The sequence below is a fragment of the Erpetoichthys calabaricus genome, chromosome 4, assembly GCF_900747795.2.
Source record: "Erpetoichthys calabaricus chromosome 4, fErpCal1.3, whole genome shotgun sequence".
In the NCBI taxonomy this organism is placed as follows: Eukaryota; Metazoa; Chordata; class Cladistia; order Polypteriformes; family Polypteridae; genus Erpetoichthys; species Erpetoichthys calabaricus.
In genome coordinates, this window is record NC_041397.2 from 44,161,261 (window position 1) to 44,232,899 (window position 71,639).

At 36.6% G+C, this 71,639-nt stretch overlaps 3 protein-coding genes across 3 annotated transcripts; all 3 read right to left on the bottom strand.

Moving 5' to 3' along the window:
• Positions 1–7,082: 7,082 nt before the first annotated feature.
• LOC127527513 (olfactory receptor 2D2-like) lies at positions 7,083–8,088 on the bottom strand. The gene has a single exon (XM_051926559.1). It carries the CDS (start codon positions 8,072–8,074, stop codon positions 7,109–7,111), a length of 966 nt encoding a protein of 321 aa, XP_051782519.1. The 5' UTR covers positions 8,075–8,088; the 3' UTR covers positions 7,083–7,108.
• A 7,949-nt stretch (positions 8,089–16,037) lies between these two features.
• On the bottom strand, positions 16,038–17,711 carry LOC127527506 (olfactory receptor 10C1-like). Its single transcript, XM_051926548.1, has 2 exons — positions 17,621–17,711; positions 16,038–17,233 (listed from the first exon to the last, which is right to left on the bottom strand). Exon 2 carries the CDS (start codon positions 17,220–17,222, stop codon positions 16,188–16,190), a length of 1,035 nt encoding a protein of 344 aa, XP_051782508.1. The 5' UTR covers positions 17,223–17,233; positions 17,621–17,711; the 3' UTR covers positions 16,038–16,187.
• A 13,802-nt stretch (positions 17,712–31,513) lies between these two features.
• LOC114651069 (olfactory receptor 6N1-like) lies at positions 31,514–32,659 on the bottom strand. Its single transcript, XM_051926553.1, has one exon. It carries the CDS (start codon positions 32,652–32,654, stop codon positions 31,656–31,658), a length of 999 nt encoding a protein of 332 aa, XP_051782513.1. The 5' UTR covers positions 32,655–32,659; the 3' UTR covers positions 31,514–31,655.
• Between the last annotated feature and the right edge of the window lie 38,980 nt (positions 32,660–71,639).

The following is a 71,639-nucleotide window of genomic DNA, read 5'->3' on the forward strand; positions in this document are numbered from 1 at the left end:
AGCTTCTGGATTGGTATACAGTAGTTTGATCCATGCACAAATATTCGGGCCAAACCCAAATTTCTCTAATGTAGTGAAAAGGTAGTTTCATTCAATCATATCAAATGCTTTTTCTGCATCCAACGATAATAATAATTCTGGAGTGTTTGACTTTGCAGGTGAGTATATTACATTAAACAGGCGTCAGAGATTGGAAGCTAAGTGTCGGCCTTTAATAAATCCAGTTTGATCTTGTGATATTACCGAAGGCAGCACTTTCTCCATCCTTCTAGCTAGGACTTTGGAGAGTATCTTAACATCATTATTCAGAAGTGAAATTGGTCTGTATGATGCACATTGTAATAAGTCCTTGTTTTGTTTAGGAAAGATGGTGATTAATGCTTGGCGAAGAGTTTGAGGTAGAATTTGATTGTCTCTAGCTTCTGTAAATGTTTCTAATAACAGGGGAGCTAGCTGAGTGGAGAATTTCTTATAAAATTCGGCAGGGTAGCCATCAGGGCCTGCTGGTTTCCTGCTCTGAAGTGACTTTATAGCATCTGATGGCACCAGAGGTTTATCCGATTCCTCTGCAATAAAAGTATCTATTTGTGGTATCTGCAATGTATCCAGAAATGCATTAGATTGTGTTTTGTCTTCTTTGAACTCAGTAGAATATAAGGATTTATAGTAGTCTCTAAATTTGTGCATTATATTTTTATGGTCAATTATTTTATCTCTGTTCGTGTTGGTGATTGCTGGGATTGTATTGCGAACTTCTTGCTTGTGGATTTGTTGAGCTAAGAGCTTGTAATGAATTATTATTATTTTTATTATTATTAGCTTTCTCTCTTTGTTCATAGTAATGATGTCTTGATTTAAAAATGAGTTGTTCAGTTTCTTTGGTTGTTAAGAGGTTGAGTTCTGAATGCAGAGCCTGTCTTTTCCTATGAAGAGCTTCACTTGGACACCTGGCATGTTCTTGATCTATTCTAGTAATTTCACTGGTTAGCTCTGATACCTTCTTGGTTTCTAATTTATTTCTGTGGGAAAGATATGAAATAATCTGTCCTCTTAAGAAGGCCTTTAGGGTTTCCCAGAATATTCCTGCAGAGACCTCTGAGGTGTATTTGTCTCTAGGAAGAAACTGATTTGTTTTGATATAAATTCTGTACAGTTCTCATCTGCTAATAGAAGTGGGTTAAGACGCCATCTGCAAGATGAGTATGTGGGGCATAATGATTTCAGCTCCAAGATCAGAGGGGCATGGTCAGATTTTGATCAAACTGCATTTGGAGTGAAGTAGTATAAATTTAATATGTTTAGTTTACTCTTTATTTTCATGAAAAATATACAATTTATCTTTAATTGCTTTTTTACAGACCAAGTAAGAAATCAAGACTGACCTTGCATTTTTTTCTCCAGAAAGCAGAAAAGTTAAACATCATAATTAGGAGCTCTGAATACTCTAATAGCATGTGAACACAGCAAAAGTATGCATTTTTTACTGCATTAACAAGCAAAAGCATTCAGAGAAAAGTGCAAATCATTATAACTTTATAAAAAGTATAAAACTTAATATCGTCAGAATGAACATGTCAAGACTATTCTGAAATAACCAATGCAAGTAAATGTCTAATTGTAAAATGTTACTGTATATAAATGCACACAGAAATGGAATAAAATGAAGCAAACTTATCACTAATAACTGATGGATCGTGGTTATTCAAGCATCTAATGCAGTGTCTCACATATGAAATATTGTTGTACTGTACAATGATTTAATGTGCATTTTGTGTTGCAGGATCTGTAAACTTAAATAAATATATATCTGCATGTGTGCAATACAACATACAGTAATATCTTAACAGGTATATCAATTGAATATAATATTATGAAACCCAGTTACTCTAATTCATTATCATGGGAGACCATAGCCTATTCAGGTAGCATCATGTGTAACGCCGGAGTCAGCCTTTTAGTGGACCACACCATTGCAGAGATGACTGATGAATGATTTTGAGGGGAAAACCAGAGTGCTTGAAGAAAAGCCCACACAAACATGCAGGGAACTGTGTACTGCCTACAGGGAGCGAGTTTTCCTTGAATTCAGAACCAGAATGCTGGATCATAAAACAGCAGAGGTAACTTTAGCATCACCCTGTTACTCTGAGTATGAAATGATTTGTATAATTAAAAATCAAAACATATCATGAAAGATGTGTTTTAATGTGCCAAAATGTTTAAAATTTTGAATAAAATTATTACTTATATTTTTTTTATAAAATACTGACAAGAGAACATTGTTACTTTCCAAAAATAGGAAAAACTAACATTTAACCATTTTTCAATTTAAAAATGAAGAATTAGCCACTGTGACATCACATGCTGACTTGCATAGCAATGGTCAGCATGTCACATGAACACCCACTGTGACATCATGATAATGAGGTACAATGAAATGATTCATCCTCTTCACAACAGAAGAACAAGTCACAGACAAAGTGGCCTTCCTGCTGAGACATGTTCTGATTGAACTGTGTCTTCTGCTATGAAAAAAAGAAATGTGCATTTTAGAAAATGTCATACAAATTTTTACACATACTGTATATTTTCCACTAGTAAGCCACAAAAGTATTTTGCTTTTACTTTAAAAGGCAGGACAGTGAAATGTAATGCCTTGTTCCTTTAAAAAAAAGCTGGAGAGTAGATACACTTGGAGGGGTTCAGTAAGAATTTACCTAAAAAATGTCAAAGCAAGGATTTTCTTTATTGTCAGACACACAGGCCCTAGCTGCAAAGTTTGTGTGTGTGTGTTGCTCATTTCCAGACATGCCTTTTTATATTAATTGTGTGACCTTTAATTACTGGAATAAACATCCTGCCATGGAGAAAATCTCAAGTTCATTTCGGGCTGTACCTGTCAAACCCGAGCGGCATGGTGGCGCAGTGATAGCGCTGGTGCCTCGCAGTAAGGAGACCTGGGTTTGCTTCCCGGGTCCTCCCTGCCTGGAGTGCATGTTCTCCCCGTATCTGCGTGGGTTTCCTCCCACAGTCCAAAGACATGCAGGTTAGGTGCATTGGCGATCCTAAATTGTCCCTAGTGTGTGCTTGGTGTGTGCCCTGCGGTGGCCTGGCATCCTGCCCGGGATTTGTTCCCGCCCTGTGTTGGCTGGATTGGCTCCAGCAGACCCCGTGACACTGTAGTTAGGATATCATAGGTTGCATAATGACTGACTGACCGACTGACTGACTGTCTAATCCAAAGAAGCTGACATAGGCTGAAGTCTTTTTCAGTTCCTTCTATTTAAACACAAATTACTTACTTAAGTATAAAGATTGCATTTAAAACACATAAAGTAAATTTTTCCATTAGCTTGAGTCTCTCATCTATCTATTAATTATTACTATGCTGAGCATTGCCAACTTAACAATTATGTGGAATGTGCCAGGTGTGTTTTTCCCAAAAGATGATTAAATGAACAAACATATTTCAATGAGTGACTATGTGACCACAAATACCATGGCAAATTAACCTTTTCCAAACAGCTCCAGAGTTTCCCAAACAGACCCCGCATTCCCGTATTTTTTAGCCTTGAGCCAAAACCTACAGTGAAAGAGATTTGATTCTAGGATGATAATATAGTATGTTAACTCCCGGGAGTAAGGTAACATATTCATTGTGTCAGAGTCAATAACAGAGGGAGGGGAAATGGTAACTCATCAAAATAGGAAAGGAGAGGTACCTCTGTATGTTGGGGAGGTGATAAGGGAAGACCAGGGGTCATCTGCAACGTAGTATTCACTGTAGTTGTTTTCTTAACTACCTGCATGCACAAACCCTTATTATAGCAAATCATTAATGACAAAAGACACAGTCCTGCAAGAGAAATACTGTAAAAGTAAAATAAGAAATATCTTATTCATCCAAGTAGGAAGCCACAAAATCCGGTTCATAAATTCAGAGTTAGGAAAGAGTTGAAACACAGGTGAATTTTCATTAGCTGCAAACTTGTGGATTTGATGAGACAATGAAGAATGAAAATATAACAAGAATGTAAGTGCAACATGAAGTTCCAACCAGCAAGCAGGTGCCCCTTTTTGTTTCCAACATCATGTTCGATTTTTAAGTGCGACAGTTATTATAGCCAACATTTCAGCAGACATCTGGGTTAGCAGAAGATGTGGCATTTGCGACTTGCTGAAGGATTGCACCAAATTTGTTTATGGCCACCCCATAAGGGTGACCAAGGAAATACAGTCCTCAGTCCAGGAAACCATTTAGAAATGGGTGCATCCTTCTAATCAATGGGAATAATGTCTCTGTGTTCCCTTTACTTCTGTAATGGGGTGGCAGTGGCTGTGGAAAGTAAGAATGAACAGTCACATGTGAAGTTGATATGCCACATAACAAGAACCACACCATTCTTTTGGCAACCATGGATATTCATACTGTATTTGCCACATATAAAATATGTCTCATTTAGAGCCACCTAAGCTGGAGTCCAGGAAAACAACAGGTCATTAATGTACATAGCAAGTTCCTCAGGGGTTTGGTAATTTGTGTGCATTAGTGACCTTATAGATTTGAAGTGTCATCCCAAACTGGAAAATAATTCCAAAAGGATAAAAAAAGGATATTGACTAAATTGAAAATAACCATTGTCTGCCAGAGCCTATATATTATATATTTTAATTATAAAGATGACAAAAGCACTTTAATATGGAGGAAAAATTTGCATACTATAGACATAAAAGTTTAGGAAATATAAACTACATAAGAAAAGGGTAGTAAGGAGATGGAGAAAGAATGCTAGTATCACTGTCATATTTCCATGTACTAGACTGGTAGGTGATCCTTGTGCTGTGTGTCCTTACTACCCTGTTATGCTTCCTTATTGTGTTTTTTTATCCCTATAATTGATTTTATGATTGATTTTTTGGGTTTCAAGACCCAACTTATACGCAAGTATATACGGTGTGTATGTATATATATATATATATATATATATATATATATATATATATATATATATATATATATATATATATTGTGAGGGATGGCCAAGAGCCTTGCCCGGCCAAGATGCCCTAAGTAAGGAAGGACAGGGGGAAAAAAGGGGGTGATAGCATGCACATGGTATTGTCTCCTCTGGAACACTAGATGGCAGCTACCCTGGGCTACAGCAGTGCTCCGGATTCCCACAGGGCATCACGGAAGTTATAGTTCTTTGCCTCAGCCCTGTTGGATTTTCAAGGGATCTGCCCCTTTTCAAGGGGGTGTTGCGGGTCTAACGAGCCTTACTACGTGAGGCTCTCACCTTACCTGGAAGTGCTCCTGGGTCAGGCCTTTGGGACACCGAAAGTACTTCTGGGGATTACTTAAAAGGAGCTGCCTGACTGCTCAAGGAGCCAGAGTAGGGAGGAAGGTGACGAAGCTTGCTGGAGGAGGTGTAGTGGAGGTGGATAGAGGCAGAGACAGAGAGAGAGACAGCAGGGGAAGAAGAGACAAGACAAGTGCTGTGTGATGTTTGGTGCTTTATACTGTGTAATAGTTTCCCACAAATAAAAGCCTTTGAGGCGTGCTAGACTTGTGCTTGTGTCTGTCCGTGTCAGGTTTGGAAAGCTGGAGTGCCCCCTTCAGGCCACAATATATATATGCTCCCTTTTTATTTTTTTCCGGTAATTCACATGTTGCAGTGATTTTTGTCTCACACTTTAATAACAGCAGACCACTTATTTGTAAAATATACTTGTGCCCATCTTTTGTAAACCTTTAAGAATGTGTGCCTGAAACACTATGTCTTAAGATTTTCTGTTTTTTGTAATCTGAAATCTAAAAGGAATTGCAGTGACATACATGAATAGGTAGAATTTCCATGTTTCCCATCTCTCAATACAATGTTAAGTAAGTGTACAGTTTTCAAAAGACAGAAAAATTTGTTTCTAAATTACATACATCAAAAGTAATTCAATACTCTTGTTTGAGAAGTCTGTATGTCATATATTTAAAGGTTTGTGTGAGTCTTTTCTGCCTCCCTTTTGCCAATAAACTAAATAAATAAATCAAATAAATAGTGTCAACTGAAAATATGAAGGACACCTACAGTTTAACTTTTAACAAATGTGGCCTTTAGGCTCTATAATACACTTTTGGTAACAATTTCAAGACTTTATATTAAATATATAAAAAAAGACATTATTTAACTTATATTCAAGTGCAAATATAATACAGATTGGGACATAAACCATTTCTCTGTTAATTTATAGTTTAACACAGGGTAATTTAAAAATAACATTATTTGGAATCATTCCTCTTTTTCTGTTGTATTATCTTCTTGTTTAAATTAGGATTGGAAAGTTTAACCACTGCTTCCATTGCATTTGCATGTAGTTAGTGAGGACATCATTACTGCTTTTAGTGAAACCAATTGATGTAAATGTACAACTGTCATTTAAGGTCTTCAAAGTGCCTTAAAGTGCCTGTTGCTCCAATATCATATTTACTATTGTTATATCATTTCAAAAGAAATTAAAAAAAGAACATCTAAATAATGCAGTACATAGATGGGATTGTATTCAGTAAAACATTATATGTCTACAATGACCATTATGCCAGTATATGACAAATAAAAGCAGGTTCTTTCCTCCTGTTTTTCTCTAAATAGTTTTGTTTAGCTTTATGCTTAATTCTGCTAACCTTCATACCTTATGATGCTGAAATAGATTAAGGAGGGTCAATCATTAATGCATAATTCATGAATGGACCACCAAATCCATTATTACTCTTGTTTTGTACTAGGAACAAGACAAAAATCTATAGTACAATTCTAATATAGCATGTCACATCATTTTAACGATATAACTATATAGCACTTTCATTTTTTCTTTCATTTACATACTGTATATACTCCACAACTCCTAATTTTTAGTTAATTTACTGTTTATTATATAGCATTCTCATCTTATACCTGTGTCAAATGTTTATGTCAATGTTGTTCTTAATTTTTTCATCTGTCAGATCATGAGTAGTGAGTCATCTGTTTTTCTATGACATATTTTTAAATATCATAAATGTACGTGGCTCTTTTTCTTTATGCTGCAAATATTCACATCTTATCATGTTTAGGATCTATTTTCTTAATATAATTTTCTTCCAAACAAATTGCCTTATCTCATGTGTTCTGAAACTGTATATAACTGGGTTTACTAATGGAGGGAAAAGACAATAAACAATACCAAGTGCCGTATTTAAATCAGTTGGTATATAAAGATGGAATAGTGTAGCTAGATATACAAATATTCTAGGAACATAAAATATTGTAACTACAATTAACTGTGTGCTACATGTATAGAATGCCTTTGTTTTTCCTTCTTTTGTTTTAATTTTAAGTACAGCTATAATTATTTTCAGATATGATAAAAATATTATGAAAAAACTACCCAAAAGCAGAGTGCAACCCAATACTAGTGCTCTAGCACTGATGAAGGATGTATCCATACAAGCAAGCCGAGCTACTTGACTGTGCTGGCAGTATAAGTGCATAACTTTATTGGGACCACAGTAGGGAAGAGAAAAAGAATAGAGGACTGAAACAAATGGAACTAAAAGTCCAAATATCCAAGCTATAACACACATTATGTAAGCAATGCTGTTTGTAATTATGGAAGGATACCGTAAAGGAAAACAAATAGAGACAAAGCGATCAATTGACATTGCAGCCATAAGAAAAGAATCCACGCAGGCTGCATAATGTAAAAAGAACATCTGAACAAAACACATATTAAAGGCAATCTCTCTAATACCGAGAAAATAGAAATGCATAAGCTGAGGAGATATGGTTGTGCTATACATTATGTCTGAAACTGCAAGGTTTACTATCATAATGTACATGGGTGTATGTAATTTCTGTAGTTTTGTAACTATGTAAAAAATAAACAGATTTCCCATAAGAGTCATGATATATGAAATAAGGAAAACTAATCCAATTAATGGAGATGTATGGCCTTTGTCAGTAAAACCTTCAAATGTAAACTGGGTAATTGAAGTATAGTTCAGGTTTTCCTGGAGTCTAAATGATTTCTGTCCTGGTTCCATATTCTTTTGATCTAAAACTGAAAAAGAAATGAGCAATATTGTTACAATCGCCATTATCAGCATTATCACTAAGCATGAAACCAAATCAGGAAGACATTTATTTCAAAAAAGGAAATCAAAAAAATAATGTCAGTTACTACATAGCTTTCAGAAGCTTTTATTTGTTTCAGTTGCTGCAGGTTTGTATAAAAATCGTACTTTGTTTTTATTTTACAGTGAGTTAGTGGTATATTATGCATTTTAATCACTGAAAGTACTTTGGATAGAAACAGAAAAAAACTAGCCTAAGATACTGTATAGTAATCATTAGATATATTATAAATAATTAAAAATACACAATAATCAATGTATCAATTTCTATTCCAGAATATATTTAGGAAGTGTTATTGAAAACAAACTTTTGAAGAAATATAAATAATTATTTTTTAGTTATACAGATAAATTATTTGTAAAAGTATTTTCAATAAATATAGAAAATTTTGGTATTACTGTCAGGGTTTGCAATATCCAATTTTCTATTCCAGTGTTTTCAGAAAGACATTAAAATAGCTGAATATTATATTTTTGGATTTAATTGAGATAAAAAAAATTCTAGCAATTTTCTTTGATATAAAAGCAATACTGCAGAAACAGCCACATCCGAATACAGTACAGTAAACATTTTCCAACTATACCACAAAATAATCTGGAACAAAAGAACAAAATATAGTAGTAGCACACTTAGGCACCATAACTTTAGTTCATTAAATAAAAGTTTAGGTTATTAATACTATAAATGTTTAAAACAAGCATAGAAAATACACAACCATATAAACATATAATATTTGTGATGGTATATTTCATGATATTAATATGAAGAATACAACTGACTTCTGTAAAATATTATAAGATACAGTACACATCATATTTTTGCAAAACTTACCTTCACAGAAGATAATTACAGGTAAAATTACAATGCCACATACATTATCTTTCTGTTATTTACCAGTTTATCTTAATGTGAAAAGAATAATTTATGTCTGTCACATTACAACACAAGTCAATTTATTACTTCTTTTCTACTCCCATATGATTATGTACAGTTTATTTTAAGCATTGTAAAGAATACTGGTTGCTTAACTTGCTGAAAGACAAATGGGAATTCACGGAAAAATAACAGGTGTTTACCTTTTTTACCTTTTTGAGTTTATGTATATGCAGGGTAGAAATTAGCTGAAGCACAACATGAACATGGAGTTGTGTAGTAGTACTCAGTTAAATTCAATTGTTTATTTTTCTGTAGCGCTCTTCAATGAGTGCAAGTGTATAATGATGTGACAGGTTCTCAGATAATATGCAAGTATAAATCTTACAAATTATGAAATACAGAATTAATATACATAAAGACACAGAGCTGTTTAAACACAGAGGACAAGAAAGTAGTTTGAAACTGGTTAACATAAATGGAGCCCGGCACTATTTGTCCATTAATTAATTGTTGAATGATAGATTGAACACACAGTTTGTTCTGAACACACAAGAATGGCTATAAAGCAAGAAAATTCAAATGAAAGAAAAGTGCTAACTTGGCTGTCACAATCACAGTGAGGCATTATGCAGACATATTGCTGCTGGTTTGGTATAAAGGAGCCCCAGTAGCATTTCTTGACACATTTCTGCTGAATAACTTGTTGGCTGAAAGTAATCAGCGTTAGGGTGTCAGATAGAGGATGTGCAGCATTGTTCATAATAGCTCTCAGTTTTGTTTTAACTCTCTCCTTCGCTACGACTGCCAGGGGGTCCAGAGTGTGTAATATGATTTTTTTTTTAATTTGGTTTTTATTCAGTTGCATTCTTGAATAAAGGCATGCATTTCATGGATTTGTTAGAGGCACAAATCAAAGGTATGTTTTTATTATATAATAGTAACAATAATAGCAGCCCATCACTCAAACTGCTAAATGCAGGAAGGACCCGGGATCAAATCAGCAACATCTGAAGTACAAGGTAGCAGTTCTTACCAGCGAAACAAATATCTGTGAGATCACTGTGATTCCACTGTGAAAGACACAAACACACACATGCATGCAAATGTCTTTACACTAAATTGATTGATATTTGGGTTTCAGTTTTCAGACATTAACAGCAACATGTAAATTAATTTCTTTTTCTTCGGTTTTATTCTTGAATAAAAGCAGACTTGTTTTGTTATACCATTTCTGAAAATGTTTATTTGACTGTTGGACTGCAGTCTTCACTCATTACACACTTCATGTCAACATTTTGTCATTATTACTATAACATATGAAAACATTTTCTGTTTTAGTTATGTGTTTAACCTTTCTTGCCTCCCTACATTTACACAGATCGTTGTAGACATGGATACATTTCAAATAACAATAAATTATTTTCCTATACAATACCAGACACCTCACTCCCAGATAGACAGACTTCAACTGTGAGAATTTTATGCTGACTCAGTGGAGATGGGATAGCAGACTGCCTGCCTGTGGCCAACAGACACATTTGCAAAACAAAGGCACTATCAGTGCGCAATTAACACAGTGATAATGAGGTGCAAGTAAAATTAAGATGGCCAGCATTGCGAATATTTTCACAGGCTTCAGGGAATCTAGTGTTAACCAGTTTCTTGGTTTTGCAGATATTGTGATGAAGACAATTCTCTATGCACCAAAAAACAAACTTTTCCACCTAATTCCTACACTCTGTCCAAGATGTACAGAGTGAAGAGAAAAGGAGACAGGACTGTTCCTTGGGGTGCTCCAGTGTTGCTCACATGCACATCAGAGACACAGTCCTTGAATCTCACAAACTGCAGTCTGCCCGACAGATAGTCCATTATCTGGGACACTGAAGGCTGATCCACCTGCATACCTCTGAGTTTAGTCCTTAACAGGCATTGCTGGATGGTACTGAAGGCCCTGGAGAAATCAAAAAACGTAGTCCTTATAGTGCTGCCATAATCACATCCTCCACTCCAATCTTGGTCTGACAGGCAAACTGCAGTGGGTCCAGGTGGTCTACCTTAAGAGGACTCATATAGTCCAGGACTTGTCTTCATGATGTGAGATGCAAGTGCCAGGCATAATGCAGAATGTTTTCCACAGCAGTGGCACTTTTTGAAGCCTTAGTGACAAAGCTGAACAGGTGACAGAGGGTACCACAAAGTTGGTCAGCATAGGCTTTAAGAACTCAAGGACTGACTCAATCTGGTCCCACAGCTTTTCCTGTGTGTAGCTTCCTCAGTTGTCTCCTTACTTGGACTTCAGTTATGGACAGTCCACACTGATGGTCACAGGTGGACTTATCAATGGCCATTGCAGTTGATGTGGTATGAGTTATTGATATAGTATGGATGGTGTGGGGAGACTGATCACTAGAAGAAGGGGTAAGTGAGAGGGGGAATTTATTAAAAAATTGAGTTAGGGCATTAGCTTTGTCCACATCCCCTTCTAGCACTTGAGCCCTGGATTGTAATTATGCCCACTCCATTCTATTATTTTTATGTGGTTGTGGCAGCTAAATGTTTTTGTCCCAGACTTGCAGGTGAATTGCTTACCCTTTTGCCCCCCAAAACCAAAAATATTAATTACAAGGACCTAACAAGTTCTTCTCATACCAACCCCTAAACCCCCCACCACATGCTACTGTATACCATATCCCATTTATTTGAAACTTTGCCTGAACTTGCTTCCAAACACCAGGCAGAGTGGAATTTTACAAAGGAGTTTCTTCTAAGATAATGACAAGCGTGTCCAATTGCTGAATGTGGAGATGGTTAAGCATTCCAAGTATATGAGGACTACTAATGGCAGCATATTGAATTTTGACCTAAACATATAGTAGTTTAAAGCAGTAGTAGTTGCATAAACTAGGTGTCTTCCTATAGAAAATAAATTCTTTTAAAGTAGACAAAACTATACAGTAATCCCTCGCTATATCGCGCTTCGCCTTTCGCGGCTTCACTCCATCGCGGATTTTATATGTAAGCATATTTCAATATATATCGCGGATTTTTCGCTGCTTCGCGGGTTTCTGCGGACAATGGGTCTTTTAATTTCTGGTACAAAGGACGCTATTGGCAGATGGCTGAGAAGCTACCCAGCTTACTTTTCTCTTTCTTTTGCGCTGACTTTCTCTGATCCTGACGTAGGGGGATTGAGCAGGGGGGCTGTTCGCACACCTAGACGATACGGACGCTCGTCTAAAAATGCTGAAAGATTATCTCCACGTTGTGATCTTTTGTGCAGCTGCTTCCTGAAACGACATGCTGCACGGAGCTTAAAAACTTAAAAGCTCGAAGGGCACGTATTGATTTTTGATTGAAAAACAAACTCTGTCTCTCTTTGTCTGCTCCTGACGGAGGGGGTGTGAGCTGCCGCCTTCAACAGCTTTGTGCCGCGGTGCTTCACATACTTAAAAGAAAAACAGCCCTATTGATCTGTTTGCTTTTCTCTCTATCTCTGTGACAGTCACTGCTCCTGACAAGCACTCCTTTGAAGAGGAAGATATGTTTGCATTCTTTTAATTGTGAGACGGAACTGTCATCTCTGTCTTGTCATGGAGCACAGTTTAAACTTTTGAAAAAGAGACAAATGTTTGTTTGCAGTGTTTGAATAAAGTTCATATCTCTCTACAACCTCCTGTGTTTCTGCGCAAATCTGTGACCCAAGCATGACAATATAAAAATAACCATATAAACATACGGTTTCTACTTCGCGGGTGGCTCTGGAACGCAACCCCCGCGATGGAGGAGGGATTACTGTAATGGCATTTTTATACGAGTTTGTCATTTAAAATAGTGCTGCATCTGTTTTTTGTGTACAATGAGGTTTAGTTAGTGCATTCCCAAAAGTGTGTTACAGTTAAGGTCAACCCTTTCTTTCTTTTAACCAAAGGACAGATTTCCTTTTTTAGGACTGCTATTAAAGCTATTAAGTTATTACATTTATTACTATGCTATTGCATTTCTATTGTAAAGTGATAATCATATTATTTTAAGGAAGCAATTTCTTTTAATGTTAATGCCAAGCTCAAGGAGGCTTGTTTAGCAAACAAAATGCAATTGAACAGTTTCTCCATTTTGATTTAGTCCTTATTAGATACTAATTAGGTGTCAGGGAGTCAAGGAAAGTATTGGCAAAATCAATGTGAAGTGGGAGATGAGGATGGTTAGAAGCAGGAGAAGGGGATCCTGAGCACTACCTAACCATCTGCTTCAAGATTTCTTTTTGATACAATGTAAGCATCATTTTAATCTGAAAAAATTTGTCTAAATAATTTAAGTCCTAAAAAGAACTCATGTTTGTGATGGGATATAAAGTGTAAAGAGATTAGAAAGTTGACCTATACAGTTTTTTCATTTTATTCAAATAAATATAGGTGACAAAAATCACATTTCACTATTGAAATGAAAAATGAAGGAAAACTAAGAATTTTTCTTAATTATAGGGATATTTTGGAAGATTATTGCAATTTATTGTCCTAGATTCCAAATTTTAATGAAGAGCTTGTAGGTTCCTATGACACATTTCATTATACTTACAGAAAGGGTGATTTTATTATAGTAAACAGTTATGAAAAAGCATGTTTAAAAGATAAGCAAATATAATAAAAAGAAAACAGCTAACTCAATCTCATTTTGTATTATTGTTTAAACCTAGTAAAAATAAATGTATTCATGATGTTGTTATTGTCCCTGGCTTGCAGGTGGAGTGCTTACTCATTGACCCACCACCTAAATCATCAAGCACAAAGACCAAACAAGTCTTCACATACCAATCATCTATCTGTCTCTCTCTCTGTCTCTCTCTCTCATGCTATACTGTACGCCATCCCATTCATTTGAGAAATTGCCTTCCAACACCAGGTGGAGTGGACCTCTAACAGTTTGTATACCTTCATGTCAACACAGGAAGTTCTTCTGAGATAATGCCAGGGATGTCCAATTGAAGAATGTGGAGATAGTTGAGTGTTCCAAGCAAATGAAGGCTACTTAGAGCAATAGATTGATATCTAACCTAAATATATAGTAGATTTAAAGCAGTAAGAAGTTCCAGAAACAGGTGTCTTCTTAAAGAAAATGTATTGTTTTAAAGTAGACAAAACTATAATGACATCTTTATACAACTTTCAGCATATTACTACATTTGTTTAATGTTATCATTTGGTATTCTTTTCATTAAGAGCAAAAAAAGTCTTAATAACATTGTTAATAATTATTATAAAATGATCAGCACCAGTTCTCTGTCAATGAGCTTTTTAACAAGAAGGCTAGCTCAATTACCCTGTTATACAACATCTATCCTTTCAATTCTTATTTCCAAGTGTTTACAAACAATTTTCAAGGTTTAAATTCAGTAAACAAAAATTCAATTTTTACACTTATTTTACTTTTAATAGCAATTTGCCTGTTTTTTTTTGTAACATCATTACAACCCTAAAATGTTTGGACAGGACAGAACAAAATGCCATTATCATCAAATAATCCCTGCTCCATCCCAAAAGATGCATAGAACAGGACAGTAGAGGCCATTCTAAATATTCTTTCTGTTAAATGTAATCATTAATTTACTAACCCAAGCCCACTTAACTGTCACATAATCACGGGTAGCCTGTACATATAAACTGTTTACATACTGTACAGTACAACCAACAAAGTGCAACATTGTATTGGAACAAATGCTGCAGAAAGACAGCATTCAGTGATGATTATCAAATGATTTGGGGTCTGGAAATGGTGCTTTGTCAAATTATATAGGTAGGGTGATCAGATTCTCAACACTCCCAAGACAGAACATTTGTAATTATCTGCTATATCTTTTATGATGTCTATATTAGAACACACAATTATACTTTCCATCCTTGCTAATAAGTTCATAAGTTTTTTTTTTTCCATCTCTTGACTTTTTCAGTTTTATTTTTCATGCTATAAACTAATTGTTTTTTTTTGTTAAATGAGATTTGATATACTAGTCTTTCTATCAGCCTTAAATTAGTATAGCGCCTTCATCAAACACTTGTCACTTAAAAGGAACAAAAAACTGTTCAGTTAATAGAAAATCAGAAATTGTCCTTGATTTGAGTCATATATATATATATCCAGCCAGAATCTTATAGATAGGCTATTATTATTATTATTATTATTATTATGAAGGGAGAAGCACTAGATGTGATTTTATTTTGCTGTAAGCTAAAAACCTTACACTCCAGGAAAACAATCACAGTGAAAGGCACTCCAGAGTGAATTGAAAATATGCTCTGTTATCTTATTAGAGTTGGTGAAGTTAGCCCAGTCTTACTATTTTTGGTCTCTGTTCTTCAAAATATTTTGTCATAAGATTACTATGTCAGATTTCTTAAGACCGACTTACAAAAGTTTCACCTCCTATGTAGTGCTTGGAAAATTTGTACTATGAAAAGGAACACCAAAATCAAGTAGAAAGGCAACCAAAGATAAGTCAGATTTTACCAGTAAATTATTATTTCTTTTAAGGTCATAAGGAACTCCCAGATCAGCAAGTAACTGAAAAATACTATGTTTTACTAAATAATCTTAGAAACAGTAAATGTGAATCATTGTCTAAAATTGAAGAGGTATAGATGTTTGCAAATCTTTAGGCATTTCACTAGACTAAATAGGCCCATGACTACAAAACAACTCGTTGGAGCAAGTGCAGGAGTGGGGAAGTGTTTAATGTGTTTAGTAGTCTAAACAACAATTCTGGTACAGTAAACATAATCAATATCAAACTTTTTAAAGATCTAGTTTTAATATATTGCTGTTATTAAAAAAACAAAATAAAACAAGCATTTATTCAAATTATGTGAAATTAAAAGATTACCAATTTACATTTGAGTAAAAAGTTGCAATAATTTTATTAAATAATTGATTCAAAAATGCTGAATACAGTGTAGATATTAAATTACAATAAATAATTACAAATTATTTATTCATGTGTTTGTTTAACTTTTATAAATCAAAGTTTCTCTAAGTGTTTGTGTGTGAAACTGACAAGAAAGATCTTTCATTTACAAACGTATGATAAAACAAAATCTCAATAGTTCAGCTAAAACAATTAACTGGTATAGCATATAATAAACTTAAGAAACTCTATTTTACACGTGTGGAATTCCTTTTGCCTTCTTTTAAGCCATGCTCATTTTTTTCATTTTTAGGAATAATTTTTGCTGAAGAATTTTTCTTAAAAAATACATTTCTAATTTCTTGTGTTCTGTAACTATAAATGATGGGATTTACTAATGGAGGCAAAACACAATAAGAAACCCCTAAAGCAGTAATGAGATCAGTTGGGATATTAAAGCTTACTGATAAGGAAGCATATGAAAATAATCTAGGAATATAATAAATCATAACAACAATTAACTGTGTGCTGCATGTGTAAAATGCCTTTTCCTTGCTATCTTTTGTAACAATTTTGATGACTGCAATTATTATTTTTAAATATGAAAGCAATATAATAAAAAAACTACCCAGAAGGACAATGAATCCTAATATCAGAGCTCTTGTTAAGGTTAAGGAGGTATCTGTACAAGCAAGGCGAGCTACTTGACCATGCTGACAGTAAAAATGTACAATTTTATTAGGACCGCAGTAAGGTAGAGGGAAAGAGTAAAGAACAAGTAATAATGGAACAACGATTCCAGCTATCCAAGCTACAGCACACATTTTATAAGCAACACTGTTAGAAAGTATAGTGGGATATCGTAAAGGATAACATATTGAGACAAATCGATCAATGGCCATTGCTGCCATTAGATAGGAGTCTACACAACCTGCAAAATGCAAGAAAAACATCTGAACAAAGCACATATGAAACTGTATTTCTTTAAAACCAGTTAAATAAAAATATATCATTTGTGGTGATACAGTTGTACTGTATATGATGTCTGAAGCTGCTAAGTTCATAATCATGATAAACATGGGTGTGTGTAATTTCTTGACTTTCCTGACTGTGTGCAAAATAAAAAGATTTCCAACAAGTGTTAAAATATAAATAAATAAAAAGAAAGTTCCAATTAACTGGGGCATTTGCTGTTGCCCAGTAAAACCTACAAATAAAAATTGTGAGACAGGTGTGTAGTTTGAGTTCATTTGGAATCGGAGTGATTTCCATTCTTGCTCCATACTGCAATGAACTAGAAAAGAAAAAAGAGCCATCAGACCATGAACGCATAAAAAAAGTACAAAAATCCAAAAAATAAAAAAAAATCTTCCTAACACAAACACCATTATATCTATCTTTAAATAAACAAGTGAAATTACTGTACGAGTGCTTTTTCATGTAACTTAGCTAAATTTAAAGTTAATATAGTAAAGTGTTAAAAATACATGCATCTTTGTGTCTATAACAAAGGAATGGCTATAATAGAAAAGCTTACTTTGATACTCAATTTCAATAAATGCAAAAATGTATACTTTTAATACTTAAATCTAATAATGTAAACTGCATACAAGGTTTAAAGTGTCTATGACATGTGAGTTTTAATATTGAAAAATATGTCTGTGAAGGTTGGTTTTCTTACCTGGAATATTAATTACTTAGGCTATGTTCATCTTTTCTTCTTTTATAAATCAATATTTCTTTTTACAAGAACAGCTTTTCTGAAGCATGGGTGCACGTCTGCTGGCATTATGTGAGACAATGGTATTTATAACTTTTTAATATTCCCACAAGGATGAATAAATGGTCTATTTTAATTTCATCTTTACATGTGCTGAGTTAATCCACAGTTGATCTGTGTTACTAATTACTCAAAGGAATAGAAACTGAAATGCACTGCATATACTGTTTAGCGTTTTTGTATCTTTAATGTCCTCATATATTGATATTATTACACCGAGTACCAACTGATTTGAATAATTTGAAGCATCAATTGATTTTGCATGGAATGGGAATAAAACTGAAATACTTTAACAAGACTGCAGTGGACTGGCACCATGCCTGGGTTTGCTCCTGCCTTGTGCTCTGTGTTGGCTGGGATTGGCTCCAGCAGACCCCTGTGACCCTGTGTTAGGATATAGTGGGTTGGATAATGGATGGACGGATACTTTAACAAGAGGTAGGAGCTTCAGTTGGTCACTGTTTATGAATTTATGTATTTAATTCAAGTAGGTTTACAGACAACAAAACTGAAACAATAAAACAATGATTATTATACATTAAAAAGAAATGGTGCATGGAAACATCAAGTCATTTTCTGAGCTTAGTTTTAGGGGTCTAGAAAGCAGTACCATATTTTAAGAAATAGTACACTTGTGTACGGCAAGTATTTCATGTATAACATCAGCCTCACATTGGGCTGCTGGGGCACTGTGAAGGTCAGGAGTTTGTTCCATGCAGACTTTAGATATGGATATGTATGAGTATGTCATGAACATGTCCTGTGTCTGGAGTTCAAGCACCACAACCATGACTATTACAACAGACAGTTACATCAGCAGCCATCTTTGTTAATGTTTATTATATCCTGATAGAATTTTAGCTGCTGGATAAGCACATCACTCATCCACACAGGTAACATAACCAGGACATTTAAAAAGAAGTTTAATAGGAAGTAAAATTTATGGTGATTTACTTGAAGAATTTTGCTTGGGTATAGTATGAGCATACTGGGCTGCAAGGGACTGTAGGCACCTGTACAGTCAAGAAAGAACAGGCAAGCTGTGAAAGATTAGAGTTATAGGGCAGTACTTTATTTGGATCAGCAATCAGCCTGATGTTGCCACCATCCCATTTGGTTCAGATGGCAATCTCAGTTACGGTATTTGCTGCCACCTATAGTAAGGCAGATTGAAGCCATTGAAACCAGCCTAAATAGCTGGAGTCAGGGAATGCTATCCAGCCCACTGAAGAATAAAAGCATTGCTCTTAACAAAGCTGAAACCAAACACTCTGTCACATCACACTAGAGTGATGCAATGCAATATCTGCATCAACTATGTCTTATTATGGACAAAGTTCAAGATAACCTGTTTTATCACAACAGCTTTATGATGCTGAGTGGGAAGTTGTTGACAGGTGGTCACAGTCAGGGATCATACTAGCCACACCGAATCACCTGATGTAAAACTCCACTGTAGGGATCATGCAGCAAATATCCACACACTAGTTTATCCTAGTTGAATGAATTAATGAATAGCATTCATTTTTATCGTTAATAATGAAGTTTAACAGTAAAAAGGCTGAGACTTTTTTATTTAGCTTCTTGAACTGCTGGCATTCACTTCTGGTTGGAGTAGTTCTGATATATGGACAAGGTAATGAGTGCCTGATGTGGTCTGTTACTTTCAGATAAGTCTGTTCATTACCAGAACATATTGGAAACTGTTAAAATTTACTTAAAAAATACCTGACTTTTCATTTTGCACAAAAAGAATCCCCAATAACAGCTTGCAGGAACCTTGATATTTTTATCAGTATAAGGAAAAAACAGCAAAGTTTGAAGAAGAAGTAAGCTAACTCTTTGAACTTGTGTGCTCACTCATTAAATGGCAATTGATGCAACTGATACAACTTGCAATTGATGCAATCCACAATGGTCTTCATAATCAGAACACAGAGAACATGGCCAATGAAGATATAAATCAATATCCAACTTTTTTCAATGAAACTAAAAGATAATTGACTCTTATGAACACAATTTTAGGGCAACACTGAGCCATAAGTCTGATGATAGATGGAGGATCCAATGGATCTCTTCGGCTGAGCAGGACTCTGATGTACTGTAGGGGATAACAACTTGAATTTTGTTCCTTAAAGGGTGTCCAGGTACTACATAGTATTCAGAAACTTGCCTTTGTTTAAACTGCTGGATGTTTGTACAAAAATCTTATTATGGTATTATTTTACAGTGAGCTAATAGAATATTATGCATATTAAACATTGAATGTACCTGTAATAGAAACAGGTTATCTCTGTCTAAAATATTGTATAGTGATCTCTCTATATATTTTAGATAGTTAAAAATACACAGTATTGTAACCAATTTATCTAGATCTATTCCAAAATGTGGGCAGCATGTTGACGCAGTGGTAGTGCTGCTGCCTCGCAGTTAGGAGACCTGGGTTCACTTCCCGGGTCCTCCCTGCGTGGAGTTTGCATGTTCTCCCCATGTCTGTATGGGTTTCCTCCCACAGTCCAAAGACATGCAGGTTAGGTGCATTGGCGATTCTAAATTGTGCCTTGTGTGTGTGTGCTCTGCGGTGGGCTGGCACCCTGCCTGGGGTTAGTTTCCTGCCTTGCACCCTGTGTTGGCTGGGATTGGCTCCAGCAGACCCCCGTGACCTTGTAGTTAGGATATAGTGGGTTGGATAATGGATGGATATTCCAAAATGTATTTAGGAAGCATTATTAAAAACAAACTTTTGAACAGATATTATGAACAATTATTTCTGAAATATTTTAAATAAATATACACAATTTTGGTATTAGTGTCAGGATTTACAATGTTCAATTATGCATTCCAATGTTTTTGGAAAAACACTAAAGTAACTGAGTATTTTACTTTTAGATTAGAAAATTCCTAACAATTGTCTTTGATGTTAAAGCAATACTTCAGAAATAGCAACATCAGAATAGAACACAATAAACATTTTTCAACTTTACCACAAAACACTCTGGAACAAAAGAACAAAATGTAGTATAAAAACACTTACGCACCATAAATGTGTAAAACAAGTATAAAATACATAAAATATAAACATATAATGTTTGTGATGGTATATTTCATGTTATTAATATGAAGAATACAACTAACTTCCCTAAAACATTATAAGATACAGTACACAGCATATTTTTGCTGAGTTTACCTACATAGCAGATTATTACAGGTAAAACTACAAAGTCACCTACCTGTACATTCCATTTCTTTTATTTGCCAGTTTGTCTTATTTTGAAAATAAGAATTTCTGTCTGTCACATTACATGACAAATCACTTTATTACTTCTTTTCTGATCCCAAATGATTATGTAGAGTTTATTTTAAGCCTTGTAAAGTGAACTGGCACTAAAACTACAAATGGGAATTCAATGAAAATAAACAGGTGCTTACTTCTTTTTAAAGAAATATGAATTTTGCTAGAGTTTATGTACAGTGTAGGGCCATTAAGCCACGGGCCAATAATCTGCGAATTCGCTTAAGCCGCTCAAAAAGCTTGGATCCCAATTTTTTGACACTATGGATCGTACGGACCTAAACATGGCCTCTCAAACACTCGAGACAGGTGTTGACAGCTGTCATTTTGGCATTTCGAATGTCCGTGATTGACATGCTATGCACTATCGTGGATTAAATATTTAAATGCTGGCTTATAACTTCAAAGAGGTACAGTATTTATAGAAGATTAGTCTTTTATTTATCAATAAACAATAAAATAACTTACAATGAAATTCAAATATTAATCTGTTTGATCCACGCTGAGTGTCAGCGTTATGGAGGCCGCCATTGTAACCGATTCACACCTTACAATGCTACAAAGTTAATCCTTGGTTAATCCGCAAAAAATCGACTCGTATTTAAAGTATTATTTTTAATTCAATAATCTGATAAAGCTTGAAATTGTATAAATATGAGTCACAAACCCAACGTAAATCACTTCAGTTTCTGAATCTATGGCGAGCACATCATATTTGCTTTAAAAATTTTTACGCCATGAGTAATAAACGTAAGCACGCTTCATATGATGTTTATGCATTATCAAAAAATATTTAAGCCGTGGACCACCTAAGCTGTGGTTAAGCAGTTTGGACCCCAATCACCGCAGCTTAATGGCCCTACACTGTATATGCAGGACAGAAGTTAGCTAAGGCACAACATGAACATGGAGCTGTGTTGTAGTATTCAAATAAATTCAATTCAGTTTATTTTTTGTATAATGCTTTCAATAAGTGCACATGTGGAGTGCTCTGACAAGTATTCAGATAAAATACAAGTATTAATTTTTCAAATTACTAAGTACAGAATTAATACACATAATGACACAGGATCACAATGTAGTTTGGAACTGATTAACATAAGTGGATCCTAGAACTACTAATTAATTGTTGAATTTTAGCCAATTGACCTTGCATGTAAGGAAAACAAAAACTCCACACAGCAGCATTCCTGGAGAAGATAAACCTCTGGAGGGTCCATGGTCAACTGTAACAGAAATATAAAGACAAAGTCAGGCACAGTTACAGTTCTAGATACCTAAGACAACTAGCCACCCACCCACTCATGGGAATTCTAGTGTAGAGTCTGCCCAATCTGATGACAGAATCTTTTCATCTGATGATTCTAATTCTCCTTTATCTTACATTACTTTTCTATGGGCAGGAGAACAGCTCGGTAGTACAGCATTGGGAACAAGTACCATAATACGATAATGAGAAGAGAAACAGAATAGAGTAGGATAAAGTAATACTCAAATACTTAAAGTAATATTTGAAAAAGTAGTCACCAGTCAGCTTAAGTCACACCTTACGCATCACAATTCATTTGAGAAATTCCAGTTTTCCTTCCACACTGTTCATAGTACATACTATATTGTTAGACTTGAACACAGCATTTGACACCATTGACCATTCTCTTTTACTACACATGCTGAAAAATGACATTGTTCTTACTGGCAGTGTCCTTGCCTGGTTTAGTTCTTATTGATCAAATCGATTCCAATATGTACAGAAATGTGCTGACAGTACTCCATCATTATACACAGAAGTGAGATATGGTGTCCTACAAGGGTCAGTACTGGGACCTTTACTATTTTCACTTTACATACTTCCACTGGAATCTATCATTAGAAAACATAGTGTTAATTTTCACTCGTTCACAGATGACACCCAGTTGTACCTTTCCTTCTCACCAAATGGAGTTTCTCCAATGTTGTCTTTAATTAGTTGTGTTAGTGAATTAAAGGAGTGGATGAATGAGAACTACAGTATTTGTCTTTAAACAAAGATAAAACAGAGCTGTTAATTATTGGAGGGAATGATGCTGATCACAACAATATTTTGTCATTATTTAATTTAGTTGGAATCACCATTCATTTTATTGAATCAGCCCACAATCTTTGACTGTAGTATGTCATTTACAGCACACATTACAAAATTGTCCAAAACATGTTTCTTCCATCTTAAAAATGTTGGGAAAGTAAGGCATTTTCTAAATATGCAGGATACTGAGAAATTAATTCATGCATTTGTTTCTAGTAGGATTGACTACTGCAATGCGGTGTTCACTGGATGTTCAAACTGTTCTTTATACAGCTTCCAGTTAATCCAAAATGAATTACTACAAGAACAAGAAAACATGAATACATAGCACCAATTATCAGTCCTTACACTGGCTCCCAGTTAAGTTTAGGGCTGATTTCAAAATCCTAATTTTAACATATAAAGCCTTAAATAACCAAGGTCCAGCTTACTTCTCTGAACTTATCATAACCTACAAACCAGAACGCACATTAAGATCTCAAGATGCCGGTCTGCTTATGATTCCAAGGATTAATAAAATAACAGTGGGAGGTCAAGGTTTTAGTTTCAGGGCCCCTAACCTGTTGAATGATCTGCCTGCTACTATAGAGATGCCTCTTTAGTCTCAGATTTCTGATCCAGGCTGAAGACTCAGTTTAGCATCCCCTGACTACAGCTGTTGATTAACTGTGCATACTGCATCCTTGTTGTTAGTTATTAGCACTAAAACATAAATAATATGATAGTTAAAATTTGTTACTAACCCTCACCTATTCTGTTTCTCTTCTTGGTACTCAAATGTGGCACTGTGTGTTCAGGGTCCTTTGATCAGACTGGCTGGCCCAGCACTGACTCAGCTGTGGAATGGTCAATAGGGGGAAGGCAGCTTGATGGCCGAGGTCTCCAGAACGCTGAACAAATCTGAATCCTATTATGTGTTACGCATCTATTTTAGCATTTTGCTCTGTACCTGTAATATTATTATTGTACTATTGTATTGTATGGCTGCACGGTGGCGCAGTGGGTAGCGCTGCTGCCTCGCAGTTGGGAGATCTGGGGACCTGGGTTCGATTCCCGGGTCCTGCCTGCGTGGAGTTTGCATGTTCTCCCCGTGTCTGCGTGGGTTTCCTCCGGGCGCTCCGGTTTCCTCCCACAGTCCAAAGACATGCAGGTTAGGTGGATTGGCGATTCTAAATTGGCCCTAGTGTGTGCTTGGTGTGTGGGTGTGTTTGTGTGTGTCCTGCGGTGGGTTGGCACCCTGCCTTGGATTGTTTCCTGCCTTGTGCCCTGTGTTGGCTGGGATTGGCTCCAGCAGACCCCCGTGACCCTGTGTTCGGATTCAGCGGGTTGGAAAATGGATGGATGGATGGATTGTATTGTATTGAGAATTACTGTGTTTTGCACTATGTATTGTATTGTATTTACCCCCTTTTTTGACACCCACTGCATGCCCAACCTACCTGGAAAGGTCTTTCTCTCTGAACTGCCTTTCCCAAGGTTTCTTCCATTTTGTTTCCCTACAAGGTTTTTTTGGGAGTTTTTTCTTGTCTTCCTAGAGAGTCAAGGCTGGGGGGCTGTTAAAAGACAGAGCCTGTTAAAGCTCATTGTGGCGCTCCTTGTGTGATTTTGGACTATACAGATTAAATTGTATTGTACTGTAATGATTTATAATTACAGTATTTCTTATATTTTTTCTACAAATGATTAACAAACAAAGATGCATTATGCACAGCTAATCAGCAGCTGTAGTCAGTTTATACTAGGCTAAAGAAGTGTGTCTTCAACCTTTATTTAAAAAATGAAGGAATCTTTTTTTTTATTATGCAACACGTGTATCTGTGGATCATCCTCAGGGCCCCTCTAAGGTATGTATTACCATCTCTATGCAAGAGACGCATTTTGAATTAACTGCATGGCTGCATAAAGAGCAATTTGAACATCCAATGAATTACACCATGTAATACTCAACTGTATTAGAAATAAATGCATTAATTAATTTCCTAGTATTGTGCATATTTAAAAAACGTCTGAATCTATTTTTAAAATAGAAAAAACATAATTTGTGTTTTAATTAAAAAACATGCTAGTGTCAAACATAACTTCTAAATTGTGTACTGATATAATAAAACTATTGGTGATTCAAACTGAGTTAAAAAGTGACAGAATACTGTTGCGGTCAGCACCATTCCCCCTAAATAAATAGCACTTCTGTGTCTTCTGTATTTAGAGACAAGCTCTCATTCATCTACTCTCTTAATTCACTGACACAATTAATTAGAGAAACATCATTTGGTCTAAAAGAAAGGAATAGAGGGTGTCATTTGTATAGGAGTGATAATTTATAATTTAGTATGATAGTTCCTAATGAAAGCACGTAAAGTAACGGTATCAATGGTCCGAATACTGAGCCCTGCAGAACATCATACTTAACTGTTCAGCCTGAGAGCCCAATTTAATTATATAGCTTATGCAATAAAATAGAATGGTTAATGGTGTCAAATTCTACGGTTAAATCTAACAATGGAATTTTTTCATCAGAGTATGTTAGAATGCCATTTACAACATCAGTTGTGATGTTTCCGTACCTATATGTGTTTGTGTAAATTAAGTTTTACATATACTGTACATATTGTGGACGCTAGGGGTGCTGTTGCCCCGTGAAACCCCACAGACAGACGTCCAAGACACACATATAAAAGCACTAAGAAGAATTTTTAATTATTTTCTTCAATACAGTGCACAAAGAACCACACACTCCACAATTCTCCAATACTATAAATCAATACAATAAATCAATAACAGTACAACAATCCTCCAATCCCAGCAGCTTCGTCACCCAACCTCCCAACTCCAGCTCTCCTTGCTGGGTCTTCAACAGTCCTCTTTATATTCCTTGACCTAGAAGTGCTCCTTCTCTTTTTCTGGGTCAAACGCCACATCATCAGTCCTCAAATATCCCAGAAGTACTGTGGGCTTCCGTCCTCGTGACTCCAAAGTACTTCTGGGTTGTATGAAAAATAAGAGTCCCCAGGTCCTTTAGGAGCTCCCCCTGGCGGCACCCATGGCACCCAACCGGGCTGAGAAAATGGACTCCATGTCCCATGATGTCCTGCGGGAATCCGGGGCACATTTACCATCCAGGGGAGCTGCCACCTAGCGTCCTGGGGGAGGCAGTATCCTGAAAAGGCTGCCCTGCTCCATTCCTCCCTTCCTAGGATGTCCCAACCGTATTGAGCTGTCGGCCGTCTATGGCATTGCTACTCCCCCAGCTGAGCATCATAGGGCGAAGCAGCCTGTCCCGCTAGGGTAGTCCTTTCTCGTCCTGAAAAACAAGAGAAGGAGAACAATGGGGAGACACTGCACTTTTGTTTCCTTTTCTCGGCTTCCCCGGTTCTCCCTGGACATTCTCTCCACAAGTGGCCCGGCTGATGGCATTCATAACATAGCCACCTCCGAGACTGTGATGTCCTGCGGAACTGGATGCAGGCTGGTAACACCTGCGTTGCCCTTTGGCCAGCTGAAGGTGGACTATCTCCCCACCCACGCAGAGAGCATCCCCTCCACACACGCTCTATTTTGTCAGGAGTTCCCTGCTTTTTCTGCAGGTTCTCCTTTTCTCTCTGGGGTTTGCTCACAGTTTGGGTCTCCCTATGAGTAAGAGAGAGACCCTTTACTGTCTGCACCCCTTTGGATTTTTGTGAGACTGGCGCCGATGTCTTAAGGTTTGGGACAACCCGGAAGTCAGCACTATCCCACTGCTTCGACGACCCCACTCCTTCCACCGGACACTCGGTCATCACCCCCATCTCAACTGTGGGACTCGAGATTACTAGGCAGCCAATACTAGCCAATCATGCTGCCTTTGTCATCTGCATCCCGATTTCATGTACGGTACTGGTCGAACCCACCTGTACCGCCGAATCTGTCATCAGGGAAAGCTCCCATCTGAAGCGGCGTAAGTATTCCTCCACCCGCCGTATAGGTGCCTCGGCCGTCACTCCCAACTCATCGATGATCTTCTTCAACGCAGAGATGACCTGAAACAGGCTTTTTACAGGCTGGATTATTTTTTCCAGCTCCCACACATTAAAGTCACTTTCCTTATCGTCTGGAGACAAGTTTGGACTTTCAAAAGTCCCGTCCTCCAGCCGCGAGCCGACAAGCGTCTCCTGCGCTGGCGCAGTTGGGCCTTGCACTGCCTTTTGTGAACTGGAGTTTCAGAGCCTAGCTTCAAGCTGACCGCAATCCACCTGACTAATTTTTTCGGCGGATTGATTGGTCACTCCCTGAACCTCCTTACTTTCTTTTATGGTGTGCGATGCTTCATCTCCTCTCCCCTCCAGCATACGGGCCACTGTTGACCTTCTCTATCCTGTGATGCTTCAGGTCTGGTCACGTGTCCATTGCTGGCAGACCACATGAGGAAGTCTACCGTGTTCAGACGTCCCTTGGAAAGCACACAACTGTCTTCAGGAAGATTCTCCGTCTTTAATACAAACTCCGGGTGAGCTCCTTCTACGAGGTATGAACACGGGACAAAGTGTGTTATTTGGAAGATATTTTTAATCCCTTCCCCCGGCACATACCTCGTCTGGGATGACATCACCCAGAAAATTTTCCTCCCGTAAGTCTTTGATGCAGGGGACGTTGAGCGCCTGACTTCTCTCCACAGTGTCGGTCTGTTTAATCTTCTTTTTTCCCATGTTGGACTGGCAAATGGGCTTGGCGGTTCCCATGTATCGCTGTCTGTGGGTTATGTCCATGTTAATTTTTAAAAGGTTTTCTGACCTAAAGCAACAATTGAATCTACGCCAATTGTGGACGCTAGGGGTGCTGTTGCCCCTTGAAACCCCACAGACAGATGTCCAAGACACACGTATAAAAGCACTAAGAGGAATTTTTAATTATTTTCTTCCATACAGCGCACAAAGCACCACACACTCCAAAATTCTCCAATACTATAAATCAACACAATAAATCAATAACAATACAACAATCCTCTACTCCCAGCAGCTTCGTCACCCAACCTCCCAACTCCGGCTCTCCTTGCTGGGTCTCCAACAGTCCTTTTTATATTCCTTGACCCGGAAGTGCTCCTTCTCTTTTTCCGGGTCAAACGCCACATCAAAGTCCTCAAATATCCTGGAAGTACTGTGGGCTTCCGTCCTCGTGACTACAAAGTACTTCCAGGGCTGAGAAAATGGACTCCATGTCCCATGATGCCCTGTAGGAATCCGGGGTACATTTACCATCCAGGGGAGCTTCCACCTAGCATCCTGGGGGAGGCAGTATCCTGAAAAGGCTGCCCTTCTCCATTCCTCCCTTCCAGGCACGTCCCGACTGGATTGGGCTGTTGGCCGTCTATGACTATATATATATATATATATATATATATATATATATATATATATTTATATTGTGAAGGACAGAATGTGATCATCCAGGCTCGGACTGAACATGGATCCTTACCCAGCCAGGGGGCCATTATAATGGTAGGACATGGGAAGACTGGTCATTCAGGGCAATGTTTTACTCAATACACCAGGTGGCAGCCCCCCTGGGTTAAGGTGCCACTGTAGGTTCCCACAGTGCATCATGGGAACTGTGGTGCTTTGGGTCAGTCCTGTTGGGTTCTGTGGGTGCTGCCAGTGGGCACTGAGGGGATTTGTGCGCCCTACCTTTTCGGTCTCCTGTCATACCTGGAAGCATTCCTGAGCCACAGTATTGGGACACCGGAAGTACTTCCAGGGTTTACATAAAAAGAGCAGCCTCACTTCAGTCAGGGAACCAGAGTCGATAAGAGGAGGTTGATGCTTGTTATGAGTTGTGGAAGTGCTAAAGAAAGGAGAATTTCAAGGCTGCTCACCATGGCTGTGCTTGTGTTGTGTGAAATGCTTCCTTTAACAGTTTCATATAATTTCAACCTTTGATTTTCATTGGACTTGTGGCCAACCTTTTGTGTCGGGTGTTTGGGGAGCTGCAGTGCCCCCAGGTGGTCACTATATATATATATATATATATAGTTAGATTCATAAGTATGTGGAAAGTGGCAAAATTTTCTGAAGTTTTGCTCTATATGCCACCACAATGGATTTCATTGCGTGATAAGTGTAGATTTTCAGTTTTATTTCAAGGGGGTTAACGGAAATATTGTATGAGCCATTTAGGAATAACAGCCATTTTTATGCATAGACCTCCAATTGGACAATTGATTGACAAGCTGTTCCATAGCCAGGTGTGGGCAGGTTCCTCATTATTTCATTAACTATAAGCAGGTAGAAGGTCTGGAGTTGATTCCAGAAAAAAACAAAACAAACCCATCAGAGGGATAGCAGAAACACAAGGAATGGTGAAATCAACCATTTTATACATTCTTAAAGAGAAGGAACACACTGATGAGCTCAGCAACACCAGAAGGTCTGGACAACCTTGGAAGACAACTTTGCTGCATTATCACAGAATTCTTTCCTTGGTGAATAAAAAACAATTCACAACATTTAGCCAAGCCAAGAACTCTCCCCAGGAGGTAGGCCTATCATTGCCAAGACTTCATGAAAGTAAAGACTGAGGGTTTATCTCAAGGTGCAAACCACTGGTAAGCATAAAGCATAGGAAGTACAGGTTATACTTAACCAGAAAATATTTTTATAAAGCCAGTCCAGTTGTGGACAAATGAAACTAAAATCAATATGTACCAGAATGATGAATAAAGAAGAGTATAGGGAAGAGGAGGAATGGCTCATGATCTGTAGCATCCAACATCACCTGTGAAACATGGAAGAGGAAGTGTTAAGGCATAAGCATACATGACTACCAATGAAAGTGGGTCACTGGTGTTATTTGATGATATGACTGCTGACAGAAGTTTCAGGATGAAATCAGAAGTGTACAGGACTATACCAAATTCTGCAGAACCGATAGGACAACGCTTCACAGTACAGATTGGCAACAAGTGCTTTTAAAGGCAAAGAAGTGGAATATCCTTCAATGGCCAAGTCAATCAACTGACTTCATCCCAACTGGAGATGCATTTATCTTGTTGAAGACAAAAGTGAAGACAGAAAATCGAATGATCAAGCAGCACCTGAAGACAGCTGCAGCAAAGGACTGGCAAAGCATCAGTTGAGTGGAAACCCAGCACTTGGAGTTGGCCGTGGGTTCCAGGATTCAGGTAGTCAATGACTCCAAAGGATTTTCAACCAAATACTGAAAATGATCATTATATTCATGACTATGTTAGTTTCTCTACTATATTCATGATTATGTTAGTTTCTCTAAATACTTTTGAGTCCCTCAAAATGGGGGGACCATGCATAAAAATGACTGTCTTTCCTGAACATATAATGTTTTTGTTAAACCCCTTGAATTAAAACTATAAGTCTACACTTCAATCACATCTTGATTGCTTCATTTCAAATCCATTGTGGTGGTGCACAGTGCCAAAATTATGAAAATGGAATCAGTGTTCAAATACTTATGGACCTAACTATATATACAGGTATATCAATATCTATCTATCTATCTATCTATCTATCTATCTATCTATCTATCTATCTATCTATCTATCTATCTATCTATCCATCCACAGTATTGTCCTATGTCAGTATTGCAGCACTAATTCTGAGTTCTCCTGAAAATGTGCTTCTTCTTAAAGCAAATTTACAAATTATAAATTCATCGAGAATCTTGGAGATGAGCTGTTATTTTTTAATTATGAAGGCAGAAATGTGATTTTAATTTGACTGTTCTTGATCTCATCTGTTTAAAAGATGTTATAAGAAGGTTACAATGTCAGTTTTCTTAAGCCTGAAAAAAAGTTGCACTTCCTACCTACTGTAAGGAAAATTTTAAGTTAAAAAGGAGCACTTGAATCAAGTAGAAAGAGAAGCAAAGATAGGTCAGATTTTATCACTCATTAATATTTGTTTTAAGGTCAAAAGAAACTCTCAAATCAGTAAGTCATTTGACAGTAAATGGAAACTGCTATGTCCTATTAAATAATCTTAGAAATAGTAAATGTGAATAATTGTCTGAAACTGAAATTTAATTGTTTGAAAATTTGTGGGCACTTCACTAGATTTAGCACATTATAGACACGTGACTACAAAAAAAACTTTTTTAGAGCAAATACAGGAGTGAAGAAAGTGTTTAATGTGATTTGTAGTCTAAACAGCAATTCTTGTGCAATTACCAGAATCAATGTTAATTTTGGAAACACCTATTTTTAATTTATTATGTTTATTAAAAAACAACAAATTAACAAGCATTTCTTAAAATTCTGTGAAATTAAAGATTTTCCAATTTACATTTGGGTAAAAAGTGGTAATAACTTTATTAAATAATTATTTATGATTTCAAAAATTATGCATACAATATAGATATTAAATTACAATAAATACATGTAAATTATTTATTCATGTGTTTGACTTTTATAAATGTTTATCTAAGTGTTTGTGTGTGAAACTGACCTGCAAGATATTTCATTTAAAAATGTATGATAAAACAAAGTCTTAATATCTCCCCGCTAAAAGAAATAACTGGTATAGCATATAATGAACTTGAGTAATTCTACTTTATATGAATGGAATTCCTTTTGCCTGATCTTAAGCCATCTCAGTTTTTTTATTTTTAGGAACAATTTTTGCTAAAGAAATTTTTTTTAAAAATTCATTTCTAATTTCTTTTGTTCTGTAACTATAAATGATGGGATTTACTAATGGAGGCAATAGACAATAAGAAACCCCCAATGCAGTATTGATATCAGTTGGGATATTAAAGCTTACCGATAAGGAAGTATATGAAAATAATCTAGGAATGTAATAAATCATAACAATGATTAACTGTGTACTGCATGTGTAAAATGCCTTTTCCTTACCATTTTTTGTAACAATTTTGATGACTGCAATGATTATTTTTAAATATGAAAACAAAATAATAAAAAAACTTCCCAGAAGGGCAACAAATGCTAATATCAAAGCTCTTATTAAAGTTAAGGAGGTATCTGTACAAGCAAGGCGAGCTACTAGACCATGCTGACAGTAAAGATGTACAATTTTATTAGGACCGCAGTAAGGTAGAGGGAAAGAGTAAAGAACAGCTACTAACGGAACAACGATTCCAGCTATCCAAGCTACAGCACACATTTTATAAGCAACATTGTTAGAAAGTATAGTGGGATATCGTAAAGGATAACATATTGAGACAAATCGATCAATGGCCATTGCTGCCATTAGATAGGAGTCTACAGAACCTGCATAATGCAAGAAAAACATTTGAACAAAACACATATGAAACTGTATTTCTTTAAAACCAGTTAAATAAAAATATATTATTTGTGGTGATACAGTTGTACTGTATATGATGTCTGAAGCTGCTAGGTTCATAATCATGATAAACATAGGTGTATGTAATTTCTTGACTTTCCTAACTGTGTAGAAAATAAAAACATTTCCCACAAGTGTTAAAATATAAATAAATAAAAAGAAAGTTCCAATTAACTGGGGCATTTGCTTTTGCCCAATAAAACCTACAAATACAAATTGTGAGATAGGTGTGTAGTTTGAGTTCACTTGGAGACGGAGTGATTTCCATTCTTGCTCCATACTGCAATGAATTAGAAAAGAAAAAAGAGCCATCAGACTACGAAAAAACAAAAAAGTACAAAAATACACATAATAAAAATTTTAAAAAATCTTCACATGTAATTTGCAGGAATGTTATTTCATTTTAGTTAATACAAACACAAACACCATTATATTCGTCTTTAAATAAAAAAAGTGAAACAATGTTTTTGCATATAACTGAATTTAAAGTAAATAAAGTATTTGTTCTTTGCATCTTTGTTTCTTTAACAAAGTATTATCTATCATAGAAAGGCTTAGTTTGCTATTTAATTTCAATAATTGCAAAAATGTGTACATTAAAAACTTAAATCTAACAGCATAAACTTCATACAAAGATTAAGTGTGTATAGCATGTGAAAAATATGCTTTTCATATTGAAAAATATGTCTGTGAGGGTTAGCTTGCTTACCTGGCATATTAATTATTTAGGCAACTTTCATTTTTCTTCATTTATGAATCAATTTTTCTTTTTTACCAGCAAAGCATTTCTGAAGCGTGAATGTACTTTTGCTGGCTTTATGTGAGACAATAGTATTTATAACTTCTTTAAATTCCCATAAGAATAAAGAAATGTTCTATTTTAATTTCATCTTTGTATATGGTGAGTCAATCCACAGTTGAACCGTGTTACTAATTACACAAAGCAACAGAAACTGAAATACACTGCAGATACTGTTCAGTGTTTTTGTATCTCAGTATCCTAGTTTATTGATATTATTTATTACTCAGAGTACCAACAGATTGAGGCAGCTTATCAGAAAAATGTGTAGCATCAATTGATATTGCATGAAATGGGAATAAAACATCATACTTTTACAAGAGTTAGGACCTTCAATTGGTCATTGTTTGTGCATTTATGTACTTAATTCAAAGCAGGTTTACAGACAACAATTTTAATCAAAAATAATAAAACAGTGATTATTACATTAAAAAGAAATGGAGCGGTAAATAACCAAAAACATCCTCAAATTAAAAACATACCCTGCAGCACCTAAAAACAAACCATTTCAAGACAATATTCAATATATATTCAAAATGTTATAAAATATTCAAGTCATTTTTGAAGCTTGGTTTTCAGAATTCTAGAAAGCAGTCCCATACTATAATGAACAGCACACTTTTGTATGGCAAGTATTTCATGTATAATATCAGCCTCACATTGGACTGCTGGGACACTATGAATGTCAGCAGTTGGTTCCCTGCAGCCTTTAGATATGGGCATGTATGAATATGTCATGAATATATGTACCCATGCCTAGGGCTCAAGCACCACAGCCATGAATGTTACAACGGACACTTTGTTAACTAACAAACTAACTAACCTCATTGTTAGTCTTTATTATATTCTGGAAAAATTGTAGCTGCTGAATAAACACATCATTCATCCACAACAGTTCTAGATCCAGGAAATTAAAAAAAAAGAAGTTTAATAAAATAAATAAAATTTAAGAAATAAAATATAAGGTGATTTACTTGCAGAATTTTGTTTGTGTATGGTAAGCACATGCTGGGCTACAAAGGACTTCAGGCACCTGCACAGTCAAGAAAGGACAGAGAAGTTGTGAAGGATTACGGTGTTAGTGCAGTAATTTATTTGGATCAAGAATCAACCCCCAATCCATTTGGTTCCAACTGGTAATCCATCACTGTATTCACTGTCACCTATAGTAAACCAGATTGAAACCACTGAAACCAGCCCTAACAGCATGGGTCAGGGACTGCTATCCAGGACATTGAAGAATAAAAGCATTTCTCTTAGCAAAGCTGAATTAAAACACTATCAGACTAGCTGTGTAAGACCATGCTGTAAAAAGCCTGGGGTCCTAGAAACTATTGAAATCGTCAGAAAAAAAATTGAAATGTAGAGATGTCAGGTAATTGAAAGGATCTACTCTGGGCATCTCTCTCCTAGGTTTCATTTTGCCGACGTGCTTGTCTCGCTTGTGTATTAGCGGCGCGGGAAAAAGTAAAAGGGATACCATTTTGCCGATGTGCTCATCTCGCTTGTGTAAGAGTTTCTCTCTTTTCTCTGCGGTTTTACTTTGGCAACAAAGTCGCTTTCTTCTTCCAACTCGTTAACTTGGGGCATCCTTGAATGCTGTAGTAGACTCTCACTTCCGGGCTAGACAGACAGACACACACACACTTCCATGCGTAGACATTTATATATAAGACTACAGTGATGCAATGTAAATACCTTCATCAACTATGTCTTATTATGGACAAAGTTCAAGGTACCTTGTTCTATCAAAACATCTGTTTGATACTGGCAGTTATTGATAGGTGGTCATAATAGCCACAATGAAGCACCTGATCATGCAGCAAATATCCATACACTAGCTTAGCGTACCAATCATAAAAAAAGAATAGCATTAATTGTTATGGCTAATAATGATGCTCAATGGTAAAAAGCTCCATGTGCTAGACTACCAGAGGGACTTAAATCCAAACTAAACATTAATGATGTAAAAAAGGCTGAGATTATTTTGTTATGCTTTTTTAACAGCTGGCATTCATTTTTGGTTGAAGTAGTTTTGACACATAGACAAAGGAAATGAGTGCCTGATGTGGTGTGTCACTATCAGGTAAGTGTGTTCATTGCTAGAACGTATTGAAGAAGTCTAGGCTTTACTTAAAGAAGACCAAACTTTTCATTTTGCCCAAAGAGAAAGCCCAGTAATAACTTGCAAGAATCTGGATATACTGTATTTGTCAGTATAAACAAACAACAGCAAATTTTGAAGAAGAAGTAAGCCAACTCATTGCACTCACTGCACTTAAAGACATTCTTAGTCATTGATAGAATAACTTGCAGCTGATGCCCTCCACAAGTGCTTTTACAATGAGATCATGGAGAACATGGCCTATGAAGTTATACATCAATATCCAGCTTTCTTGGATGAAATTAAAAGACAATTGAGTCTTATGAACACAATTGTAGAGCTACACTGGGCCATATGGAGGATCTAATCAATCTCTTGGGCTGAGCAGGACTCTAATATAACAGAGGACCACATGAATTTTGCTTCTTGAAGTTTGCTGCTCCCTATATACAGTATGTTAATCAACCTCATTTCCAAAATCAAATGGAAAAGGTGAGCATGTTTCAACTGATGATAACATGCCTTTCGTCACCTCTTCTACAGAAATGATAGTGAGTCCTAATAACTACTAAGTCCATGTGCTTTTCCATGTTCTTGATAGCAAGGAAGCATGTGTTGATTGACTTCTGGAATTCAACACAGGGTTCTGTCCCCCGACTCCTTCAAAGCAAGTAAAAGCTGTTATTTCTATTGTACAGAAGAGATTAGATAGATAGATAGATAGATAGATAGATAGATAGATAGATAGATAGATAGATAGATAGATAGATAGATAGATAGATAGATAGATAGATAGATAGATAGATAGATAGATAGATAGATAGATAGATACTTTATTAATCCCAGGGGGAAATTCACAAATTCACTTCCACAGAAAGTGTTCAAGGTTTCCTAGCCCCAGTACAGTTTGTCCGTCAGTGACTCTAGCCTGCTCCCATCAGCTCAATGTCACATATTAAGTTCTACAATGAGTGTAAGAAATATTAAGTCAAAAATGTTCATATAGGGTAAGTCTAAGACCAGAGGACCTAGTCTGTTCATAAAACATGTTATGGAAGGAGCTAAGGTAAAAGTTGTGATTGAAACAGGGGCTGAAGCTACCTGTACATGTTCTGTTTCAAAGGATTAGAGGCAGTAGTTTTACGAGGAAGCACTGGAAGATTAGATGTAAGTCAAAATTTGTGCCAATGGCATTAACAGCAGGTCAAACCAATCATTCAACAAAACCAAAACCTACTGTAAATTTGATAAAAAATCAAAAATAGAGAAACATTGCTCAAGTCTTTTGACAGGAATGCACCAAAACACACTGGCACAGAATTTTTCTTTTTCTCTATAAACTTGGATGATTAGGATGTACCCAACATGACTGTTATACTGTTTGGATGGTGATATCATTAACTGTCCACTTCCAAGTTGATTGCTTAACAACGTGTTAGCAGCCACTCAATAAAATAGTGGCGTATGTGATAAACAAACATGTCATTGAAGCAATGTAAAAATGAATTAACTACAGTAAACATCCATCCATCCATCCATTTTCCAACCCGCTGAATCCAAACACAGGGTCACGGGGGTCTGCTGGAGCCAATCCCAGCCAACACAGGGCACAAGGCAGGAACCAATCCTGGGCAGGGTGCCAACCCACCACAGGACACACACAAACACACCCACACACCAAGCATACACTAGGGCCAATTTAGAATTGCCAATCCACCTAACCTGCATGTCTTTGGACTGTGGAAGGAAACCGGAACGCCCGGAGGAAACCCACGCAGACACGGGGAGAACATGCAACCTCCACGCAGGGAGGACCCGGGAAGCAAACCCGGGTCTCCTAACTGCAAGGCAGCAGCGCTACCACTGCGCCACCGTGCTGCCCCTATAGTAAACATGTCAAGAAATTCAAAATGCTTATATTCCAAAACCTTAATATTGGAAACACAAAAAAATACCCAAAAACATATTGGAAAAACAATAAATTTCATTTGAAACCATATCATAACAATAAGAAGAAACTGATAAACTCCTTTAAGCTAAGAAGCTTTTGCAAAATCAAAAAGGTCTGTCTCAAGAATGCAGACTCTGCATATACTGCCTTGAAGTAATGAGATTCAAAGCCCTAATTCTTATAAATCATAAATTAAGAAAACACTCACCTACACAGAGATCAACAAACCTTGATGACAAGCAAATGTCCAAGATGACCTTTATAAAATCATGATGGTGATGTCATACAGCATACAGTTCCAGTCAATCTCGCTTAGCAGTGCTATAGCAACATAGACAAAATGACAATGACCAATATAAACAAAGATGACATTGAAAAAAAGTGAAATATTTTAATAAAATACAATGTTCAATAACAAAAATTAACTACATATATCAAAGCCGCCAAATAAAACATTGAGAAAGGGTGAAAAATAAGACCAGAAAAAATTAAAAACAGAGCCAGCTAATAACATAGCCCTACCCCTATGGTACAGCCTCTGAATAAGCTTGTTGGGTTTTTCAGGGAAATAACATGAAAATGGGCAACTAACAAGAAGTATGTATATCCTTCGAGACCAGTCCTCAGGACTATAACACTTCCAATGGACTAAATATTCCATACTGGAATGGCATCAAGAATCAAAGACAGATCTCAAATTCCTCAGTTCCAACCATTCTGACAGAAGGAGAAAGAGGAGGAGAAGCCCATTGTTAATAAGGACTGTGGTGTATAGGCTTCAAACTAGAGATAGTAAATATGGAATGAATCTTAAATTAGATGGCAAAGACAGAGACTGTAAGAGATTGGTCCTATTCTACTAGGGACCAATAAAATGTGGTTTATGGAACAGAACCCTCAGATCGATGTCCCGTATAACAAATCACACATTTGTTCCTGATTCAGAACTCTGCAGCTGGTTTCTGCCTATGTTTTTACAGAAAAAAACATGCAATCTCAAAAGAATCTCCAAAATCTGGAAACAAATTAAGCAAGTAACATAAGTAGCATAATTTGGAGCAAGTGTCAGAAATATAAACAATATTAATGAATAATAAATAGTTTTAAATGAAAAATATGAAATAGGAATAAACATACAATATGTGCCTGAAAGAACAAACAAGTAGATCAATAACTTTATAAGCACTGTCAATTTCTTATTTGCATGTGCTAATCAACATGCAACACGTCGCCACTATCAAGTGCTATGATTACTGAGTATAACTACCTTATTTCAAAATTCTGTCGTTCTTACCTTAAATAACTTTTCAAGTAGCAACGACAGATAAATTTAATGAGCTGCAGAATGGTCAGTAATATTCTGTAAATAATTTGTAGGACGTTCAATTGCATAAAGTTGTGCAAGATAAATCACTGAATATGCGCTACCAGGCACTGGGCAAAAAAAAGCCTATGAGTCAGTTGCCCTAAGCTTCACTGCCAGCTTCAAGGATACAATGAAGGGTGTGACAGTGTTGAAGGCCTAGCTAAAGTCAACGTTATTCAAAGTCAAAAGTCAAAGCGAACTTTATTGTGATCTCAACCATATACAAGTATACAGTGTCACAGGAGGCTGGGGGACAGACCAAGCCAGGACACCTGGAAGGACCGGGAGGTGGCTTATACATCCCCCGGGCCACGAGGGGGCAACTGCCCTGGATCTTGAGGAGACCACGGGAAAGGAGTAAGGAGGCTCAAGCCCACTGGAGCCCATGGCCACCGCCAGGGGGTGCCCCGAGCCTCGTGGAGCCCAGGAAACAGGCAGGAGGAAGATCCTTCCAGGGACACCCGGAGTGCAAGGGCAGCACTTTCGCCACACCAGGAAGTGCTGCCGGAAAAGTGTCATCAGGCACCTGGAGCTCATCCAGGTAAGAATAAAAGGGGCCGCCTCCCTACAATCGTGGAGCTGGAGTCGGGAGTGGGAGCAGGATAAAGCTCCCGTGAGGAGAGGAAAGGTGGCCCACGGACATTGGGAGAGGCCCATTTTGGGAGTGATTGGTGCAGGAGGCACTGTGTGTTGTGCAAGAACTGTGTAAATAAACGTGTAGTTTATAAAGAAGTGGTGTCTGTCTGGTGGTGTTCAGACCCAGGTCTCACAACAGATAGATGAAATTGTGAAGCTCAGAGTCCACAGTGTAACAACATGAAGAGCAAATAATAAATTAAAATTAGAATTTAAATTTAAAATTAAAACACAAACAAGACAAGACATTGTGCAAAGACAAGACAAAGAAGCAGCAGCAATATTGACATGTAGTAAGCAATATGAACATTGATGCAATGTACGGTATTTGCAATCTAGATACATAAATATAGTCAATAGATATGTAATATAATATAATAAATACATAAATAAATAATAGATATAGATAATACAGAAATTATCAGTGTATGATAATAGTTCTTTAAGACATGTGTAAACAATGACAGGTCAGAATGTTTCACAGCAGAAGGATATCAAGAATGTCAAAATACTTAAGGGTCAGTATGAGATTTTCAGTTCTCTTTTACACTCGTCGTTGCAGGACAGTGGCTCACATGTATAAAAGTTCTGTTTTTAGAGGTGGTTGAGGCAGTGTGGAAGATCCCAGGTGGCACCATGGTGTTAAGGAGTCTGACAGCTTGGAGGTAAAAACTATCCTGCAGCCTGTAAGATCTGGGTCTGATGCTGCAGTATCTTCTCTTGGATGACAGAAGTGTGAAAAGTCCATGTAAGGGGTCCTGCACAATGTTGCAGGCTTTGCGGACACTGCGTTTGTAAAATATGTCCTGTAGTGAAGGGAGAGGCACCCCAATAATGTTCTCTGCTGTCTTCACTATCCTTTGCAGGCGCTTGCAGTTGGATATGTTGCAGTTGCCATACCAGACTGTGATGCAGCTGGTCAGAACACTCTCAATGGTGCCTCTGTAGAACATGGTGAGGATGGAAGGGGGAAGACTTGCTTGTTTCAGCCGCCTCAGGAAGTGTAGTCTCTGCTGGGCTTTCTTGATTAGTGATGAGGTGTTATACATCCATGTAAGTTCCTCAGTTATGTGCACACCAAGGGTCATGGTACTCCTAACATTCTCCACATCTAAACCGTTGATGCTGAGTGGGATGTGGGCAGGATGTGATTTTCTGAAGTCCACGATTATATCTCTTTTTGATATTTTGTTTTTGTCTCTTCTTGTCAACATTGACAGATAGATTGTTGTCTTCACACCATGCACACAGTCGTTCCACCTCATCTCTGTATGCTGTTTCATCATCCCTGCTTATCAGTCCCAGCACCGTACAGTATGACACATGAGTTATATATGACTTGAGTCCATATGTATGTCGACTAATAATTAAGATTCTAATGTTGTTATAATATTGTTTGAATATATACACCTGTTTGATTAACATTTGTATGGTTACACAAATCCAGTACCAATAGATCATAAACTTGTTATACACAAGCAAAATACACTGAACACTATTCAGCTGTCAAATTCTGATAAAAGTGACATATATACAAATATGCTGAATTTCTTACTCTCAAAGTAATATTTCATAATCTTCACAACAAAACTAACTTCAGAAACACCATTACATGTTAAGTAATAAATAAATACAGGCTGTTATGCTGGATTGTTGCTTTAACTTCTATAGATATGAAAGACAGAAAGCAGAGGAAAGAAGGAAAATATTATATATAACTTTGTAAAGAAATTCTGAGACCCTAAGAATTAGAGATCACCCTGTATTCTTCCTACAGCTTGTTTTTCGAAAGCCTCCAACTGCATGAATGTTCTAATTAGCCTTCCAATTAAGATATAAATTTAAAAAAAAAAAAACTTACTGGTGCAGCTTCAAAGTATATACTTCCAGCCACTTTCCATGCTTATTTAATCCAAAAATCACCTACCTCTGAAATGTGTCAAAATAAAAATGCTTTAACTGAGTTTTTAGTTTGTGCGAAACATGCATTAGAAAGTCCCACAGTTAATTGCAGAATGTATACGGTATAAGAGAATAGACAGACCATGATAAAGACTTTGGGCCACCACCCTGGTGACCCTGTATAAATAGAATGCAGCAATGCTAAAGAAAACAATTAGTAATTGCAAAAAAAAATCTTGAAAATTTCTTAAAAATCTGTTTTTAAAATGGCCGAACTTCCAGCACTCAGTCCTTCCAGCAGGAAGAGGCAGGTCCATGTGACTAGACACCAGAAGTGACATGATGTTTACAGATGTGAATCATCTGGTCTGCAGAGGGAGAAAGAGAAAAGGCTTTAGAACACAGCACCAACACCTGGAGTGGCAGGTAATTACAATGACCAGAGCCCTTAAGCTGTCCCCCATGTACATGTGCGTGACAATGGTCACAGTATTGTTTCAGCACCGTCTGCATTGAAGGAAACTACAATCAGCCTCTGTACAAGCCTTTGTTATTGGAATGGTCTAATTAAGTTAAGAAAGATAAGGAACATGTAGGAGGATTTTGTTCCTAAAGGATAAATGCGTGGTTTGTCATTAATATAAAATATACTGGAAAAAACTAATTAAAATTTATATATATATGCACATATGTATACAGTATATGAACCTTTTTCTGTAGACATAGCTTTCATTTCAAATACATAATTTGTTTTTGTACAGAGTTTGCTAATCACAATGGTTTTAGTATTCCTGTAGGATGTTGAAGTTAATGATGTGTATTAATTAAGTGGGTTAATTTATCTGGTAAAACAAATCTATATTTTGAACTTTACCACCTTATTCCATTTGTACCGTGGACTTATTCTGTAAACATTGGATATAAAATTTCAAAGGCTATTTGCATGTACTTGTCCTTGGGGACCTATAGAAAAAAATTCCCAATTTAATCACTAAACTCCTTAAAGAGGTTGTTTTAATACACTAATTAATTAGTAGCTAATTGGACAAGTTCTCAAGGAAAGGTAAAATACCATGAGAATTAAGACAGTTTTAATCAGTGCTTGGGGACTTATTGCTGTATTATATTGCACAGTTTATTAATGCGTTGTTCATAAGGAATACTGTCAATTTATTTCTTTAAAAAATACATTTTAATTAGTTCAACATTCACATTCTTAAACTGGGATTCACTTTTAACATTATCAATACTTGGTATTATAAGCATGTATAGTATAATGGAACATGAGATCCCATTTTGGTAACAGGATTTCTGTTTTTTGTGCCTTTTCTTATCAAGGGAATCTAATTGGGTTATGGTTCTCTTCATTAATGATTTAGCACAGACATTTTCCTATACTCTTTATTCTGTCAGTGTTGTAAAACTAGCTGATATGACTAAGAGTCTATAGATCATGTTTTTAGAACTTGTATACTGCAGGCTGAGAGACATTTATTTTTTATAAAATTAAATGTTCACAGTATTTATCACTCTTGCATTTATATGGAGCACTGAACTCACTGAGCAGCAGCAGACAATATGAATACAACCCTTAACATTCCAAATATACTTAATGATGAGAAGCCCTTCCAAGTCAATTTAAGCATATGCCTATTTTGTGTTATACTGTTTTCATTTTTGTTTACTTCTATGATGTATTCTTCTGTAAAAAGGTAAAAAGCTTAGAGGTAACTGTTGACTGTAATCTAAATTTTAAATCACATATTAATCAGATCACTAGGACAACATTTTTTCACTTAAGAAACATAGCAAAAGTTAGACCTCTTATATCATTTAATGATGCTGAGAAATTAGTTCATGCGTTTGTTTTCAGTCGACTAGATTACTGTAACACACTCCTCTCAGGACTACCCAAAAAAGACATAAATCATTTGCAACTAGTGCAGAATGCAGCTGCTAGAATCCTAACCAAGAAAAGAAAATCTGAGCACATCTCTCCAGTTTTGATGTCACTACACTGGTTACCTGTGTCATTCAGAATTGACTTTAAAATACTGCTCATGGTTTATAAAGCCTTAAATAATCTCGCCCCATCTTATGTATCGGAATGTCTGACGTCTTATATTCCAAATCGTAACCTCAGATCCTCAACTGAGTGTCTCCTTAGAATTCCAAGAGCAAAACTTAAAAGAAGTGGTGAGGCGGCCTTCTGCTGTTATGCACCTAAAATCTGGAATAGCCTGCCAGTAGGAATTCGCCAGGCTAATACAGTGGAGCTCTTTAAAAAACTGCTGAAAACACATTACTTTAACATGGGCTTCTCATAACTTCACTGTAATTTAAATCCTGATACTCTGTATATCCAATTCACTATAATAACTATTCATGGTGGCTCTAAAATCTGTACTAACCCCTACTCTCTCTTCTGTTTCCTTTTCCGGTATCCTTTTGGTGGTGGCTTGCGCCACCACCATCTACTCAAAGCACCATGATGTTCCATCAATGATGGATGGATTAAAAGCCAGAAGTCTGTATGACCATCAGCATCAAGTGACTCCGTGAGAACCCTAACTACAAAGATGACTATTTCATTTAAGTTAGGTAGAATGCCCAGAGGGGACTGGGCGGTGTCGTGGCCTGGAACCCCTACAGATTTTATTTTTTTCTCCAGCCTTCTGGAGTTTTTTTTGGTTTTTTCTGTCCACCCTGGCCATCGGACCTTAACTCCTTTTCTATGTTAACTAATGTTGTCTTATTTTAATTTCTTATTTTGTCTTTTATTTTTCTTTTCTTCATTATGTAAAGCACTTTGAGCTACTTTTTGTATGAAAATGTGCTATATAAATAAATGTTGTTGTTGTTGTTTTGTTTTTTTCTTTTTTCACCATTCTGGGTTATGAAATCCTGAGCTTAGTTTTCTGATTAAAAATGTTTTCATGCAAAGCAGTTATTTCTGCACCTTTCTGATATTGTTTTGTAGTTTTTTTTGCAGAGATACTGTGACCTGTTGTTAGTTGTGTGGAACTTGACCCGGACACAGACAGGCAGACACGTTGTAATCACCCCACACACATTTATTATATAAGTGCTCCATTATTTACAAGTGCTCGCAGTCCCCAAGTCCCCAAAGTCCTGGCCACAACACACAATGCCTTCTCTTCAGGCCACCTCCTTGCCTCCTCCAGAGACCTCATTCTTCTTCACTCCCGACTCAAGTCTCTCTATGAAGGGAAGCGTCCCCTTTTATATGCACCCATATGTGCTCCAGGTGCTTCCCGGCAATCTTCCACCGGCACTCCCCAGTTTGGCGGAAGTGCCAGCTGCGTACCCAGAAGCACTCCGGGTGTCCCTGCTTCTCCTCCCCCCAGCACTTCCGGGTGTGGCGGAAGTGCTGAAGTCCAGGGCTCCCAAGGCATCGGGGCGTCCCCTGGCGGAGACCACGGGCCCCTACACAACCAGAGTGGTCGCCCCCACGTGGTCTGAGGCAGGCGTAAGCCCTCTTCTGGTCCACTGGCACGTCCTGGCTGGGTTGCCCCCCCCAGCCACCTGCGACAGGTGGTATAATTTTAGGGATTGCAACTTGTGACTCACTAGTGTAAAATTAATGCTGATTGGGAACAGCCCATATTTTGAGAAAAGTAGTTGGAATCTCAATAAATAAAAACATTTGGTAGCTGTTACATGGGTAAACTCACTCCATTCTTCAAATTTAAATTGGCATCTGCAACATTTTGAAAATCCAATTATAAGATACATATGTTTGAACTGGAGAAATTCTGTATTCAAAGTCTTGTTAATTCCTTGAAATGCAGTTGTTTTTCCAAGAGAAATTAGGTAGTACAAATAAATGGACATAACTGCTCATAGGCAAAAGATTAAATGAGGGAAGAATATTATATTTTACAAACAGATTCTCACTTTAACAGACTAAATGTGATTGCTAAATGTGATTTGTAAATTATTTTGCCTTATATTTTGTCTTTTAAATATCTGACACAATTTGAATCTTTATACAAAATTCCCCAAAAATGTGTGTGCCAGATACTCCCAGTTCTAATTTCTCAGTCAGTTCTAATATTTGTTTTTATTCAAGTTTGTTCTTTTTCTTGTTTTTTTCCATGATGTTTTAATTAAATACATATTATTAATTCAGCAAAGCACAAATTTAATTTGCATTAGAATGATCAATGTACTAGATACTTGTTACATTTGCAGCACGACTGGTGAATAACATGCACAACAATTTATCAGCTGAAGTACCAGTTTATCAACAAGAAATGATGGGACAGCACCAACATACACACTTAAAAATAATAGTTCTTCAATGGCACCATAGAGTTCTTACTGGTTTCTGTGGCTCCTTGTAGAACCATTGCTTGACAAAGCACCATTTCATTCTGGGAAGGGTTCTTCTTAAATAAAATTGGTTCTTCGTGCTTTGAAAATCTTTAATGTATGGCAGGCTACATAGCTGGACACTAACCACTGAAAGATTAAGAATACCTGGACTTAGCCCATGTTATTATATGCAGCAAGATTCCTTTTAAAGTTATGACCCATTGGTGTTTCACAAATCTGTTACCATCTATTCATGTTTATTTACTGTATGGAGCCTGTCACAGATCTAACTAAATAAAGAATTTTTCTGGAACCTTCATGCAGGATGGATTTTTTTGGGAACCAAAAAATGTTTCTCCTATGGCATCCCTCTAAAGAAACATTCTGGCACATTTATTTTTAAGAGCGCATGAACCCTAGAATTTTGTTAATTAAATCTATAAAATCAAGGATTTACTGCATTAATAACCTTCCACTGAACATTCTGTGGGCCTACCTATATTGCACCTTGCCTCCACTTTATCAGCCAGTCTTCAGGAACCTCTAGTTCATACTCCTTACTGGAAGTAATATATGGTGTGGTCGCCGGAGGGCACTGCAGCTCCCCAAACTCCCCAACAGCGAGGCTTGGACACAAGTTTGCAAACACAAAGGCTTTTATTCATGGGAAACACTTCTTTCAGCAAATGTTTCCCACACCATAAACACAGTCCCAATACACAGCCTGAGTGGAGAAGCAACTCTGTCGTCTTATCTCTCTTATCCTTTCCTGTGCTACTCCAGTAAGCTTCATCCTCTTCATCCTGATTCTAGCTCCCAGAGTTGTGGCAGGCAGATCCTTTTATGCAACATCCATAAGCATATCCGGATTCCCGAAGCTGTAGTTCTGAAGCACTTCCTGGTTGGAAGATCTAAAAAGTAGGGTTCACCAGTCCCCACAGCACCCTCTGGCGGCACCAATGGAACCCAACAGGGCTGATTCGACAAACTCCATTTACTAAAGTGCCCTGTGCTGTTAGCTTTGTTTTAGTCTTCTCATCACTACTGAAAACAAAACAACTGAGTGGTGCATATTGTACCTCTAGAATATATACTGTATATTTTTTTATTTTATATCACTGCTTGTAATGCCACCCTCTTGCCTGTCATGCATCAATTAATTGAACCATCAGTGGCATTCTTGCTTCGGAAATGTGAGAGGAAAAATAACTTGGATGCTTTGAAAGAGACAAGCATTCAATATTCCCCACTATATTTTGTTGTAAATTCTGTGATGTGAGTTACGCCGTGACCCTGTAGTTAGGATATAGCGGGTTGGATAATGGATGGATGGAGTTATCTTATAGTCTGCATTAAATGCTCTGTAAGTCAGTTTTGCCTTTGTAAGTTTTTCTTCTCTGTTGTCACATTTTTTCTGCTTATTTCTGTATAATTTCCCATACTTCTTGTAATGAAGACATTTGAATGTCAAATTGTAGATATATATCTTGAAAAAAATTACTAATTTTACAGGTTACTGACAAAGAGGAGTATCATTGCATGATGGGAGATAACATTGTACATATTATTAACAGTAAATTATTATTTGATTAAACTATATTTGTGACAAAAGCATTTCTTCACATTTTTGTCCCAGAGATCTTTTTTGTGTTGCATAGCTTCATAAACAGTGTTTGAACATAAACATGTTTATCAGAGTTATATATTCCTTAAAGGTTAATTATGTTAAACGGAGATTAGATCTCCTGGAAACTGTTACCTTTGAGAATGTAGAGTTTATTTGTGTTGCTAGAGTGACAGGTGTACATGGCAAAGTGAAACATACAGCATCATTAATTCATGTATACATGCATTTTGAATCCATGTTTATTTGTCCAGTCTTTCATGATGCAAGATGTGAACAGCGTTACTCTTTACCCTAAAACAATTAAGCAGCATTAAAAATTAAAACAGTAATATTCAAGCATTTCTCTAAAACTATGTTACACACATTTCAGTAACAATACTAAATACAAAAAGGTTATCTTCTATTAATTACTTATTTCTTATAACTGTAGTATATTGAAAGTCTGTTTGAATTGTTTGGGGTTCTGTAGAGATACAGAATTGGGGGAACTAACAGGAAAGAACCTGTATGTGAATGTGAACGTGCACTCTTTGCAATGACTTTTGCCTGTCACACATTGTTTGAGAGTGTAATATTGTCTATATAACAATGACCAAAAAAAAAAAAGATTTTGCTTAACCTATTCATACTTGCCTCACAGCACTAAGGTTTGTCTGTGCCTTTCATCTGATGCTCCCAGGATTCTCCAAACAACCCTGCACTAGGAAAAATGTTAGTTCAGAAATGGTAGATGAATAGATCAGTGCAGTTTTTATAACATTGTCTTTATTCAGTGTACATCCATACATCCATCCATTTCCAGAACAAATTTTGTTTCATTCAAAATACTGGTGAGTCTGAGCCTATCCCAGCATCAATGGAAGACTGACAAGAATCAAACCTAATGGAATTGCTGGCTTGTCACAGGGTAAACCCAATCAAGATTTTTGGCTGAAGGAGGAAAATGGGCCACATGTAAAACTGTGTGACTTGAAATCCCTGCATTTGTGACACTGCATCTGTAACCACTGCAACACCGTGTGATCCTGTTATTTATGTAGTATTGCATTTATTTGGTGTTTTTCTAATGTTTAAACATTCATAAATTTGACTGTTTTTGTCCAAACTGTTTTAAGTTTTACCAGGTAAATACAGAATTAGAATTTTACCATAATTGCTTCCCTAGGCTCCTATTAGGTGTATCTGGGAAAAAAAAAGTTCTGTAAGATGACTGTCTTGTATTGAAGCCATTTTAATACACAAGGTAATGATGAAGCTGATGTCATCCAAATGAGACTTTGGGGATTTATCATGTGTCTAAAATGTCATTTTGCACCTGCTCTCCCAAGATTGAGTCTCCAATGGATTATTTTGTCAGGCACAGATGTTAACAGTGAGGAATAACTGAAATGAGACTTATACCATCTCTTACTAAGAGTCAGGAAACAATAGCAGCTTATTAAGAAATGTTTAAGTACAGCCGGAAGAATAAATCCTTAAGACTCTACATTTAGCATCAAAATTAGGATCTTCTCACAGAGTGCTTAATGCAGGGCAAGAATTATTTTGCTGAAGACAAAAACATTTTATATTTTCAGTACAAATATTTAATCAAAACCTGGCTTTGAAATAAAAGGTCAGCATTAAAAATATAATGTTGGACATTTGAATATGGAGTTAATAGTGACAAGACATAGAACATGGTGTGGAAATGTATAGTTTGGTGGGGGTCCAAGCCATTAAATTTAAATCAATGTAAATTATGCACTCTTTTTAATAAACAGAATTATACAATTTATTGATACACGCAAGGATTATAGAAATAAAATAACTGCTTATATATCAGCATAAAAGATGAGTTTAAAGATCATCGAGACAGACAAACATATAACACAGAAGAAGGTGGCCGTTCTTATTCTGTTTACAGGTTTTCACTATTTTCTTAGCTTTGCAAGCTTTTCAGTTTAGCATTATAGTATGCCATAATAGTCAGCATGCCCTTGCTCTAACAAACAGCCTTGAGTGAAATGGGAGCTAAACTGTTAAGCGAAGATTTAAGAGTTTTGTTTCCAATGTAGGTAAAAGCTTATAAAAGCTAAAAGTTTACCTGACACTATCCTAAGCTTGCTACACAGTAAGGCCCAGGATATACTTAACGCTACGTAATACATCAGCTTGAGAATACTGCTGCTACGCAAGCAGTGTACTGACTGTACTTGCGGGCATACTTTAAGTAAATCTGGAGGATTCCACCAGGTGTTAGTGTGAGAAATCATCACAGGGAGAAAACAACACCTGGTGTCACTGTGTTGTGAGTTGAGTGAAGAAAGATGTCAAAGATAAAAATTCATGTTGCGAAGGTGCAAAAAAAAAAAAAAATACGCAATAGCACCACAGACCTTTAAATGTATCTCGTCATTACAATGGGAAATATGTGATGCTTGTATTGCCTATGTGAGAAATAGATGAAAAAAGGTACCATAAGCACATTCACATGTCAGCATTTAAGTTTGATAATTTGCGTCATTGCGTCACAAATGTGGATTGGCTTTCCTCAAATTCCTTAAAAAAAGTTCTTTGATGAAAAAGTTGACATTACGGGACCATGAGAGCTCTTTTTGTGGAGAAAACTTCTTCGGAAAAAACATGCAGAGTCTTCAAATAGGCAGTCAGAATAGACTTTATTGTACAGTATAGAAAACTTTTGTAGAGCACATAAAGTCTGTCTCGGTTCATTGAAGTGAGCCTGTGCCTCATAATTATTACAATTCTTATCTTTACACCATTTCTCATTATCTGGTTTCTCATGATAATGACCTTGCTCCATACCTTTTCTCATAACAATCACCTGGGGCCTCATGCATAACACCGTGCATAGAATTCACACTAAAACATGGTGTAAGGACAAAAGCGGAAATGTGCATACACAAAAAAAATCCAGATGCATAAATCTGTGCGTTCGCCAACTTCAAGATTCTTCCGCTCCATAAATCCCGGTCAGCGTGAAAAGTAACGCACATGCACGTGCCTGCTGCCACTCCCCAAACTGCTCCCAGAATTACGCCTCTTTGAATATGCAAATAAATTTAAATAGCCCTTAAGCTCAGCGTTTTGTGAAAAGGCAATGGAAAAAGCATGTGGGGAAATAAAAGAATTTCAGAGGATACCAAGTGGAGGCAAGGAAAAACGTACTATTTGTTGGTTTAAACAGTGGTATAAACAACAAAAGGAAGTTGATCGAGTGACAAAGAAACTCGAAAGCTCAAGTTCACAAAGTCGCACAGTGCCTGAAATAAAAAAGAAGTTGTCAGATATCAAAGTCGCCATGAAAGGCGAGTCGTAGCCCACTGTCTGAGTGTCATATGAAAGCTTATTAGGGTACACAGAAAAAAAAAATAGGCACACTGGAAAAATGTACGAAATGTCAACTTTAATCTCGAAATTTCCACTTTAATCACATTAAAGTAGAGCATCATAAACTTTATCTTAAAATTGTTTAATTTACTAGTTTCTCAAATCCCATCATAACTAAAGTAGCACGTTAAATGCTTTGTTTTGTATTTGATCTTCTATGTGCTCTGTGTGTGTGAATCACTAGCTGCTTCTTAAACAGGCTTTCTCTTCCTCCAACAGGACACAGAATCCATTACATTCGTGATATTACAGCTCTCTGAATAATTAAAATACTGAAATGTATACTTGATATCATTTTCATGATGATAGGAGTTAAAGCATGTTATTAAACATGGGAACACTGTGGCACAGTGATAGCGACGAGCTGACGCCCTGTCCAGAGATTGTTCCTGCCTCACGCAAGATGCTTGCTACGCTGTAAGCCACCTTTGATGAAATAATTTATTGCAGCAGTACTGTCTCTTTCAAACGTACTAACCCCCAATTCCTGTCCTTACTTTTCTTTCTCCTAATACCCAGTCGCCACACAATCAGCTCTGTAATAGACGTTAAGCCATCTGTAAGCTTAGAATGCCGATTCTTTAAAACTTTTAAGGAACATTGAAATATCTTCGTAGTACATGTTTAATTATTCTATCCATCTATCCGTCCAGTGTCGCACCAGCCTCAGCAAGAATATAGCACGAGGCAGGAACAATCCATGAACGAAGCGCCAGCTCCTCGCTAGCGCTGCAGCACTGTGTCCTCACATGTTTAATTATTAAAAATATAGATTATTTAAATGAAGTTAAAGTTTTATCTGTATAATATAATACACATTTTTTGCTGCATTTCATCTTAAAAATGATATTGTCATTGTCAAGTGGCTCAGGTTGTGCAATATTATAACTATTGAAAGTTTACAGTGAGGTAATTGTACACTTTCAGGGTACGAATGATGCCCAAACACAATGGCTGAAGCACTGCTGTGCAATTGGGTGGGAGGAATTCAACGCGAACATTATCAAAATGTGGACGCATGTTGTGGGCAGCACAGTTATCAATCAGAAGCCGAATCATCCTTTTCTTCTTCTTCATATTGTGAGGTTTCTGAACTCTTTTGGGAAAATAGGGCACATTACACTGAAGCGCAATTGCCACGTCTTTGTAAGATTATTTGTCCATTGCCGGGGCAGAACAATAGCAGGCTCACAGTGGTGCAGTGAGATGCCACAGAAGCGAATCCTAAAAGATCGTGGTCGCGCTATAAGTCCCTGTCTTACACCCCAAAACACAACGCTGAGTCTCAGTACTTTAGCAAAACCAGCTTTATTAAGCTTGAAACCAGAACAGCACGGTTATTTATTATAGCGGGATCTGCCGCTCTCCTATACACAAACACAGCAGTCAGACAGGGTTGTGACCAGGTTAGTGGCCAAGTAATCCTGTTCCCTGCATTTACAATTTTCCTTGAATCACCCTTTCAAGATCTTTTCTGTTTGCTTCGGTGAAGAGCCGCAGCAGAGCTGTGAGCCTGCTGTTGCCCCTGCAATGGATAAACAGTCTTCTACAGACGCGGTGATCGCACTTCGGGACGCTCTTCAGCATGTTGTCCAGTTGGAGGTCCCAAGAGAGTTTAGAAACCTCACCTTTTCTTGAATGAGTGCCGCATTAATAGGAATGTTTCTTGAATGAGCATCACTGAACCACATAAAAACTACTTTTTTGGTGTCTTCAAATGCAGCAGTTTGCATACAATTGAAACCCAAGATTTTTCTTCTTTTTTTGTATATAACAAAGACATATGCATTGCATTTGTCATTCCAACAGATTGCAAATCACAAAAATTAACACTGTTATCATTTTTTTCGTGTCTGTCATTTCTATAGGAGGTTGACAATGAGTTAAATTCCAATGAATGTTTTTCAAATGTTGACGAGCAATAAGGAACAGGTATCACTGAAAACCACAGAAAACAAAAACAGCAAAAAAACAGTATGAGGAAAGTTCAAAGAAAGAATTTTTTTTACAATGTTTCTGTTTGGGGATCATTGTGCACAACTGAGCTGCGACCACAGAACTAACTGCTCTGTGGATGATTCATTCGGGCATGTCAAGGTCACTTCATTGTAATGAAAGTATCTGCTAAATGTACTTCGTAGTAACGAGATTTCTATAGACTCATGTCATATGGGGAAACTGTCGGGACCATAAAAATACTTTGTTGTAATACTCTCTCAGCTCAGTCTCTCTCCTTTGTCTGTGCCACTGCAAAGCCCCGCCCGCCTAGTGTTCTGAAAAGTGTCCTCAGTGAAGGGGGCAGCCATTTTGCTGTAGCCCTTCACTGAGTGAGTCTCCGTTGCCGGCAGTTCTCTCGCGGCCCAGCTGTCAGACGGCCATGGCCTACCAGCGGGCCACAGACCCCTGATCTAAGGTATTGATAAGCTTTAACACTAGAATTGCCTACGAAAAAACTCGTAGATCCGGCTCACCTTAAATCCTATCGCACCTCTCCGTCAGCATCTTTTGTCCTGTAAATGTGCAGATAAAGACAAGCAGCAAGCAGCCTACTATTCCATTCCCCCACCGCTGCAGAACGTGCCCAAAGTTCTCCCAGCTCATTCCTTGATTATCTGGGAGTGAAGTGCTGGAGTTTTAGAGTGGAAAAAATAGATCGTTATTTGGAACAAATGCATTTCATGTGTGTTCCGTTTGTACAATAATCTGTGTAAACACATTGTTAAAACAGAAACGTTTTTCATATTTTAGCAGTAAATGACAAAATATTGTCATAAACTATATAATGTGTGAAGCCTGAAGTCCAAAGATCAAATAAACACTTTCACAAAAGTTTCAAGGACGATACAACAGCTTCTGTGCTGTAGTGGTAAGATTTGCTGACTTGTAACCAAAAGTCCCTGGTTCGATCCCGACTGACTCCTATATTTGCTGTTTTCAATAGTGAGCTGCTCTTATTGTTAATATTATACAGTACACACATACATTTGGTTTGTGTCTGTAACGCTGTTAGTTTTTATTTGAAACTGGGAATAACTGTAGATGTGAGTGGTGTTTTGAGGCAATGGAACTGGACATTCTCTGTATCTGGATGGATAAAAGATGACAACACAAACACTGGTGAATCTGCCTTCTTTGTATCTCACCATCACTTGATTTTTTTTTTATTCAGTTTTATTGAGTGTTCCTGCTCACGCTTAATTAGTATGCACCTAGGGGTGGGGGTTGATTTGTTTTCAGTCCTATTCTTGTAAAATTGATCTCTTTGGATGAAATGTTGTGTGATTTCAATATATCAATAAAAAATTAAAAAAAAATTAATTATTATGCACCTTATGGTCTATGAAAAACAGAGACATAGGTATATATGATATTTGGAATTATTCATTTTATGACCTGTATGGCACAGTTCAGAAAATATTTTGGCACGGATACAACATTATTCATATTATTCATATTCATTCACATAACATCTTGCAGTTGTAGTTTTTTTTTTCTTCCCGATCTTGCAAGTCCCCACATGTTACTGTATGGCGTTGTTTCTTTTGTATTCCAGGACATGCAGAGAAAAGAATAGTAGAGAGAGGTCAGTTCAGCACTATATGCAATCATTAGATTCAAATGTTAACAGTTCACACACACACAAGGACCGTCCTTCCTACATTTACGACATGTGTACTTGTTGCAATGTACACACTTCTCTCTATGCTGACGGAGAGGTGCGATGAGATTTAAGGTGGGCCGGATCTACAAGTTTTTTCATAGGCTCTGGTAATTCTAGTGTTAATATATACATTTAAATGCCATCTAAAATGTTTAGATGTTTATGCGCTAACATGAGAACTTGCTTAGTTTTCTTAAAAGGTAAAGGTCGACGAATTCTTAACAATAAATTCCTTAAACTGATTATAAATTAATTGTGAAGTGTTTGTCCTAGAAGAATCACCAAACTTCCATAGTAGTACACAAAGAGGTTCCACCCGAAGAGTATAGTTAGTAAAGAACTTGAAATTTTTGTTTTGAAGTGGTGGAGATTCAGTTACTTCACTTACATTTTCTAAGTTGCCTTGGAGGCTAGTAGATGAAATTGCACAGCTTATAAATGTAAGTCTGAATTAACATTTTTCCATATTAAGCTGCAATCCTATCTCATTAAGACACCAAAACTTTGTTATGGACATATTTGAAATCACCATACATTGTAAATGTATTTAGATAACACTGTACACCATCCTGAACTGACAGTATCCAAGATATCACTAGCTGAAATGGACTTAGAGGGTTTGCCTTTCAAACATTCAAACAAGTTAAATCTGATAAATGATTCTACATACAGTATGTCTAATTAATAATATTTGGGAAATACATATAAGAAACATTGAAATGTAACCTGCACAATTATTCTACTTGAGTTAGCCAAGTGTGACAGGTTACTGATTAAATTAAAAGAAACTATCTGTACAAAATCCTTTACTATTGAGCTCACTAATCAGAAAGCCTATGGTCATATGCAAGACAAGTCAGGGGACAGGCAGTAGTGGGACAGACCCAAGCAAACTAGTCCTTGATAATGAAAACTGGCTTCTGGAATGTACAATGTTACTTCTCTGACTGGGAGCAATGTGGAACTTAAAATTGAAAATCACCAGCTAAATATAATTAGAGTCACCTCTATACACAACATTGTCTATAAAATCAAACATCTCCAACAAGGGTGGATCCTGTCCTACTGTGGAGCTGCCCTATAAGAGAGGCTCCTGACAGGGTTGAGCATTCTCACAAGCTCCCAGACAGTTCCACAAAATTTGACATATCAAGGATCTAGTAGTTCAGCTCTCATTGAAACCCTAGTATTGATATAGAAGATCAGTATAGAGCAGAGATGAGAAACATAAGTCCTGGAGGGCCGCAGTGGCTGCAGTATTGTTTGTTACAGTCAAGTTGCTTAGTTGGAAAGCACTCCTTTACCTATAAAAGATCTTGTTTAATTTTATGGCTTGTTAGTGTTTAACTCTGCAATATTAGGTCATTCTTATATTTTAGATTTTTTTCATTTCCAAGGTTATTATTTAAATAATTTGAACCCTAAAATGAACAAGTAATTCTTAACCCTTCACTTTGTTTTCATTCAGCTTCCCTCCAAATGTTTCATTAAACCTGTCAGTTCACAATGAATACACACAGGTACAAATGAAAACAAGTTAGATGCAGAATTACTTGTTCATTTGTCATTTGTATCTTATTGTTATAAGGAGCAACTGATACACTGAATACAGCTATTTAAGACTGAAATAGCAAATTAAGAGTGGAGAATCTTAACAAGGGAGACAAACTAAAATTAAGCCTAACAATGTTGCTTGGGCAATGAGTTCTTCATCAAGCTACATTGACTTCTCATTAAGAAATTAGGGTTGGAACAAAAACTGCAGCCATCAATTACATTCTTAAAATCAAATCATGTTTTTCATTTTAGAGAAGTATACCCCACTTTTATTCATTAACACATGTATAACACAGAAGCCCTAAGATACATGGCTGGTACTTTTAAATCAGAAGAAGGTCTTTAAAAAGCAGACTTCCTTTAAAAACATTTTACCATTGTTTGCAGATTTAATTCATTGTAATATACTACTAATTTATAAAAATTCTATCCTTAGATTTCCTGAAGCAGAAAAGGGAGCACAATCATACATTCTTAGGTAATGAGTGGAAATCACCTAAACATACATTTATGTTAAACATAAATTAAAGCATTTTAAAACAGTACACAATCTTCATTTTTCCAAGTTCAAAGTAAAATATATCTGGGATACCCCCCAACTTCTGAGACAAGTAACCAGGCACCAGTTCCCCTTGGGAGATGTTATGTCTATACCTTTCTACCAATTTAGAAATCACTAGATCTCTGTTTTGTATTATACTGCAGTCCTGCATTGTAGCATTCTTACATTCCTAGTTCATAATCTAATTTATTTAACAATTTAAATATAGAGATAACACAAATGCATGTGATAGTTTGCAGCAACGTATATCATTGGTGTGATACAGCCAACGTGTGTGAATGTTAGCAAACTAATGCTAAGTTGTAAATGCTACGCAAGTCTAACAATTCAGTTTAACTAGTCAGCAGGTTGACACTAGTGTCTGTAAAACCCCTATAGTGCATGCAGTCTTATATTCACAAATTGTCTACCTTGAAGGTTTATGAGTACTGTACATGCAAGTCAAAATTCTGGGAAAGTTAATCTGATGTTGCAATGGGCTGCAAGCAAGAAAGACTCTCTTTGTAACCTGCCAAATTCAAAGGTTTATATATAGTATGTGATAAGCTTAAATGCATGCTATCCAATAGCTTTCTTGCATTCTATGTGATCTTGGACATTTACTAGAATGTATCACTAATTGACATGATTATTGTAAATAAAATTTTAAGAAATTCAAAGTAGTACTAGGGTGTTGTACCGTGTTAGCCATTATGAATGTAGAGTAAAGCCAAGCAAAATGACACCTTTTATTGGCTAACTAGAAAGATTACAATATGCAAGCTTTCGAGGCAACTCAGGCCCCTTCTTCAGGCAAGATGTAATACAGAAACTGAAATTCAAAGAATTAGGTGCTATTCTTGAATACCTTGTCTTTTAGATAGATAGATAAATAGATAGATAGATAGATAGATAGATAGATAGATAGATAGATAGATAGATAGATAGATAGATAGATAGATAGATAGATAGATAGATAGATACTTTATTAATCCCAATGGGAAATTAGAATTACAAAATGTTGGATTTCACATTCATCCACTTCCACAAAAGAAGAATAATTCTTATTATGGTAAAGAAAACAGGCTTTAAATGGAACACATAAAAAGGAGGATGAATCTGCATAATGTTTAAGAAGTACGGTCTTAAAGGAGACAGGACCAATCTTCCTTATAATTTTGTAAATACAAATAAATCTCAGTAATAGTGTAGCAAACAATCCTTAGATATCTCTTTTTGAAACCCAAGCCATTGCTCTCTCTTGAAATAATAAACTAATTTGAGTTTGCAGTCAACAAACCTTTTGATTAAGTTTCCTTAAATAATATTCCATATTAGGGACAGATAATATATTGGATTTATAACAAGAAAGGCATTCAAAGAGGTTCACCATAGTTGTAGTGAAAAGAAGAATTCTGGATATTTCAGTAAAATATTAACTCTGAAGTTTAATCAATCAGTGGGTTGTGTTGAAAGTGCACCTTAAGTATTTTTGTGTCTCCTGGTTGATGTATCCATTTCTGACCATTGTTTTCAGATGGTACACAGAAGTTAGGTTTTTATAAATACCTAATCTTGCACAAAACTGTTTTAAAAATTGCGATTGAAATTGAAAGCCCAATCAGAAACAATATATTTTGAGAAACCATTAAGTCAGACAAAATCTTTAACAAATATATGGGAGAATTTGTTGCCTGAAGGGAATGTTTTTCTGCGAGAGAAGACTGAAAGAACAAGAGAGAGAGAAGTTACACCTCAAGAAACATAAAACTTTTGCTTCACTTTAAAGGCAAAAAGCTTTCATTATTATAATTTTTATTAATTTATGGAATAAAAAAATACCTGATTCATGCTTATTTTTGGGATGATATGAAAAATCAGTTATTTTCATTTGTTTTAACTTGTATTATCAGACATTTTAATAAAGTAGTTAAAATGATGGTCAGATTAATTGCCTTTTAATACAGCACTTTATAAAGCCCTAATAAATGAATGAAGACTTTGCAGTTATTCTGTGATTGTAACAAACATGGATACAATTCATTACAACTTAAAATAAAGTAAATTAATTAGCTTTGTATGGTCATCTTGCTTAAAGAAATATTTTTCCATCTGCCAAGTATAGTAGAGCAAACAAACATTCTAGTTGACAGTGTTGTAGGAGAAAGCTAATCTATGGCTCTTAAGCTATTCTAAAAGGAATTCAGCTCCATTGTCCCTTGTTTACTGATCACCCAATCTTTCTTTAGCCCTAGGTCATTCAAATTAGTTGAAAAAAAAAACACACACAAGTATAGCTTTAGTTCACAGTCATGATTTCAGTGCTATTAAGTTTTACATTTTTGAAAGCCTGCATAAACAGTTGATTAGTAACCCTTATGAGTAAGATACTGAGGTCAGAGATGAACAAATGACTAGTCCAAAAAATTTTGAAAAGATTATTTAATACTAGACAAAGAGCCCGTTTCGACAACGTAAGATGAAACGAGCATGAGTTTGTGTCAGCAGTGTATGAGGAACAAATGATAAGTAATGAAGAAGCTGTTTTGTAATGATTGTAGTCCGCTTTACTCATTACTGTACAGGCTTGTACTGGCTTGTACTGTTAGTTGATGAATTTTCCAGGCTTATAGTATAATAGTATAATATTATAGTATAATATTGAATGATGAATGTTCCAGTACAATATGGAATAGTAATAAGTATAAACACCACAAACCTGATATAGGTGTATTGAATGAATGCGTAATTGAATCAGAATGCATAAATTGGCTTCGAGCTATAGTCGAAATCACCTTTCAGGCCTCTAGAGCTTTAATCGAAGTCACCTTTCTCTTTGAATTTCTGCGGCCGTAAATCCGCCGCGATGTTGGGGTTGGATGTCGGTCTTGTAAAGTTTTTCGGGCAGCTGCGCTGAAGGCAACTGTGCATTCTGCTTCGGACGTGCGCAGAAGGCGACTGCGCATTCGGCTTCGGACGGACGTGAGTGAGTGAGTGAAGAGGCAGGCGAATTATGTATTAAGATGAGTACCAGGGGTCTTTATGGCTAAGACTGAAAGGCATTATTCAGAGCAGTGTTCAAAAACCAGAAAGTTTAAATAGCCAGCTGCCAGAACCCTAAACATTAACCAAGAATTTAAATAAAGTCAATGCAGCATAGTTAAGAAGCATCCCCCTTATTAAGTAATTGTTTGCAAATGTCTTTTTTATTATCCAAAATTTTGAACAGAGCATGTAGTACACCACCACCTTAAATGTGTCTGATGATGTCACTTGTCACATTGTCAGCAGGGTCGTTGTCAACAAGATAATGCGAGTGCCTATCTCAAATCCCATCAAAACTGTCTGACATTTCAAGAGAGAGCCAGCATCAAAATGGCTCAGTAAGAATTCAATAGCCAGAGGGATAAGCTATGTGTTTTAAATGTATGTGTTTCATATTATATAAATGTACATAATAAAAAGTTACAAAAAGTATTTGCAAAAAACATGACAGTTTTCCTGGACTGTAGTGCACTGCAATTCTACATGACTTCTCCAAAGAGTTCCCAGATTCGATAAGTTCAACTCTCCTAATGGTGAGTTCTTTTGTTTAACATCTGCCTTTTTGTATGTTTTAAACTACCATTGTCACATCAGCCTTGGTTGAGTGTTTTTATAGATAAATATTAAGCCAACAGTACGTTAATTTCAATATTTTCTAGCTGAATGGAGGGGCAAGCTAAGCTGTTAAAGAATTATTCTTAATTTTTTATGCCTACATTTAATAATTTTTTTTTAAATTTTGTTTTATTTAATTATCTTTTGTTCAAGTCAATGGTCCATTTTAAATGTAGCACCTACATTTGAAAAGTTATAATGATTTCTGTTTGCTAAATACATCACCAATTTTAAATGTAGCAATTAGTTTTTGCCCCTGCCTTTCTTTCAGGAGCACGAACAACTCAACAAAATTTTCATAGCAGTGTGGTTGCCATTATACATAAAAGTTATACATTGTATGAGTTTCCCTAGTAAAATCAAAATAAATGCAGTAAATCAAATATCAAATAACATAGAATAAATAGCCCCCTACATCTACTAGATCCCTGAGTAACATTCCAGGTATTGAATCGAGCTGTATAAAGTGGTAGCCAGTGATAGTAATGCCCTAGCATCAGCAACTCATTCATTATATAGCAAAGCAACACTTTGAACCGCTAAGTGACAAATAATGGAAGTGCTTGCATATTTCTGTTTTGCAGAACTGCTACCTTAGAGTTCAGAATTTCTAAATCATTCCATGTCATCACTGTCAGAAGATTTTAGGTACAGATGAACCAGATTTACTTGGTAAATGACAAAGATATTTTTGGAGGATGTTACAGAAGAGACAACTCACATGGTATAAGTAAATACACTAAAAGCCAAGAGATCAATTAGTGTCATGGAAATTGGTCAATTCAAATTTGCATAGAAAAGCAACAAAAAGACGCATAGAGTGCTCAAAATCTATTTTTCCATACATGTTTATCCAGCAACAAAATTCATACACTAACCACATCATTTGCCCAAGAATAACATATTAGCATTGCAGACAAACACACAAAATGGTGGCATCCATGAAAAGTAAATGCTGAAAATGGAGATGAAATTACATCACCAAAATAACTGTACAAATTAGAACAAGGGAATTGAACTTTTTTTCTGTCATTTTGAGGCACTGCACTTTCTTTTTCCTGAACAGAAAACTATCCCTTAGCTTGCCATTATGCTCATTATGTCATGAGAACAGTCTAAAATCCATTATTGTTTTACCATACTGTGAAAAGAAAAAAAAAGACAATCACGTGTTCTATTTTCATCCACATGAATGTCATGTGGGAAGTAATATATTAGTATCTTAATTAATTAAATTATTTAATTAGTAAAAGGTGCTTAGTTGTGGGCAGGTCACCAATGGGAAATGTAAATTCTCAGTATGAAAATCTCATGGGCATCAAGTATATAAGGAAGAAGAAAAATATACCCTTATGAAATAAAGGAGAAAGTAATTATTGAGTTATACACATAAATGTTTCTTTGTAAAAAAAAATAATCCAAGCAGCTTAGTAGACTACATAGAAAGGTTCAACTTTAATGATCAGGAACAAATACGAAAGACAATGTATTCCTTAAAGATTTATTATGATTGCCAAATATAGACTGCTTTGGTACACATTTTCCCTCAAGGGTATACAATATACTGCACCTTAAGTGCGACTCTACTAAAGAAGTACAAACATGTCTTAAGATAATAACACCCTTTCAACTTTCTTTTAAACAATTATTTTACTATATATTTAAAATTTACTGAAATGTGACTCTGAAGTTATATTTGCTATATGTTAGAGAATTACCAGTATGCAGTAAACTGATAGAAGAGACATGATTCTAGTCATAAAAGCCATATAAACTGTTACTTAAAACAAAGTTAATTTTTTACATCCCTTACTTGGTCTTTTACACAGAAGCAACACCTTGAACCAACTGTAGCCTCTAAACTTTTGTAAAACATATTGTATATTCTACTATATGTTAACAAGGTTCAGGACAGTTGGACAATTAGTCCTAAAGGAGAAGCCATTCCACCATTTTGAAAGATGGCTACTTTATGATTTGACCTGTGAAGTTCTCGTTCGGATTTGTCCATCAGTTTCGCAAGGTCTCATAAATAAATTTATTATTAATGATAATTTTACATTTTCAAAATCACTTAGGTGACATGGCCTCATAATAAATAACAGTGCTGTCACACTGTCTCTATTTTGTTTGATTCCTTCCAGTGTTACAACATTAGAAACTTAGCAATCTAGACAAGAACAGCCCTTGAGCCCAACAAAGCTTGCTTGTTCTATCCACTTAATTCTTGTAAAATAACATCAAGTGTAGTTTTGAAAGTCCCTAAAGTCCTACTGTCCACCATGCTTTGTTCCATGTGGCTGTGGTCCTGTGTGTAAAGAAAAACTTTCTAATGTTTGAGCGAAACTTACCCTTAACAAGTTTCCAACTGTGTACCTGTGTTCTTGATGAAACTCATTTTAAAATAACCATCTTGATCCACTAGAGTAATTCCTTTTATAACTTTAACGTTCTAGAACTAAACTAATGGTCGTTCTGGTGTACACCCCTCTCTCTTTTTCTACTGGTGCTACACTTATGACTTTCTTTCCTCAGTCCTCTCCATAGTTGTTCTGTTCATATCTCATATAATTCTCTGTTCTCCCTTTCACAATGGCAGCCTCTCCAGACTTTTTATTGATGGTTGGGGGATAGAGACACATATTGCATCCCTCCCTCTGATGTTCTATCACTAACTTCTTCTTCTTCTTCTTTCAGCAGCTCCCATTAGGGGTTGCCACAGCAGATCATCTTCTTCCATATCTGTCTGTCCTCTGCATCTTGTTCTGTTACACCCATCACCTGCCTGTCCTCTCTCACTACATCCATAAACCTTCTCTTAGGCCTTCCTTTTTCTCTGAAAAGCAGCTCTATCCTTAGCATCCTTCTCTCAATATACTCAGAATCTCTCCTCTGCACATGTCCAAACCAACGCAATCTTGCCTCTCTGACTTTGTCTTCCAACCGTCCAACCTGAGCTGACCATCTAATGTACTTGTTCCTAATCCTATCCATCTTCTTCACACCTAGTGCAAATCTTAGCATCTTTAACTCTACCTCTAGCTCTGTCTACTGCTTTCTGGTCAGTGCCACCGTCTCCAACCCATAAAACACAGCTGGTCTCACTACCGTCCTGTAGACCTTCCCTTTCACTCTTGCTGATATTCGACTGTCACAAATCACTCCTGACACTCTTCTTCACCCATTCCACCCTGCCTGCACTCTCTTTTTCACCTCTCTTCCACAATTCACATTACTCTGTACTGTTGATCCCAAGTATTTAAACTCATCCACCTTCGCCAACTCTACTCCTTACATCCTCATCATTCCACTGACCTCCCTCTCATTTACACACATGTATTCTGTCTTGTTCCTACTGCTCTTCATTCCTCTCCACTCTAGAGCATATCTCCACCTCTCCAGGGTCTCCTCAACCTACTAACTACTATCGCTACAGATCACAATGTCATCAGCAAACATCATAGTCCACGGGGACTCCTGTCTAATCTCATCTGTCAACCTGTCCATCACCATTGGCAATAAGAAAGGGCTCAGAGACGATCCCTGATATAATCCCACCTACACCTTGAATGCATCCGTCACTCCTACCGCAGACCTCACCACGGTCACACTTCCCTCGTATATATCCTGTACAACTGTTACATACTTCTCTGCCACTCCCGACTTCCTCATACAAAACCACAACTCCTCTCGAAGCACCCTGTCATATGCTTTCTCCAGGTCCACAAAGACGCAATGCAACTCCTTCTGGCCTTCTCTATACTTCTCCATCAACACCCTCAGAGCAAACATTACATCTGTGGTGGTTTTTCTTGGCATGAAACCATACTGCTGCTCACTAATCATCACCTCACTTCTTAACTTAGCTTCCATTACTCTTTCCCATAACTTCATACTGTGGCTCATCAATTGTATCCCCCTGTAGTTACTACAGTTCTGCACATCCCCCTTATTCTTAAATATTGGCACCAGTGCACTTCTTCTCCACTTCTCAGGCATCCTCTCACTTTCCAAGATTCCATTAAACAATCTGGTTGAAAACACTGCCATCTCTCCTAAACATCTCCATGCTTCCACAGGTATGTCATCTGGACCAACGGCCTTTCCATTCTTCATCCTCTTCATAGCTGTCCTTACTTCCTCCTTGCTAATCTGTTGCACTTCCTGATTCACTATTTCCACATCATCCAACCTCTTCTGTCTCTCTCATTCTCTTCATTCATCAGCCTCCCAAAGTACTCGTTCCATCTGCTCAACACACTCTCCTCGCTTGTGAGTATGTATCTTTATCCTTTATTACCCTAACCTGCTGCACATCTTTCCCAGCTTGGTCCCTCTGTCTAGCCAATTGGTACAGGTCCTTTTCTCCCTCCTTATTGTCCAACCTCTCATACAACTCATCATACGCCTTTTCTTTAGCCTTCGCCACTTCTCTCTTCACTTTGCACCTTATCTCCTTGTACTCTTGTCTACTTTCTGCATCTCTCTGACTATCCCACTTCTTCTTTGCCCTCCTCTTCTTCTGTATACTCTCCTGTACTTCCCCATTCCACCACCAGATTTCCTTTTCCTCCTTCCTCTGTCCAGATGTTACACCAAGCACCCTTTTTGCTGTCACCCTTACTACATCTGCTGTAGTTTGCTAACTTTCTGGTAACTCTTCACTACCACCCAGTGCCTGTCTCATCTTCTCCCTAAACTCCTTTTTCAACTTCCACCATTTGATCCATGGCTCTGCTCTCACTCTCTTCCTCTTTTTATCTCAATGTCATTCAAGAGAACACCATCCTCTGCTGCTTAACTACACTTTTTGCATGTTCTGTCACTAACAATTTCATAAAATCAATTTGACCAATATGGTATTTTATGCCAATTTTTAGTACTTTCAAATCACATAAATGAAAGTGTAAAAAATCAATTAAATAAAAAAGAAAACCAATCAAAGCAATTAGAAGCAGCATGTGAGCTGCATATCTACTTAACAAGCAAAACATCTCAAACCAATTAAAACTGCATTTATTCCTTGTGATATTCATATTCATTTACAAGTTAGCTAGTACTATGGGACTCTTTTAATTAAAAGTGAAAACACACGTCACCATGAACTTTGAACCATGTGTGACATTCCTAATAATTTACCATATTTTTCACCTTGGTGCTAAAGCACAGTTCTTAGTTTGAACAGATAAAAATGAAATGAGAATAGTGATGTGGTTCCAAAGTTCTAATAAACGCTTTGCATAAAATGGTGGTGTCTGTTCCTGACACTAGATTATGTTTCTGTGGATCAGTGAGATTTATAACAATTGCATGCAGTATTTATATTTTTTGTGTTTTTTATCCTAATGGCATTTTTTTGCACTTTTGTGACTGTCAAATTTGATCAACAACTGGCCTCTAACGAGGGAATGTGTGACTTCGTGTCACTGTGACCTGTAAAGTACTAGTACCTAGTCTGGCACTTGTCTCTTGCCTTGCATGGAATGCTCCAACTCTTCCATGACGTTGAATTAGGTGAGCAGGATTACAAAATGAATGGATGAAAAAAATCTATCTCTCTGGATGCTAACATCAAAGGTTTTCTTCAACATTATTCCAAAAATAGACTTAAATGAGGTTAAATTTTGTGAGGATCATTTTTCCCATAGGTGCTTTTATTTAAGTGTCACTACCATTATTGACAGTGGGTTAAATGTATGGAGGAGGGTCTAGTGTGAATTTCCCTTTGGGATTAATAAAGTATCTATCTATCTATCTATCTATCTATCTATCTATCTATCTATCTATCTATCTATCTATCTATCTATCTATCTATCTATCTATCTATCTATCTAGTGCAGCCCTTGGATGCTAATGCTGAGGAGGATCTTGACTATGATATATTTTCCTCTGATGAAGTGAGTACCTGGTATGGTGATCCTAAAGTGTAATGTGCAGAAACGAATCAGAAAACACAAACACAAACTGGAAACACAAACACAAACCAGAAAGAGCAAAAACTAATCAGAATATGCGAAAAACAAATTTAATATGCAAAAGCAAATCAGAAAAGTTAGGCAAACATCCTTTTTTTTTAAGTCTGAATTGTGATGTATGTTTAGCTTTCAGTTTTTTTCTGCTTCAATTTGGATTATGCACTTCTCTTTCTGTTTTCATGCTTCCCAATTTGCTTGCGCAGTTGTCGTTTTGTTTGCATGCTGCTCCATTTGCATTTGTTGTTTCTGATTTGTTTTTGCGTATTCAGTTTGTTTTTGTGTTTTCTAATTTGTTTTTGTGGTTCCAATTTGTTTTTGTGTTCTTTTGTTTTTGTGTATTCAAATTTTTTTTTGCATTTTCTGATTTGTGGTTATGTTTCCAATCTGTTTTTGTGTTTTCTGATTTTTTTGCATTGCACTTCAGGGTGAGAGACAATCCTCCTCTTTCAGGTCCAAGAATAGAAAAAATATTTTGAACCATCTAATGATACAGTAGCTCAGGAAAGTCTCAGTGTAATGCACATTATCAAATTAGTCCTGTATCCACCAAGATATAGTGCCACTGTCATACATGAGCGCTTAGGAGGCAGCCAACAAGCCATAAGGTGAGTGAATTCTCGCAAGATAAAGGGTTAATATCAAGCATTAATGCCTCTCTTCTTCTCTTACAAGAACTACTGAAGAAAAATAATGGAATGCTTCACCCACCACCTGCAATTTTGGATCCACAAAATGGCATTCTAGATAAGACATCACTTCCACTTCTGGCTCATTCAGATGATGTTACTTCCGGTTCCCCATATGATGATGTCACTTCTGGTCTCAGATTGATAACATCACATCTGCCTTACCTGCTGTGACGTCATTTCCACTCATACTTCCTTCTGGTCACAATTTTGTGTATAAAAACCACTAACTTACTGCTATGTGTTGTCAAATGTCTCTGATTTTTGATCAATATTTCTGCGATTTTATTACAAGTCCAATGGACATTATACATAGGCAATTCCCTCAACTCTTTATCAGTCTGCAAGTCTCTTTATTTTACCACAGTTACTTATATCTCCGTTTACCATACTATGAAACTGTTAGATGGGACTTATTTGCCAGTCAATTGGCTGGTGATTTTGGATTGGGCTTTTTTTTCTTTTTTTTTTAAATCACAGGATGAAACTATTGCAGGTCTAAAAAATTATGATCCTGCTATTGTCATATGTTAGTTTTTCTCCAGAGTTTTATGCATAAATAGTCAAATGTAAGTTTTTGTCAGCAAGAACATGATAGACTTTCTATAGCAAGAGACTTGTGAAAAAAAGGGTGAGAATGTTCCCCTTTTTATAATCTTGGGTCCTGTGCAACAGAGTATGTACAAATTCCTTGCATGATCTTGCTAGAACACCACAGGATAGCGCAGTGGTAGTGCTGCTGTCTTTGCAGTAAGGAGACTGTGGAAGATTGTGGGTTTGCTTCCCTGTGTGGATAGCGCTTTGAGTACTGAGAAAAGCGCTATATAAACGTAATGAAATATTATTATTACTAAACCAGGACTCCCAAGTGAAGCTCTAAAAATAAAGAACAGATGATCTTCCATGAATACCATGCATATAGAACTCACCAGAGAGGACAGTAAGTCACATGTTATCTTTTTTTTTTATATATTTTATTTATTAATTTTATTGTAATCATTCCATACAAATAGATCCATTTATACAAAAAAGGATTGAACACCCCACCCTTGAGAAGGAGAGCATGGCCATAGGAGAATTGCTAAGGGCTTTTTAATAGGGCAAAAATAAACAAAGAAAAAAAATATATCTATACTAATAAAAGGCAAAGCCCTCACTGACAGACTGACTGACTCATCACTAATTCTCCAACTTCCTGTGTAGGTAGAAGTATGAAATTTGGCAGGCTCATTCCTTACAGCTTACTTACAAAAGTTAGGCAGGTTTTATTTCGAAATTCTACGCGTAATGGTCATAACTGGAACCTGTTTTTTGTCCATACACTCTAATGGAGGAGGCGGGAACGAAGGTAAATGACGTTAATTGTTGACTGTCTTTTAATACTGTGTACTTGTTGAGTGTCTTTTAATACTGTGTAAGCATACATATTAACACATGTGCAATTAAACGTGTGCATTTACGGGGTGATTTCTCAGGCTTAAAAGCTCGCCTTTTATTAAAAAGGTAAATGCAAACTCTTTTCATTCTGAAGGGCACAAACCACGTTAGATTTCAGCCGTTAAATGTAAAAAATGTCAGTACACCAGATAAATAAGCGCAACATATTATCAGTTGTATTGTATGCTTACAATACATATACAAATGTGTTAATCGTTAACTAATATTATGGGATGGTGTTTTTCGACTTGCGCCTTGATTTAAACGATTGCATGTCTTGGTGGGTTTGCGTAGCTTATTGTCAATATCTTTACACCTCTTTTTAAGACTTAATTTAAAAAGGTTTTCTTTTCTTCTTAATTAAAATTTAAAAGCAATACTTCACCGCTGCGAAGCCCCTCTAGCGCTGACGTCCGACATTTGATTACCGTAAGCGAGTGCAGTGAGTGTGTACACCTGATGAGCCAAGAATAAGGGGGAAACAGGTGTCGCGTACTCTTTGCATTATTTGACAGTAAACTATTTTCATCCATTCTATGATCTGCTTCTCACAACTGAAGGCACCGTGGCTGATGTTACCTGACTTGCTGGCCAACCACAAGCGTTACCTGGTAGGTAACCACCCAATCACTTCACTCCAATACGGGAATCGAACCTCGGACGTCAGCACTAGAGGCGAAGCCCCTAAAATTGCGCCACGGCGTGTGGTTCGTTTATTTATTATAAGTTTGTAGACCTACAAAACGTTGCCATTGATTTGAGGCAAGATTGCTTTTCTCATGTACAACTATACGTTGCATTATTAACAGTAAGCTTGCACAGCTTGGTCATATTACAACCTGAGTGCTGAAGTGACAACGTCGTATACAAACAGAACTATAACAATCGTAATAAATAAACAAACAAAAAAAAAAAAACGAAGAACCCTTGGATTTATTAAAAAGCCTCTTTCCTTGGCGAAGCAAGGAAAAAGGAAGACCTTATATGGCGTTCGTTTATAAAACAGCGGAAAAGCTGTGTTAAGGCTGCTTCACAAAAAAACAGATCCTTAACAAATTGCTATTGGGATATTTTCCCTCAATTTAAAAAGCTTTTCTTCTTCATAAAAATGTAAAAGCAGTACTTTGCGGGGATTTATATATATATATATATATATATATATATATATAGATATAGATATAGATATAGATATATATATATACTAGCAAAATACCCGCGCTTCGCAGCGGAGAAGTAGTGTGTTAAAGAGGTTATGAAAAAAAAAGTAAACATTTTAAAAATAACGTAACATGATTGTCAATGTAATTGTGTTGTCATTGTTATAACTGTTGCTGTCTTTTTATATATATATATATATATATATATATATATTATATATATAATATACACACACACATAAACATTTATATACATATACATATATATACATATCTACATATACACATCTACATATATATACACACATACATAAACACACACATAAGACTTACTGACTGAAACGGGCTTTCATTGACAATCATGTTACGTTATTTTTAAAATGTTTCCTTTTTTTTTCATAACCTGTTTAACACACTACTTCTCCGCTGCGAAGCGCGGGTATTTTGGTAGTATATATATATATATATATACATATATACACATACATGCAGTTTTAATAACACAGAAATCAATATAAACATTAACATCATTATCATATGAGAATATGAAGTAATATATAAGAAGCACATTTCATATAAATATAAATTATTAAACAGTTAAATCTTCTTCTGTAATTTGCTACCGTGGCAATTTGTGTGTCTGTCCAGGATTTTAAATCACCTGTAGCTCGCAAACCGTTTCACCTATACACTTGAAATGTGGTACACATATAGTACGTCACGTCTACTATCCGCTTTATGGGTGATGATTGTTTTACTCTTTTTATCTTTATTTTATTTTATTGTAGAATCAACTCCTATCTGCGCACAGCAGGGCAGCCGTGGGCGGATGCGTATGGTGTATTCACTCCATGTTATCGTGCATTGCGCTGTCACTGGTATTTTGATAAAAGAATTTGAACAACATATAAGAAGTGTATAAATTATTAAACAGTAAAACATTAACATTTAAGAAGTAAAGTTACATTAAGTACTACTGCAGTGCCTTCGGGTATACCTCATTTTTTGTTTGCCAATTACATGCTTAAATGTATACATTTTTTGGTGCACCTACCGGAGAACACGCGACATATAACCGAGCGTGGGAGAAGCATGGATTTTAAACACGCGTTGAGTTCATCTGCTGGTCTCCCTCGTGGAATAACTGGTAATGTTTGACTAAAATGTACAGCGAGTAAAACGACATTACCTCCTATTTTTTTTTTTTACGATCTCTGAGATCTTGCTTTTTTTGGTTCAAGGCTTCATAAGCTCTTTTATGTTGTATGGTGTACTTATCCCAAACCATCATCTTTGAATGTTGCAAGACTTTCGCCTTGTATGTAGATCGGGGTAATTACATTCATTGCATTCGTAGTCTGAATCACAATGTGATTGTATGGGTGGTTACCTGGCACTGTAGGGTTGCCACCCGTCCTTTAAAATACGGAATCGTGGCGCGTTTGAGAATGAAATTGCGCGTCCCGTTTTGAATCAATACTGGACAGGATTTATCCCGTATTTTTTTTATCATTTTTTTTTTAAAGCAGCGTCTCATGCAAATCATCCCACACGCATTTTATGAAGATGCCTCCTTTCCTACTTTTGATTGGGTAATACTTGATGTCATCGTTAGTTTGATTGGTGTTTTTAACTGTCCAGTGAGGAGGGCGTGTCTTTTAAGTACAGTCTGCAAAGTGTTGGCACTGAGATGTGGCGTCAGCGCCATAGTTGAAGCCCCTAACGTTGCAGTCAGCAAGTCGGCTAACATCCGCCATGTGCCGTCTTTCAGTTGCGAGAAGCAGATCATAGAATGGTTGAAACTGTTGCCCCTAATGTTGCGCCACGGCGTGTGGTTCGTTTATACGTCGTGTCTTCTCATTAAACTTTTATCTCGCGAATATGTTATTGCAATCCGCAGCGGGAGCGTTTGTATAAACTTAATTTAAAGTTACGTTTTACACCGTGCTTTGTTTCCCTTATGAACATGCTTGTATGCTTAACTCGCTCCGTTCTCAATTGTTTAATTAATTTTTTGCCCTTCGCTGTTTGCGGCTGTTCCTCCATTTCCCCCCACTTCGTTCTTTTATCTCGCGAATATGTTATTGCAATCCTTAACGGGAGCGTTTCAATAAACTGATTGAAAATAGTTTTGCATTTACCTTTTTAGTAAAAGGCGAGCTTTTAAGCCTGAGAAATCACCCCGTAAATGCACACGTTTAATGGACATGTGTTAATATGTATGGTTACACAGTATTAAAAGACAGTGAACAACGTCAGTTACCTTTGTTCCCGCGTTTGATAAAAGGTGAGCTTTTAAGCCTGAGAAATCACCCCGTAAATGCACACGTTTAATTGCACATGTGTTAATATGTATGCTTACACAGTATTAAAAGACAGTCAAAAATTAACGTCATTTACCTTCGTTCCCGCGTGCGACTCGTGCTGTAAATCTCTTCCTTGTTTTTAGTTCACGTGATTACGTAGGAGGCGTG

Bases quoted from the DNA above. Each gene is read 5' to 3' on its own strand.
- LOC127527513 (XM_051926559.1), bottom strand. From the start codon at position 8,074: ATGGAACCAGGACAGAAATCATTTAGACTCCAGGAAAACCTGAACTAT.
- LOC127527506 (XM_051926548.1), bottom strand. From the start codon at position 17,222: ATGGAGCAAGAATGGAAATCACTCCGATTCCAAATGAACTCAAACTAC.
- LOC114651069 (XM_051926553.1), bottom strand. From the start codon at position 32,654: ATGGAGCAAGAATGGAAATCACTCCGTCTCCAAGTGAACTCAAACTAC.